Below are 56,733 nucleotides of genomic sequence, written 5' to 3' on the forward strand. Positions count from 1 at the left end.
GCCAATCACCGGGGAGTTCCATACAGTAGTATTCTTCATTTCCTTTTATCCAATTGTCACATTCCCCGGTGTTGCACTCCCCAGTATTTAGTTTATAATCCCAAGAGTGGTTGTTCCAAGAAAGATCTTCCACTTGTTTCACAGTCCCACCAGAGATAGGAATTTTCTTAAATCCAGAATTCAGCCAGTGTCCTCCAAGTTCCATCTCCCAGTGTTGCAACCCTTGGTCATGTAGGACTTGAAGTCTCTGTGTCTTTTGAGGTGCATTCACAACCTCTTCCATCTTTCTCTGCCCTTGCACTTGCCCTGTTGAATCAGTTTCCTGGGTAGATTGTTGTGCAGTTTCTATAACTGCATTTCCCATTGGCAACTCTTTGTTGACTGCAGCTGTTATATAGTCCATCTTTTGGTTCATCAAAGACACTTTCTCATCCATCTGTCGCAGCACATCATGTATTTTGTCTAGGGCAGATAAAACTTTTTCTCTAGTCATTTCTGTCAAGGTCAGGGAGCTGGTCCCACGGTCTGATTTTCCCAGTTACTATGTTCTCTTTATAAATTGAAACAGACACACTGGTAGACTTCCTCTAGGGGGTGTAGTTACTTTTTGACATCCATTTTTAAAATGTATCCAACAGGGAAGAAATAAAAAGTTACTTTCGATTTTCAAATATTTTGTTTCCTCTCAATATAAAACAAACCAGGCAGAAAGCAGCGCTGGAATTATTTTTCCCCTTTTCCAATTCTATCTGACAATATTTCCATATTCAAATTGCAAGCATCACCGACAGTTTCTTTCCTGTCATTCCGTCCCCAGGTTAAGGACAATGGAGACTTATTTTCTTACCTCACTCTCTGCAGGATTAGAAAGTCAATCCCCCCCCTTTTCCTCCTGCTGTCAGGGGGGATTTGATGTTCAAAAATGCAGGAATTTTCAAGCTTTCAATTTATCCAGCTTTTAGCTTATAAAATCTTTGCTTTGATGTTTATACAAGGAACGGGAGGCGGACTTCCTGTTTGCGCCTTCCCGTCTCGGGTCAAATTCAAAAGTATATTTTTAATCCAAAAGTTTCAATTATCCTACTCACGGGTTGTTGTTTAAAGTCCGAATTGTCACAGGAAAAAGGACAGCGCTCTCCGACATCAGCTGTGCAGCTTCACTCCGCAGAAGTAGCGATTGACTCTCAGCACCGCGCCAGCCCCCGTCTCACTCCGGAGCCCTTTATGGGGTTCCTTTGCCAAACGGGGGGGGGGGGCGCAAACGGTGCCCGCTGAGTCCCATGGCCGCAGGCTTCTTCCGCCTGCGGTTTTCAAAGGGTCCCCGCTTCGCTGCAGCGGTAGGACCCGATTTCTGCGGAGCTGTCTCCCTCTGAGTCAGAGGGAATTCGCCATTGTCGGAGGCGCCGCCTCCGGAAGTCCACACATGCTTTTATTTGGGTTCGGTCAGGGGTGGTCAATCTCAAGCGTGAGGGCTGTGTGCAGCCCTTCAGGTCTTTGTATCCGGCCCCAGGGGCACTCTCCTGGCCAGGCCGCTCACCAGCCTTGCTGCATGCCCTCCTGGAGTGTTTTTGCCTGGCTGGGATGCATCCTTGAACTCTTACAATATCTCTGGCTTCCCCCACTGGAATTTAAAGAGGATGTCTGAGTGCCTGTGGAAACCGTACAGAGGTAAAATGTACATTCAATGCTCTGCCCGCTTTCGCATCTGTCTCCACCCACCAGCAGGTTGCCCAGAAAGAAATGTGGCTCTTGGGACGCAAAAAGAATTCCCAACCCTGGTTTAGATTAGTAAGCCAAGTAGCCATGTTGTGAAACAAGCTCTGCAGTTGCTTCACTGTGTGTCTGGCTCACAATTCAACCCAAAATTATGTGAAAGTCTGCTGAACGTCCTGAAACACATTCAGCCGGGGTGAAAACATCACACCACCACTTTGCCGCTTGCTGGAGTCACCCCGTCAGTCATGCCTTCCAACTGGCTATCACGCATCACAAATTTCCCGTGTACATGTCAGAAGCCACCTCTGTGCAGACATGAACACCTGAACGGGTGGGACAACTATGAAACATGGGATCACCCTCAGTTGTTTCTAAAATATGTCTACAACTGGCTTGGATTGAGGGTTGGCAAGCAGCAAGCCTCTTACTGGCCTGGCTAGAGCTCCCTCCTTGGCTCACTTCTTCACCCTCCTGCTAGTCTCCATGACAATTTACAATATGTCATGCAAAGCAAGGAGGTGAATGGGAGTGTCGTAAAGTGAAATGACATCACACATTCCCTTGTTAGAGGAAAATGTCACCATCCGTCACACACAGGCATGAAAACGGCCAAATAACCTGGTTCGTACAATTGAGGGGTAGCTGTGTTAAGTCAGTTGCAGAAAAAAACAACAGAGAGTCACACGGCATCAAAAGTAACACATTTATTATAGCATATGCTTTCCCGGACGAAAATCTTTTTCCTCAAATGCCAACTTGCATGTGACCTTAAATGTGTATTTGTGCCAAGAATAGCAACTTGTGGGAAGCCATCACTGTCAGCATCACAGCAAGGAAGGAAAGACCTAAAGCTCCCCATCCCTGACCACCACCATCCTGCGAGTTCTCAGCCCCTTCCACAGTGGATGCCCTTGCATGCAAACTGCAAAGAGACGTTAAAGGCACACCTAGCTTGACCCTCCAAAGTTGGCAGGTGCATCTCCCACAAAAGGATGTAACAGAAAAGAGGGGAAACCGTAAACAGTGGGATTAAATGGCGATTAAATGCAAAAGCACAATCGGCAACCATCGAATTAAGTAACCATTTGCAGCAGTAACTGATTTACAGTGTATTGTTTATTTAAAGAAATTCTATCTCGCTCTTCACCTTGTTAGTCTCAAAGCAGCTTACAACAATGAAATTCTACAAAACTTAAGACATACATGTTAAAACTGCAAAATTTAAAAATCTCGATGATTTAAAAGCCCCAGAACGAAGCAAATGGCGACAACACAATTGTAGCAGCGCAAAGCGATAGGAAAAGTTCCGCTTCCGCGCTGGAAGTCAGAAATCTCTTTTCCTGCAATGCCCGTCCGCCTGGAAGTCCCAGCCCAGGCGCCCGGCCGCCCTCTCAGCCACGGGCTGCATGCAGGCAGGGCTGTCGCAAGCGGCTCTCTCGCCGCCCGCCCGGCCTGAGCAGGGCCAAGAAGAGGAGGAGCCGCCGCCCCCTTGCCCGCCCTGCAGGAAGCCGGGCTCGCCGCCAGGGGGCAACAGGAGAGCTCGCCCTCCGCCCTTGGCTCCTCCTCCGAAATGCCGGGCGAAGGACCCGGAAGTGGACTCGGGCGCGTCACCCGGTCGCCCGCCCCCTCCCTAGCCCTGCATCCCTATTGGCGGCCATCCGCTCGCGAGAGAAAAAGAGGATCCGGGGCGCGCGCGCGGGGGCCGCTGGGGCCGAAAGCGGCCGGTGGCAGAGCGGGGGGAGGGCAGCCCGTGGCGGGGCGCTCCCTGGAGAAGGAGGGTACGTGGGGATGCGGCGTCACGTGTACGGGCGGGGCGGCGAGAGAGGGGCCGGGGGCGCCGCGGGAGTTGGGCAGCGGCTTCTCCGCGCGCAGCCCGGCCCTGCTTCCCTCCCGGCCACGGGTCCTGGCGGGGGGCGAGAGGGGGGCCCGAGGGACCGGGCTGGGCAGCCCCGCTGTTCCCGGAGAAGACGAGACCGGGGCAGGAAGAAAACTGAGCAACGGGTTTCAGGCAGATCCCGTCAGCATCCTGGGCTTTAGGTTGTTGCACAATATTAAAAAGTTTTGATTTTGAACTTGACCTTAAAACTCAGTCCTGTTCTTGTCTCTGGTGCGTTCCATCTTTTGGGTGGTTTTTAAAATAATTTTATTATTAATTAAAACACTACTTTCTCAGTCTCAAGGCAGCATGCAACAACATTATTGATTAAATTTGCAGGCGATCCATACATCTCAGAGCAGTTCACAACATAAAAATATAGCAGCCACTTTAAAATCAATACAGATAAAAAGGAGAATGCAGCTCATAACCCAGGGCAAAATTAAAGCAGTGTTACAAACTCAGATATACAAGCTAGATGCCAAATGGCTCCTTAAACCAGGGTTTTAGTCGCCAAAAAGGAATGCCTAGTTACCATTTTTCAGCCAGAAGGCTCCAAAGTCGTATTTTTCAATAAGATTTTTTGATTCCTGAAATTCATTCTTGTTGTGAAGATAAAATATAACAGATAGAATTCTACAGGGTGTGTTGCTAGTGTGTGAAAGCAGTCCAGATCCAGGCATGGACCTCCAGAGGGTGGAGATGTCAGGTGCCATCCTGGTGCTCAGGCAGCTTCACTTGGTTGCAAGTGGCTGATAGCCAGGTGCAAAATGTGCCTGGCAAATTTTGAACGATGAGTTAAAGCATAACAAACTGCTGGAATGAAGCACCAATGAAGGCCGATTCATTTTTGATTCAACATGTTAAATGAAAGCAAGGCAGACAGCTTAAAAGCTTTTTTTTTTGTGCCAGTGAAACCTGGTGCAAAAAGAGCTTTTAAGCTCTCTGCTTCGCTAAGGGGCAAGGTCCTCTCCACGCACCAGTTTTGGGATGCTCTTGCAAGATCTTGCAGGGCTTTTTGAGTTCCAACAAAATCTTATGTGAGCATCCCTAGCAAGCAAGGCTAGGGAAAAAAGCTAGAGCGCTTTTCATGCTGGGAGAATCAAAGAACATGGGTTAGTAATGGCTTCCCACCTTATGACTAAGTCATGGAAAACACATTTCTTGATGTGCAATGAGCGAAACAGCCCTGATCCTATATATTGGCTGAAAATACCATTTCAGATGGAAGCTGTGTCTGTGACAAACAGAATGCTTACTAACCTGTTGTAGTATCTTCTGTTGAAGACTATGTAAAGGAATAGTTTGTTTAATGAACTTCCATTTTAAGTTGTTTACTGCTACATTAGTTGAGTGAATTCCCTTTTTAAGAGGCAGATGTTAGCTTAAAATGTTGTTTTTCATTCTGCCAGGCCATAGACCAAACAGACTGACTCCAGGTGAACATGGCCTTCTACAGCTGTAACATATTCCTTGCAGTAGCTAGGTTCAGGTAAGAAATTAATTATTGACATTATTTTGTGGACTATAATACATCACTGTTTCAGTTGCCTAAAGCTTGGAAGAAGTGCGTCGTCATCGTAGTGAGAAACAGTGCCACTCATTAAACACATTGGGTTGCAGGAATGATTAATGGAATACTCAGGGGCCAATGAAGGTATTTGCCCATTCACCAATACTGCTCATACCTGATCTTGTGCTGAGCTTCAAGGGTTTGTAGATGCAGTAAGCAGTCTTTCTGCTTCTGTGTACCTCTGAACCCCAATATCATTATAGAGGGTTCCAGATAAGGGCAGGATCTTCTGTTTGCTGTTGCACTGGACTTCAGAGATGCACAGAAGGAGCAAAGACTACTCTGCTTCCAAGTACCTCGGAAACCCAGCATGGGCAAGACCCAATTTCCTTCTTAAGCTGAGGAGAGGGGTGAGTACTGATCACAATATTTTAAAGATGTGTTCTTGTATTTCTGCTATGCCCTTTCTCCCATAAAGGTACAATGCAGACAAAACTACAATTACAAAACAGTTAAAACATTTAAAAACAGCTGTACAGAATAAACTCTCTCATACACACCCCTACACACAAAATTGCACAGTACAGCAGGTGAGGAATACTGCTCCATCAGATTCCAGTCACCCTTCTCTACAGGCATGGACAAACTAGTGCATCTTTAGTTGACGCCAAAGGCCTGCAAAAATTTGGGCAGTACCAGTATTTTTGGTATTTTGTTACAGCAATTATTGTTTTGTCTCTTACCCCTCACAGGGGACCTCATCTTCTTGTACACTCCATCTGCTCCCCGTTCTCCCCATCGGTTGCATTTGCCCAGCTGTTGGATTCCCACCTTAACCGAACATACCTGAAGGACTCTGGGAGCCAGCAGTTGCTCCTCAGTGCGCAGCAGGGCATCAGGTTACCTCAGTTGCTAACTAAGCCCATGCGAATGCTTCACACGTCAGCTTCCTGGCACCAAGAGCTTCAGGACAAAACTCAGCCTAGCCAAAGTACTGTAACAAAGGACACGGAGCTGGCCAAAGTTCCAGTGGACCAAGCGACAGAGACTGCCAAGATACCGTTACGCCAGAGGATTATAGATGAACTAAAACATTATTACAATGGATTCCATCTGCTTTGGATTGACACAAAAGTTGCTGCTAGGATGGTGTGGAGGCTGTTACACGGGCAAGTTCTCACTCGGAGGGAAAGGCGAAGGGTGAGCATTGAATGGAAAGCACTCAACAGTGGAGTCCCGTCCACTGGACCAAGCAATCAAATGAATATTTGGATCTGACCATCAGATTTTTGGGCAGGTTCCAAATTTTTGTTCACTAGTCTGATAAGGTTGCCAAACGTTTTGGCTCAGTGGGCACATTTCAGATTTGGGGGTGCCACTCACAAAGTGGCTGCCATGTGGGGGGGGGGGAGTATGGCATAACACAGAAATTAGAGAGGCAGTCATTCCTGGCAACCTTATGTGTACCATAGGATGTCAGCTATGTCCTGATTGTGGAAATCACATAATATGGATTACACACATACATGCACACACACACAGATGCCTCTCTGAGTTCACGTGCAGGACGTGATGATGACTTCTCTCCCTGTCTTGTTTCCAGTATTTGAGGCCAGGTCATAGGCATCACCTTTCTCCTTGGGGGAAACTCAGGATTGCTGCTGCAAGAGGGGAGACTATCACCCTTCCCTCCCACGCTCCTCTGAGCAAACCGTCTGACACAGCATGGCCTAGGAGAGATGGTCTCTGATCAGCTGCTTTCTCAAATACTCAGCTGAAAGGTTGATGCTACTTTTGCTGGGGGAGCAGGGAAAGGCACAATTACGTAAAGAATCCTAAGTTAATGTTGTTATCTCTCCCCACACAACGAAATAAGCCCATTGAGGTGGTGCTTTTCAGGCCTGAGAGTTTTTAACTTGTGCAGGAAAAAAAGCACATATTGAAATCATTATGCTAATTTATAGCACAGTTCAATTTGTGATTTCTTGTCATGCATAAAATTGCGCATTTGGCTTGCTGCGACAAAATACTAGTTTCAAAAAATATTTTTTAAAAATATTGTGTACTATCAAAGTTAATCTCTGCAGGACAGAGTAAAGAACCTTTGGTCCTCTGGATGTTGTTGGACACCCCCTCCCATCAGCCCCAGCGACCACGGCCAGTGATCAAGGATAGACATAGACAAAAAGTCTTAGAGTTGGAAGGGACCATGAGGGCCCTCTAGTCCAACCCCTTCAACACAGGAATAGGCAGCTGTCCCAGACGGGGATTGAACCTGCAACCTTGGTGTTATCAGCACCAAGCTCTAAGCAACTGAGCTTGCTTTTTAAAATATATTTTAAGATGTAGAAGGGGAAATTCTGTTTCAATGTGGCTCTTAAGGTTGCTAATTTAAAGTGAATAAAAGGTAAATCCCCTTCTTCAGGGCTAAATACATGTTATTGTCCTATTTTTAACTGGCAGAACTTTCATTATTTATGCAGCTCCTAAAAGTGTATGTTGCTTAGGAATTGCAATGATGTACCTACCTTTGATGGCTTATTCTTTGAAGCCCAGTTCTATAATTCTTGAAGGAACCTTTTCACAGAAGTCAAATCTCAACAGTTTAGTACTGGTTTTGAAGCATAGTATTTAAGCAAATCAAACATTGTTTGACAAGCATGCAATACTGAAATAAAAAGCATTTTAAAGCTGCTATATGTCAGTTTAGTATATTGATTTGTATGAACCAGGAAAACTTAGTTATACAACATAAATTTCAGTTTTTATTGAAAAACAATAGTGGATTTACCTCAATTTAGAAATGTGCAGCTACATTTCTTTCAACAAAAGTGAATTACTATGTTGCATTAATGTCAACAAGCATCAGACATGATGAGAGTTCTAGTTCTTCAGCCTTTGGAGAGCCACAGGGTCCTCTCTTCTAGATAACTCAGTTTAACTGCTTCTGTACATCTAAGTCCTGCAAAAGAGAGACTCTCCTTTTTCCATTTCATGCTTTCAAGATTTTGTGCAATCTTATATTTATATGAAGATGCTGTTTGAGGCACCATTTTCTTCTCAGATTGCTTAGCCATGCCTTAAAGAAATAAATCTGAAAGAAGTGTAGCTTATAACTTTAAAATCATATCAGCATAGCTTTAGCAAAATGAAAGATAGTGTCATAAACAAGAAAATGGGAGCTAGCTTAACATTTCTCCAGCCATATAGGAGACTAAAATCCTGCCTCAACAAAATTATTTGAAAGACATCTTAAAAACAAGTAGGGAAGTGCATTGCAAAGCTTCTCTGAAATTCCAGAGCAACAAAAAGGCACTTAGCCTTGCTGATGTCACCTTCCTGGTTCTTTTGAGCAGGGCCTCTGCTGACAAGTTGAATGCATAGGAAGAGACTCTGTTGTTCTGCTTTCTGTCTTAACCTCTGCAGCTGATGAGAACATCTGCTGATCTTTTCCGGCTGGTTCCCTTTTTGGTGTTCATCATTGTGCCCTTCATGGAATTCCTCTTACCTGTATTTCTGAAACTGTTTCCTGAGATGCTGCCTTCAACCTTTGAAACCGAATCTAAGAAGGTCAGTATGAAAAGCAGCTCAGCCTTCGCCTCAACCACAGTGTATCATAGCATGATGTGGCGCCACTGTGTCAGGAATTGTCTGCCTCCAACTCTGCTGCATCTGTTTGCTGTATGGTAATCAATGTCTCCATAAGCTGTATGAAGGGGGATAGAGAGGCCCAAGTTCAAATCCTCTCGGCCTTGGGCTGAACATACCTGCACGTACACTCTCTTAACCCACAAGGTTATTCTTAGGATAAAATGGACAAGTGGGAGGTCCTATACACTACTCTGAGCTTCTTGAAAGAAGGATAGAATAAAAGGATAATAAGTCAGATATGGATAAGTGCAAGGCATTATGCTTTCACAAGTGGGGATGAGAATCCTAGGCATAACTTGATACCTTCAACACCTAGCAATCTAGGTGTGCAATCTACATCTCAGAATAGAGTCCCAAATGGAACTGAGTCTTCATGGCGTCAAGATCCAGCCCCCTGCCTCCTTTTGTAGCATCTTGCTGATGAAGAGTTTGGGAAAATGCAAAAGCTTGTTCACTCCTAACAAAAGTATTGCCCAACAGTGGATTTGGGAATGAAATAATAGAATAAAATATAGGCAGCAACCATTTTGGTACGTTCAGTTGATGCACACCCACCAATGCACAGCTCCCTTTGGACACAGAAGAGGGTGGAATGGGATGAGGTGTGTTTATGCATGCTCCACCAATGCGCGTGGGGGCCAGGAACAGAACCTGCGCACAAAATGGTTGTCACTTATAGAGAGGAACAGGCACCTTGATGCAGTTAAAGCAGCAGTCAGGAAAACTGTACTTCTGTATCTCACAGGCAATTTTAGCATTCATGCTCATTAAGAACCTACAATAGTACCTCTAGCAAGTCTTTGATCTCTTGTTATCTCCTATAAATTTAAGCCATGAAAAATAACAGTGGAACAGAAACTGATTGGCTGTGAGCAAAAGGATAATATTGGCATATCTTACAGCACAGAAGGCTCACCTGTGGCCTTGCAGATGTTACTAGACTATAATTCCCATCGTCCCTGACCATTGGCCATGCTGGCTGAGGCTGATGGGAACTAGAGTCCAACAGCAACTTTAGGGCCCCAGGTTATTTCCTGTCCCGTGACCCTGCCTTATAGGGTTCTCAGCCACGAATGGACCTAATGGTCAGGGGTACTTTTACCTTTACCTTTTTAAGAAGTACTGAAAAAGCTTTTGAATATTTGAAATCGTTAGATAACTGCAAATGTTTATTATTATTTGTATTAAGGAAGAAAAGCAGAGAAAGAAACTGAGTGCAAAGTTGGAACTAGCCAAATTCCTGCAGGAGACCATCGCAGAGCTGGCCAGAAGAAACAAAGCCAGTACTGGAGAAGCCACGAAGCAATTCTCTTCTTACGTTCAGCAGGTACAGACTTCTACTGCCCATCAGCTGATGGCTGGCTGGCAGCATGCCTTGCTCCAGCAAAGGAAGGAACTGTCAGACTCCCCACGCTTACACCCCCACCCCCACCTGACATCACGGGTGACATCGGCTGAGGGCGGCTGGGCATGGCTTCCCAAAATTGGTCTTGTGGGCCAAATTTGGCCTGCAGGCTGGAGATTCCTCAGCCTTGTTCTAGCGGAAAGTATTTGAATCCCCTCACCACAATAATGTAGGTAGGTTTTGGAGACCACATAGAATCATAGAATCATAGAAGCTATGTCTTCCTATTTAGGCATAGGAAACTCTTCCCAACATTGTTTTCTTGTTTTTGTTTTTACTCATTACTTGAGGGTTTAGTGCAATATATCAGTTGCACTCAAAGTCAGTACTGTACATAGATTCCACATCGAGCGTCTGTCTGTAGCAGCACATTCCTCAGCTTATACTTCCAACAATGTTTCGAGATTGAGTAATCCCAAGGCCTCCATAGAACGTATCTGTTGGTCTTGCCAAATTTCAGGACCTTTTGAGAAGAGATTCTCCATGTCCTGAACATTATATGTGCACTAAGGAAGGAACTTCCAATTGTTTGTGGAGCATGTATGGGAGGAGAAGGAGGAGGACACATTCTTGCTGGAATCTTATTCATTGCTTTGTACAGGTTCGGCATAGTGGCCAGCAGCCCAGCACCCAGGAGATCGTGCGGTTTTCAAAGCTATTTGAGGATGAGCTGACTCTGGAACACTTGGAGCGGCCACAGCTGGTGGTCCTCTGCAAATTGCTTGAACTGCAGCCCATTGGCACTAATAACCTCCTCCGCTTCCAGCTTTTGATGAAGCTCAGGTCTATCAAAACAGATGATGAAGTAAGAGACACAAAAAAAAAGAAAAAGAAAATGTTAACAGCTCTCTGCCAGTCATTTCTCTCTTCTGATACCTGAGTCTGAAAGGTGCAGTCATGCCCAAGTCTCAGTGCTTTGGGCTGACAGATTATGTTTTCCACAATCTGTGAAGGTAAACACAAAGTGCTGTGTCTGAACTCCCAATTACTTTCATGTAGTGGAAGCAGCAAGTGCTGCCTATTTTCTTTCTCGCCATCCTAAGACTCCAGAATATTTCAGTTGGTCTACATAACAAGCTTTCATTTAAAAACCTATAGTGTTCAGAGAAAGTTGAAAAAGTTAAGCTTTGTACAAGTTGCCCATGGATGCTGGAATTTAATACAGATGTCTGCAAGGTCACCCTCTAATGGATATGGCAATGTGGTTCTGTGCCATAACATCAGATTCCTGCACTGAAAGGGGTTGGACTAGATTACCCTCGGGGTCCCTTCCAACTCTACCATTCTGTGATTCTATCATCTCTGCCACCAAGGTACATTTAAGCAGTTTGCTGCCCCGCTAATACTGAAACAGTTCAACCAATGACAGTGACAGGAGACTTGAAGCCACCTCATTCCCACCCATATGCAGTCTTAATGTGAGGTCAAGCCAATGGCAGGAAGAGGCAAGGCAGGCACAGAGATTCAAGATGTAGGCAGATATTGCAGGTGTGAATAAGTTAGATGGCGAAGAAGGTTTTTACAGGAGAATGAAAAAGACAGGCCGTGTAACAACAACAACAAAAATAATAATATAAAAAATAATTTATTTATACCCCACCCATCTGACTGGGTTTCTCCATCCACTCTGGGCTGCTCCCAACAGAATTAATGATGATGGTGATATAAAACATCAGACATTAAAAACTTCCCTAAACAGGGCTGCCTTCAGAGGTCTTCTAAAGTGAAATAGTTGCAAACCCACAGCACTACCCCCCACTCTAAGAAAATCACATCTGGCATCACATGTGTGATAAACCAAATGGAGCTCCTGTTTAGAAAAAAACAACAGAACGGTTAATAAAGGCATTAGAACACACATTACCAACATCATCATAACACAATTACACTTTTAACCCAACATGGTAAAAGCTTATTCCCAATCCATTAAGGTTTCTTCAGGTCTCCTGCTTCCTTCTTGGTGCATACTCCAGCCCAGGGGTCGGCAAACTAAGATCCATGGGCCGGATCAGGCCCAATTGCCTTCAGGATCCGGTCCACGGACTGTCCGTGGATGGGCGTGGGGATTCTGTTCATTCAGGCTGTGCCACTTTTATTCCTGCGCCATTCCATCCCCCCCCCCCCCCCGTGATGGTGGTGCCTCCTGGCTTCTCCCTGCCCTGCCTAGAGGAGGAAGGGGGCTGGGCTGAGCTGGCTGAGTGCCATTTTAAGCAGCCTCCTCTCCAGAGCCAGCCCTTTTGCGCCACTCGTCTTCCCTCCGCCATTGCTGCCCTGGTGCTGCTGTGGGCCAGAGAGCGGAGCGGACGAGCTCACCCCGCCTCCCCATGAGAAGAAGCTGCGGCAGCAGGTGGGGAGGATGACTTCTTGTCCCCCATGCCTCTTCTTCCAGCTCCCCCCCCCGGGTGCCGCTTCTCTGGTCCGCCACAAGGTCTGAGGAAAAGTGGACCGGCCCGCGGCTAAATTTTTCCCCCAACCCCTGCTCCAGCCTGATCTGCATTACAAAAATAGCTTTCAAACACATAAACAGAGTAATTCTAAAAATGTTAAACAGTCAAAAATAATAAACATGCAAAAAAAACCCCGTGTTTCAAAATCTGTTGCAAAGACGACTTCGGCCCAGTATACCTGAAGGAGCGTCTCCACCCCCATCATTCAGCCCAGACACTGAGGTCCAGCGCCAAGGGCCTTCTGGCCCTTCCCTCACTGCAAGAAGCGAAGTTACAGGGAAGCAGGCAGAGGGCCTTCTCGGTGGTGGCACCTGCCCTGTGGAACACCCTCCCATCAGATGTCAAGGAGATAAAGAACTATCTGACTTTTAGAAGACATCTGAAGGCAGCCCTGTTTAGGGAAATTTTAATATTTGATGAATTATTGTATTTTTAAGATTTTCCTGGAAGCCGCCCAGAGTGGCTGGAGAAACCCAGCCAGATGGGCAGGGTATAAAAATTATTATTATTATTATTATTATTGCTACTACTACTACTTGCAAGAAGAATTCCTGCAGCAAAAGTGAACAAACCCAAACCCCTGTCCCTTGCAACCCCCCATAAGGTAGCTGGCTGCATGGCCCTTTGTCTTGGGGTTTCTTAGAGTTTTCCGGCTTGAGTGACTCACAGTGCTACATAGAGTTCCTTATGACATTTTCACAAAGTTCTCATTTCAAGCAAGTTAAACAACTACTTTGGTGCCAAACTCACAGGTTCTGCTTCTCTGGTTGTGAGAAACATTAAACTTACACCCCAGTCCCAAAATAGTTCCTGTATGGTCTTTTAGGTTAGTTAATCAGGGGCACCCATTGTTTATCTGAAAGTGATTTAGTGCTGGCTAGACTGAATCAGCTAAAGTGTCTCCATAATGCTTCTCTCACTTTCTATGGTCACAAATTTTCAAACTTGCATTACCACAGCTGTGCATAACTACAGGTTTCAGTTACTAAGACTAGGACTCGTAACCAAATAGGGATTTTGATTTTTAATCAGTAGGCTGCACATTGCTAAAACTTGGATAGAGGTGAATTTTGATGTATTGACAGAAGCACGATAACCTAATAAACCCAAAGCTATGATTTGTTGTTGGAATGAAAGGCCGCGTGTAATTTTTTTATTTTTTATTTTTTTTAAAAAAAATGATTTTCAAGAATATAAACAAAACCAATTCCGAATCCAAATCCAAATATTGAGATTTCTCTAAATCTCCTGACTTCCCCCCATCCCTTCCCCCATCCTATTTTCAACTGCATATCAATACCTCTCCAAATATTTTTATCTTTCTAAGTTATCCATACATTCTGTTACATTACAAGTGTGTTTAAAATCCTGCTAATGTTTTAACCTGCTTACAATAATCTTGTATATACATTATAAATAGTCCATCAACTTGGTTTGCCATTCTTCTCTGGTTAGGGTTGTCTCTTCCTTCTATCTCTGGGCTAGTAACGTCCGTGCGGCTATTGTCACGTACATGAACAGTTTTTTCTGGTCCTTTGGAATTTCGGTACCTATAATTCGTAATAAAAAGGCTTCTGGTTTTTTAACAAAAGTTATTTTAAACTTTTTTTTTTCATTTCATTATATATAATTTCCCAGAAAGTTTTAACTACAAGTCCACCACATATGATAAAAGGTACCTTCTTTTTCTTTACATTTCCAGCATATGTTTGTACTTGTTCTATACATTTTTGCTAATTTTACTGGGATCAAATACCACCAGTACATCATTTTAATATAGTTTTCTTTCAGTGAAGAACATGTCGTAAATTTCAGATCTGTTTTCTGTAGCCTCTCCCAGTGTATCATTTGTATATTATGTCCCAAGTCTTCCGCCCAGTGTATTTGACCTGTTCATCTTTTGTATGCCATTCCATTCCATGGCATATGAATGGAATGGTGTAATATTTTTTTTCTTTTCAAAAATAGTTTAACCCTCTGCATTGCCAGGAAAAGGCTCTTTGTTTTACTCTTAGTGCTTCAGTTTGTTTCTATAGTATGTATCAGTGAGAGAGTGTTACCTTCTGAGTTCACCACTTGCTGAAAGGGATGGTGGCCTGATTTCCAAAAGAAGAAGGTGGTGCTAATTTGATCTCTCTTTGCTATGTGCAGATGATTGCCAAGGAAGGTGTTAATGGCTTGAGCGTGTCTGAGCTGCAAAGTGCCTGCAGAGCCAGAGGAATGAGGTCCTTGGGCCTCACGGAGGAGCAGCTGAAAGAGCAACTCAACCAGGCAGGTTGGGGATGAGGGAGGGTGGGGAATCAGCTCCGAGAAGAGAATTACTCTTGTATTAAATTTATATTCTACCCTTCCTCCCAAAGGAGCCCAGGGCAGCAAGCAACAAAGGAGCAAAAGAATTAAAATAAAGCAAAACATTAAGAAAGCTAAAAACATTTAAAAACAGTCAGCTACCCCTCACAACTAATAATTTCAAGGTTGCCAGGAACAGCATTCATTATTCTGAATAATTTCCCCTCTGCATCTCCTAGATGTGCACAAAATATACTACAAGCTTAAGCCCAAGTTTATCCCATAGATTCGTGGAGGAGGAGAAATCTACTCATGGATATCTGCAGCATCCAGAATCAGGAGAGGAGCTGGCCCTGCGGGCAGTGAGGGGGTGGCAGGGAATGGAGAGTGGGGAGAGCACGGCTGCTTGCAGGCTTCCCATAGCATCTCGTTGGTCCCTGTTAGAAGATGCTGTGTTCAATGGCCTGGTCCAGCAGCTAGGTTCTTCTTCTATTCTTATGTCATAACAGAGTACATCATCTGATATAACAGGACCCTTAGGGTCTCTAACAGAAAGTAGTGCTGCTTTTATGGCTAAATCCTAATTGGATCAACTTAGTTTTCCCAGTGCTATTCCCCATTATCAGACTTTAGTCTTACATATTTAAACATCCTGTTCCAAATTATGTGAGAGCCCAAATGAGCTGAATTGGGTACCATCTCACATGAGTCAGCAGTTATTGGTAGGAGATTCAGCATACCAGGATTAGATCCTGTGCTGAAGGATCTGAGTTCTCTTGAGCAAGACAGATATGGCTTCAACATCAGCAAATTCCACCACTTAGCTGAAAGCTAGCTTAAGCTGCCTTGTAATTTTGCACGCCAGCATCCCTAGGTGGCCTTCACATGTCCTCACTGCCTTTTCTGCTGGGAGCTTACAGGAAAGTGTGGGGCCTCAGGTGGATGCTGAAATGGTGGAGCCCCATATTTTCATGTCGTTGAGGAACCTCTGGCATCTTTAGGTCTCCCCTTCCCCTGGGTGAGCTGCTGTGTGCTCTCCGTTGGACTTGACCTCAGGCCAGCATGAGTCCATAGGATATTCCGGGGCAAACTCCAGCAGCCCCATCTCTGCAGAGGCCTGCTTTGCCTTGAACTCTTACTCTAAAGCATTGTGGGAAAGGAACACAGGAATGTTGCAGGATTTGCTTTTCAGTTTAAACAACTTAAGAATGATATGGATCAGGCAGAAGATAAAGCAAGCATGGGCAGGCTGCCTAATGTTAGTTGAGATGCCAGGCTCTATCTGAACAACTGTGTAAAGGGAGGTTGCTTGTCCACGTGGGAAGGTGGCCCATGCTCCAACACTTGTGCATGGATTTTTCAGGCTCACTAAAATGCAATTCCCCACCACAGTTTAAATCAAAATTCTCTGACACCGTCTTTCTCTTGTTTCTTTCTGCTACACAGTGGCTAGATCTACATCTTAGAGAAAACGTTCCCCCTTCTCTGCTGCTACTTTCTCGTGCCTTATATTTGACAGAGGTGAAGCCCAAGCCTCTTGTGAATCCAGCTGAGGTGAGCAGGATCGACAGCAGCAGTGTTCAAGAAATGGACCTGATGGCTTCCTGAGGAGGAGTGGGTTTGTGAGGCTGACAGGGATGACCTAGAACCACTGCAGCAGAGTTTTTACAAGAGGGGCAGACCCACCAATAGGTGTGGGGAACTGTTCCTTCCCCAGTTTTAGACTACACATGATTATTTCGCAGGAGCACTTATGGCTAAAAGGTATAAAGAAGTAAATATAACAAATGCTCTTAATACACACCTTGTTAGGTCCAGTCTAAGTTAGTTGAATTTGGTTCCTGATGAAACCAATCAGTTTTGTCATGACTTTTTAGTTCCTGTTGATGTCATTGGAACCGAAGTCCAGCTAACTTGCAGCTGAATCCTGTACCTGTTGGCCCATAATCTCATTAAGTCTAAGTAAGATTTATTCGCAAGAGTGTATAGCATTGCAGCTTTAATCCTGAACGTGTCTGTGAAGTTCGAAAGCTGGCTCTTGAACTCTCATCTCTCTCCTCCCTCCCCTGCACCTGAAAACTGAAATGGCACCTCCTGAGTGAGGTTAATTAGACAGTTTGGGAAACCCCGTGTTTTGTCCTGCATCAATAATGTCCTCCTCCGTATGGGTATCTGCTGCTTCCTTCAAGGCGAGTCCCAAGAATGCAGATCTCAGGATGCATAAAATCTTTCACAGACTTCCTGACGGCATCTGCACACAATTCCCAAGCGACACACTTTGTTTCTTGTGGGTCCAAGTCTCAGAGACGGGTGCAGTAAACCCAAATTAGCACTGCAGGAAAGCCTTAACATTTTCCCTCTGTAGATAATTAGGGTGAAGGCAGTCTTGCTTCACTGAGATCTAGGAAGCAAATGGTGACACCAAGCTTTCTGTTCTTGCTTTAGCCTCTGAAGACCGAGGGTGATGTAGACACAGATGATGAGGATCATGAGACCTTGTTGGATTCTGCCCCCAAAGTACAGGAAAGAAAGGTGAGGAATGGTGTGTGCTCTTTGGGTGTTTTCTCAAAGCTTCTCCAATAATTAGGCTCATAAGTAACTAAAAGGGTGTTCACCAGTTGCCCTCATGGTGTAGTAGCATTTCTTTCTTGAAGAACACCAGGGCTCTCGCAACAAAATTGCTTGGGTTCAACGTTCTATTTTTTCCTTCTGAATCTTGGCCTACAAACCAGTTCTCTGACCTTATTTCTCTCTCTCCCTCTTGAAGAGTGAAGAATTTATATTGCAGCCAACAGAGAAATTACCAGTTCCTGAGGTGTCAGTCAAGCCTCCTGCAGGAGAGGTGAGTTTTACCTCTTTGCCTCTTGCACTACAGCTTGTAAATAAACAATGATTAAGCTGACAGTATTTAAGACTATGTACCACACAAATAGATTTTTGTTTTATCATCTTAACCAAACAAAATAGTTATTAAAATTACTGATAAAATAGAGAGTCCGGGGAAGATGGCACCGGGGTCAAGTCTCAACTGAGTCTCTGCTGCGTGAGTAGGAGCTCTAATGATCAAATTACCCTGATAAAAAGGCTCAACCTTTGAAAATATCTGCCAACTTTTATCAGTAAAGGACTCCGGGAGCTGTTGGGTGCACTTTTAAACCTCCCCTCCCTTTTAAAGCTAGTTAAATCAACTTTGAACCTCCTCCCTTGAAAAGCCCATAAAGCTGTGGGTTGGATAAAATAGCCCCATTTATTTCTGAGTACGAAGATGGTACTTACAAGACAATGTTGCAAAGAACTGGGGATTTCACCTTTACAGCCTGCAACAACTCCCCCAAAGAAAAAACAGGCCAAAATTTCAACCTACTTCATCCCAAGGCTGGTGAAGCAAATAATCCAGGAAACCTCTATTCTCATGAGTGGTGTATTGACCACACCTGGATTGGAAGGGAGGAAAAAACTAACGTCGGAGGTGAGGGAGTGGACCTGGCAACAGAACTAAAACAAGCTGAGCTAGCCAAAGAGGGACCTGAAGCAAGTTTAGAACAGGAGAAATTCCTGGAAAACCTAGAAGCCATGTCAAACGAGCCTCCCCCTCCCTCCCTATCAGGAGAGAATTTAAGATGCCCTCCCCCGACTGAGCTGACTGAAACAGACAAATGGCCAAACAGCTTAAGGTTACAGTACCCGGACAACTTTATCTTCTACTTGTCAGGGATGTTCAAAGAGTTACTCAAAACTCATTTCACACAGATAAGCAAAGAACTTGAGCCAATTAAAAATTTCCTTTCGGAAAGCTTGAACCTGCTTACCACCCTAACTGAATTGATTAAGAACCATGAGGTTGCTTTCCCTCACATGACATCTGGGACTAGGACTAATGGAGGTGAAACCAAGCCGGGACTCGATTACAAAAAAACAAACAGAAACAATTCAGTGCAGGAGGGAGGGTCCCTTGCTCCCAAGAAACCAACCTTAAAGAGAAAATGCTCAACACAAAAAATGAAGAAGACCAAAAACATCAAATTGAGAGGCCAAAAGGGAACGCCGACCTGCCGGACTAAAAAAATGAATTTCCAGAAGCTCTTTAAGCTGCTGGAGAATACAACAACAAAGAACTCTGCTCCTACAACGCAAAAGAAAATCACAAACTCATGCATGCCAATAAAGCACTCTGAGGAAAAGCCCCACGCCCCAGCAGATCACACACCGCCCTCTAGTGGGGAAATAGGAAAACCAAAGGAAATTCCGGCTCCCATGCAACCAACCCTTCTCTTGACATCACAAAGAAATCCCGTGTACCCTAACATAACAAGAAGGGATCAAGATAAAACAACACAGACTTGTTGGAAGCTAACGTTAAACAATCACAAACTTGCCTTCACAATACTTCCCACAAATAGAGGACACCCATCGTATGCTCAAAGAAAAGTAAATATTCCCCCAAAAATTGGAATAGTCACCAGGGGCCTCGTGACAGCAGAAAATATCATCAAGGTAAAATTCCTCTCTCATGATACAGCCCAATATAGTGACTTTTAAGGACGGGCTCTCAACTAAGCAGACCCTTTCTAATAAAGACAATTTCCTGAGGGCTGGCTTGCTTGTGCACCGTTTCTTCGAAAACATTGAAGACCCTTTACCACTTCTAGGAGCACATAGGCCAGTGAGACGAAAAACCAAAACCAGCACTGCAGAATCCAACAGCGCCAGAAACGGTAAGCCGCTCTACCCAGAGGCTGGCAATCTTAAACAATCTGGCAGGCTGTACAAAACCCCGCCCTCACCATATAAGTTAGAAAAGGATTTCTCCTCAGAGGATGAACAACTCCTAACAACCTACCTCAAGCAGATCCTACTTTCCCAGGATGCACTAATTGAAAGATTATCGACCATAAGGAAGTCCCTTCCACCTCTAGCCCCGCCTCCCCCCATGGAATTTAATTACATCAATTGCAAATCAAAGCCTTTAACCAATGAGGAATGGACAACTTGTCAATATCTGTCTCCAGAAGAAACGGGTTTTCCTACACCTCCACCAACAACCCAGTACAAATCGCAACAAGTTGAACTAGTGGTGCCAGTGCCAGGAATTGGCTCAATCTTCATGGACTGCCTGGGAATCCTAGAAGCTATTCATGCAGAGGAATGAAATAAGGTCTTAGCGGGTGACTGCCTGGACAGACAAATTAATACCCCCAAATTAGTCTTCCCCTCAAAAGGCTCCCCCATTCCTCCGCATCGTGGCTCAATCAAGCCAAACTCAAAGGACCCGAGGAATCAGCGGCAGAAAACAGCTATGAGAGCCTGGAATCTAAAAACCCAAGAATCAACTGCTGCCCTAAACATCATCTCCTGGAATGTTGCCGGCTAGTCCAGATGCCTCTCCCATTCTACAGACATTCCCTTCTACCGTCAAAACTTTAATATCATCACTCTCCAGGAGACGTGGGCGGCTGAAAACCCATCATTGGAAGGATACTATACATATGCAGTGAGAGCGGTTGCAGGCAGAGGACCAGGGAGGCTCAAGGGGGGGTTATGCATCCTAATCTCACTCTGCCTAAACGCCACCTGTAAGGAATTGTCCCCCCTAGACCACCTAGCAATGGCCCTACTCATATCCTGGGGAAACTGCAGTTTACTAATTATCAGTGCTTATATCCCCCCAACAAGCAAAAAAACCGATATTGAGGGCATCTGGAATAGACTGGACTCTTATGTCAGGTTACTGCTAACGGACTATCCGGGAGCAAAGGTCCTGCTGGTGGGCAACCTAAACACAAGGTTAGGTCCTGATGACCCCAGTTTAGAAACCAAATACAGGCAAAAAATAGGGTACCCTGACGATTTTGGCCCGGAGGCTTTACAACTACCAAGGCAGTCAAAGGATCAACATTCAAATTTTGCTGGAGCCTGCCTCCTCAAATTCTCTAGGCAGCTAAGTCTTCATATCCTAAATGGTTGCACCAGGGGCGACATCCCCGGGGAATATACATTCATGTCTGGGGTAAGATCCAGCACAATTGATTATATGTTGGCGGACAGCGAATTGCTAACAAAAATAGTGAATTTAAAAGTGCTCCCATTCATAGAGGGGGACCATTTCCCTTTGCACCTCCAGGAGTCTCCGTTAAACGAGTCACCCTTCCTGAGAACAGTATACCCTGCAGAGATCACCGCATTAGAGCGACCTGGTTGCCGAGTCAAATGGACCCCTGCACTTGACTCCAAACTGAAGAAGATTCTAACCTCTGAAAAACTCTGCACAATTTTAACTGACTTTGGGGATAATCCTAGGCCTGAGGACCCAGTTTCCAAGTATGAGAGCCTGCTCCAACAATTAAAACCCTATTTTGTTAATAGCACAGAGAAAAGGCCAACTAAACCAATAACATCAAATAAACCCTGGTTTGATTACACCTGCTTTGAGGCAAAGAAAGCCCTGCAAAATGCTTACAAAGCTGCCCTGACAGCTGAAAATTCTGTCAGACATCAAGCCTATCTTGCTGTCCGTGCCCTAAAAAAAGAGTATAAAGACCTAATACTCCACCAAAAGAATGCCTATAACAGAAAATGTTGGCTAGAATTAATTAGTGCGGCAAAAGCAAAAGATCAGACACTATTCTGGAAATTGGTAGCTTCTGGCACCCATAAAGCTATTTCCCCCTTGCCCTCACAAATTCCCCCTAGCCTGTGGGTCTCATTCTTCCAATCTTTGTATGAGGACGCTGAACCTCCACTACGGAATTATAATATAGAACAACTGGCTAAATGGCCGCCTCTTTCAGTAACTGAAGTGAAATCATATAAAAACCAATTGAAAACGGCCAAAGCCCCAGGCTCAGACGGCATTACGCCAGAAATGATAAAAGCACAGGCGGATTGGTGGGCACCTTTCTTAGCCACCCTCTTCACTTACATAGATGACACCGGCCGCATCCCAAGGGAATGGGGAACAGCCATAATAGTTCCAATCTATAAAAAGGGCAACAGAGGGGACCCAATGAATTATAGGGCGATTAGCCTATTAAGTGTGATCAGTAAACTCTACGCAAAGCACCTCCTTAATAAGTTTACAGAATGGCTGGAGAACGAAGATATCCTGGCAATAGAACAAGCGGGCTTCAGACCCGGAAGGTCCACGACAGATCACTGCCTAACGCTACAACATCTCATCGACAAATACAAATCAGGAGGACAGGCCTCAGTATACGCTGGCTGCATTGACCTAAAAGCAGCCTTTGATACAGTCTCCAGAACCAGACTCTGGGACAGACTACAGGGTACCAATATAGATAGAAGGCTCCTGTTCTTAATCCAGGCACTGCACGCAAACACGGCTCTTAGAGTCAGGTGCAGCCGCCTAGGACACCTAATGGACCCTATTAAAACCTTCAAAGGAGTCAGGCAAGGGTGCCTATTGGCCCCTCTACTATTTAATTTCTATCTAAATAACTTAGTATCTGCACTCAATGACTCAGAGCTCCACCTGCCGAAGCTTACAAATCAGCATATTTCGGTCCTGCTATATGCCGATGATGCGGTAATTCTATCTAGAACCCCCATTGGACTCAAAAGAGCACTAAGAAAGCTCGCAGCATACTGTGAATCTGAATGTCTCAAAATCAACTATCAAAAGACCAAGATACTCGCTTTTGGGGAAAAACCAAAGCTTAGAAGCTGGGAACTCCAAGGCCATACATTAGAACAAGTCACAAACTATAAGTATCTAGGAATGGTGGTACAGGCCTCAGGAACCAACAAACTACACATAAACTTCATCGGGAGTTCAGCGGATAAAACCGCAAATTGTATTCTTAAATTCTTCAGAGCACAAGGGGGCTTCTTCGTCCCCACAGCTCTAAAATTATACAAGGCCAAAACTTTGGCACAACTCCTGTATGGTTCCTTTTTGGGTCCGCCTTCCTCTGCTTTCTCCCCCCTTGAGAGAGTTCAATCTAGACTTCTTAGAGCTCTCCTCCAAGTCCCCAGATGTGTCTCAAACACATGGGTGAGATTGGAAACGGGGATGATGAGAGTGGAGGCTAGCATCTGCTTAACATCAATCTACAAATGGCTGACACTGAATCTCCTCCCCCGAGGGATAGCCCCACTGATCCTCTGCGACCAATTCCAGTCAGGCTGCAGACTGCAGTTCTGAACACCCTCCAGAAACTGGGTTTTGCCCCTCAGGCCTTCTAAGTCTGAGCTTGGGCCAGGCAAAAGCCATGGTCAGGCAAAGAATATTAGATACCGAGAGACAACAGGACTGCGCAAGGTGCCCCGACTATAAAATTGGAGAAATCGAGAGATACATAGCCGCACCGGCAGCATATCTCTTCTTTCTTGTATCTAGAAATGCAAGAAGGGCATTTACACTCGCCAGAAGCATGGCTCTTCCCTCGCCAGTCCTGGATGGAGCCTTTAGAAAAGTCCCCTATGCCCAGAGACTTTGCACCTGTCCATTGGGAGAGATAGGAAGCCCAGAACACTTGTTCTTTAAATGTCCCTTTTATGAAGAAGCACACAGTAAGTTCATTGATCCCCTACTGGTGAGGCTCGCCGACTTCCCGCAAAAGCAAAAATGTGACCTTTTGCTGTTAGGCAAAGACCAGAAGAAGACCTGGATGGTTGCTAGATTCTGTGTACAAATCTGTAGACACAGACCATCACCCAACTCAAAATAGTCCGGCATGAAAATCCCCAAACTCGGTTCCATTGGTGACTCTGAGTCAACTCCCTGGGATAGTTTATTGTTGCACATTGTGTCTAAATTTATTGTTGTACATTGTTTTAATTGTCTGTTTTAACCATATTTGCACATCAGTTTCTAATGCTGTGAGTGTCCTCTATTTCAGAGGCTTCTACTCTGCAGCCTCTTATCATTGTTTTAACTGCGAGTCTTTTAATTCTTACGCTCTTACAGTTGTTTTAACTGCATGTTTTTATTTGTTTTTAGTTTTTATCTGTTTTAATTATCAGTTTTTATCCATCCATTATCCATGTTTAATCTTGTTTTATCCTATGCTTGTTTCTTTGTCCTTATTTGCTCCAACATTTATCAGTTAAAAAAATCCTAACTGCTATTTTATTTATATGTTTGTTTGTTTTTTATCCTGGTCTGTGAACGTAATAAAGTTCATTCATACTGATAAAATATACACATGAATTACCGAGACCTCAATATGGTGGTTTTTTTCTTTTCTTGACCTGTTGAAACATATATAACATGGTGATTTAACATTTTATAAACAAATCACCACTCATACAAGTTGATTAGAAAGTGCAGTTAGGAGCAAATGACTAAGATGAGAGAGGTGATGCTAGAAAGCTCTTCCGATGAGAGAAGTGCGTTTTCAGGTGCCAAAGACTGAACCACCATGAAATCAGTGGAATGCAATGCTATGGCTGGACTGCAAAAGAACTGCTGCTGTATTAGGCCTGTGTTGCTATAAAACTCCCTCTCTCCTCCCTGAGGACACTTATTTGGAAGCAAGGCCTCTGGAACTGATCTCCAAGTGCATTGTGTTTTGTATCAGAAGGTGTATTGATATTGAGTATTCCAAAACTGTACACCAGCAGCATCTCCTTTGTTACTCAGGTTTGCCTCTTGTTCTTTTCCAGACGAAAATAGAAGCCTCTCGGAGCAGCAAAGCCAGTGCTAATGGAGTCTAGCTGTTCTACCAGCAAATATTTGGGCACTCCAGGATTAAAAGCTCCATTCTCTGAAGTTGTAGTCTAGCCCCTTTCCCACTCCTTTGATCTGATATGGATGCTTTTTCTTTGCATCTAAGCCAGGCTGAAGAGCATGTTGTATACAGTGCCACTCTCTTCTTTTATCTTATTCTATGTTGTTTAACTTATTTTTTTGTAAATATGTACATAGGCTATGATTGGGAGAAGGTGTAACTTATGCAATCTTGTCAGATGTTAAAATTTGTATTTCTAAATTTTTTAGTAAAGCAGTGGTTTATTATTACTTGGGTGGTGTTTTTGTGTGTGCGTGCAAACAACTGACAAGCATCAATACTATAACAAGTACTTTTCTGTGTGGACATTATATAATTTTGGGCTTCCCAACTTAGAGGCTGACACACTTGGAATTTAAACTGATTTACAGGCTAATCCTAAACAGATGCATTTAAGCCAGAGCCACAATCACATGGATTCTTTTGGGGAAGCCATGCACTTTAAATGTATGGTGTGGAAATGACCTTAGAAGGAAGCTCTGGATGACTCTCTTCCAAATAAGCATGCATAGGATTGCAGCTTTACCATAACTATTTTATTTTACAAAGGTGGGGTAGAATGAATGAAAATAATAACTAATTCCCATCCCTCTCTAAGCAACAACACCTGATTACTCACTGGAGGAAATTCAAAACGCTATTTGAACAGTTATTCCTACTTAGTATCACCAGAGAGCAGCAGAGTACAACATTTCTTGGAGGAGCCATCCTTGCAGATCACTGGGAAAAGATACTATTTCCTAAGGAGAAGAACGGCAACTGTCACTGAAGGCAGTGAAAACAAACATCCAGTCCTGAGTCACTCGATGCAAGAGAGAAGTTCTGGTGATGTATATGGAATAGTCTGCTGCTTCCCACGCCTTAACTGGGAGCTTAATGCATCCATTGCCTGTCTGCTTTTCAACCTGCCTTGCATGCAGAATCTTCTCTATCCTCAGCATTCTAAGGACAACCACTTTGGCTTGTAAAGCTGTTTGGAAACCTAATTTTTCCATGTTCCTGAGGAAGGTAAAACACAAACATCTTCACTACTTTTAAGTTTCTTTTGTCAGTTTCTTTGGACCACACCAAAGGCCCATCTGGGCCAGCATCATGTTCTCAAACTGCTTGTAAGCAGGATAGGAGCCCAGCATCCCACTCCTTTAACCTTGGCTCACTAGCAACTGGTATTCAGAGCTATACCACCTCCAGTACTCCACCAAGCACCCTGCTCACCCATCTTGGCTCAGAGACTTCTATCGTCAGCATGTCAACACCTAGATACTGTGTTTCTCTCCAAATCTTGTGGCATCCATCTGTCACGAGAGACAATGGAGTGTGCCTTGGGGGTGAGGTTAGCAGCACTGAGGTGACCTCCACAGGATGCAGGCCTGGGCAGGGTATATGACACATAGGCTTTACAGCACATTAACCTCTTAGGGTTGCTGTCATGTCCCCCAGCACTTTTCTTACCTGGCTCTACCTGCTCCCATTTGGGCTTTCCAAAATGGTTCACTCTCCTCCCTTAGGGAAGATTCATTCTGAACCAGACACTTTGCAGCTCCTGTAAGCTTTCCCAAAGACACCAGTTTGAAAACAGAGGGGCAGAGCCCTCCAGCCCCCTCCGGGTGGCGCTGTGGTCTAAACCACTGAGCCTCTTGGGCTTGCTGATTAGAAGGTTGGCAGTTTGAATCCCCGCTACGGAGTGAGCTCTCATTGCTTTGTCCCAGCTCCTGCCAACCTAGCAGTTCAAAAGCACACAAGCGCAAGTAGATAAATAGGTACCGCTGTGGTGGGAAGGTAAATGGTGTTTCCGTGCACTCTGGTTTCTGTCACGGTGTTCCATTGCACCAGAAGCGGTTTAGTCATGCTGGTCACATGACCCGGAAAGATGTCTGTGGACAAACACCTGCTCCCTCAGACTGAAAGCGAGATGAGTGCCACAACCCCATAGTTGCCTTTGACTGGACTTAACTGTCCAGGGGACCTTTTTCACACCTGGCTGGAGTGGGTGTTAAATTGTCCCTCCTCCCAGTTCTCCTGTCCAAACTTACCTCCCCCTTTTGCCCTCCAAATGTGCAGGCGAGAAGAAAACCCTGGAACTGGGTGTTCTGATCAGAGGGCTGAGCTGGCCTGGGATTCACGGGCTCTTGAGCCAGTATCACTGCCATAAGAGCATGAGGCCCAATCCAGGACCGGTTTGTTTCCCTCCACCCCTTCTACCGTGAGCGGCAGGGCTGTGGATGCAGTAGTAACTCTGCCACTCCACAAAGCTGCTTCACTTGTGTCTGTGTGAAAATTAATATTGTTCCTTTAACCTATTGGTATTACAACTGCATCTTGCAAAGGAATCAAAGCTCATCCGAATGAAGCATTATTGATTGTTTTTCAGATAATATGATAAAAGAAAAAATCAATCTGTTTGTCGAAAACTAACCCAAGCCATAACAAGACAATTTTATACACACTGCATAAATAAAGCAAACAGGAATAGACAATAAACAAATAAATCATTGAACCAACTCTAAATAAAATGGTTTTGGCAATTGTTTCAGAGAAGAAGTCGGAGGAAGCTCCTTTCTGGCATAGAGCCTGTCTACTTTCCCGGGCCCTTTCAGTAAACATTTGCAGCACTATCCCTATGCCTCTCTTGAGCAGATCATGAGTTACAGTATTTCTCGCTCCATAAGGCGCACCTACTTTTTTGGAGGGGAATTCAAGAAAAGAAATATGCGGCTCTTGGGGGCTTTTGCGGGGGGTGGGGGAAGTGAGAGAGCCTCATTCTGTCCCTTCCCCCACCTCCTGCAAAAGCCAGGGATAGCCACGCGAAGCCTCCTCAGGGCAGCGGGATGAAGGCTCCCCGCTGCCCTGCAGAGGCTTTGCGGGCTACCCAGAGCTGCTCAGCAGCTTGTGGGGCTGGCGGGGGAAGCCCGGGTCCCCAGCCCCAGGGATCACACATTTGCTCCATAAGACACACAGACATTTTCCCTTAGATTTTAAGAGGAAAAAAGTGTGTCTTATGGAGCAAAAAATACGGTATCTTATAATCTTACCCAGGAGAGGTTTTAACAAGGGATGCCATCCTGTATGCATATATTGTTACAAGACTTGCCAACTCATTGCTGTGGAGAGGAATATCACTTAACATGTTTACCAAGAAGCAATGCTGGGACACCTGTGGGATTCCTCCACGGAATGCTCGTGGTTCATGCTGGCTAGGAAATAGTAGGAGATATACCTGGCATATTTTGAATGGAAAATGTGATTTTCCCCACCCCAGCTAAAGGGAGGGAGCAAAGGTGTGTGTGTGGATGCACACGCACGCTTAACTGAGAAAGAGAAGCATGACAAAGGCGGTAGCTGTGCAAGAAAGAAAGGGTTTGGGTTTGTTTGTTTGTTTGTGTTGCAATATTTTTGATTGTTTTGAGATAACAATAATAATTCACAACTACAAACAAACAATCCAGTCACAGATAATAAGCTATTATCATTGTATATTGATTTCCATACTTTAACAAGTACATTTAACAATATTCCACAGATTTCTGAGCTTTAATATACCTCCATTCACACTGGCTCTTGAGTGCTGGGAGGAAAGAAAAAACTTTACACACGCTTGATATATATGTAAAGAAGAGAAAGCAGATTCCATCGAACCTTCTATCTTGGATAGTTCAGCTGGTTAGAGCTTGGTGCAGATAACGCCAAGGTTGCAGGTTCCATCCCCACAAGGGACAGCTGCCTGTTCCTGCATTGCAGGGGGTAGACCAGGTGATCCTCAGGGCCTCTTCAAACTTGACAATTCTATGATTCTCTCTTGGAATGCCTGTTGTTGCTTAAGGGGTGCTCCAACAAAGCCACGGCCCATACATCTTTGCCCAACATCTCCAAAGACAGGGCAAAGAAACTGCAGATTTTAGGGGATGAGACAGAGAGAGGACTAAGATTGCTGGGGGTCCCACTCCCCCTTGCCTGGCAGTCTTGCCCTCTGGTAGTTTCCTGGATGGGCCACCCCCCCCCTTTGATAATGGTCCATCCGGCTAGCCCTGCCAAACTGGCTTGGCTTGGTAGCATAACTAAATCCAGTGGGTTTTGTTTGGCAAAGTTTAATCAAACCTTGATTCATTCTAACATTTACTAAATCCAGGAATTATGGAGAAGATCTAGGGGAATCTGTTCCCTGCCCCCACAAGCCCACAGGATGTTGCTCTAATGCAATTGCCTGCCTTCAATTAGGGATGAAGGAGGAATTCAATTTAGTTTGCATTTAAAGCCAAACCTACCTAATTCACACTTTCTGAAATAATACTGAACTGAAAACATCCTTCAAAATCCACTCTTCTTTGGATTTTGCAGTGCAGTAACTTGTAAAAAAAAATTGTATATTAGAGGAACGTGTGCATAAAATGCACATATAAGTTATAGCAACATATGAAAATGCATTATGGTATATTAGGGAGAATTGCTTTGCAAAAAGAGTGCCTATTAGGCAAAGTTATGTACAAACATGTATATTAAAAGAAATTCACACTAAAATGTGGACAAATTCTCATGAGGACTTTTTTTGGGGGGGAATTCACAAACTGAGGTAGAAATGTGGAGAACTGAACTGAAAAATGAGAAACTGGGAGAAACCAAAATTGACAAATTTACATGCACTTCTCTTCGGTGAGCAGGAACAAACAATAAACAACATAAGATAGAATAATAGAATCTTGGAAGGGATCCAAAGGTCATCCAGTCCAGCCCCCTGCAATGTGAGAATCTCAGCTAAAGCATCCATTGCAGATGGCCGTCCAACCTCTGCTTAAAACCTCCAAAGAAGAAAAGTCCACCAACTTCTGAGGGAAACCATTCCACTGTCAAACAGCTCTTGCAGAAAAGTTCTTCCTGATATTGAGTCGGAATCTCCTTTCTTGTAATTTGAAGCCATTGGTTTGAGTTCTACCCTCCAGAGCAGGAAAAAACCAGCTTGCTTCCTCTTCCATGCGCTCTTCCATGCTGCCCCCGGCAGCGCGATCCGCCCCCCTGTGCCAGAGCATGAAGCTCCGCCACTGCTTCCATGTGACAGACCCTAAGTATTTGAAGATGGCTATCATATCTCCTCTCTCCCCCCCTTTTTATAAAGGTTTTTATTAATTTTCAATACAATATGCATATAATACCATATCTAAAGTTTATCACAAATTATATATTATGGACTTCCTTCAGCTTATCTGCCAATCATCCATAATTAAATTTTAGTTACGCATTTCCTAAATTTAATACTGCCTTTTTATATACCTTCCCAATCTTATTTTCTTTTTTACAATACTCCTCAACCTTTCATAGAGCTTCTTGAAATCCCACAAACGTTGTTTGTTCATCACATATATTTTTCAGATACTCTACAAATTTTCCCCAGTCCTCGATGAACTTATGGTCTCGTTGATATCTAATATTCCCAGTTAATTTGTCCAGTTCTGCATAGTCCATCATTTTCATTCTCCATATCTCTTCTCAGTCTCCTCTTTTCCAGGCTAAACATACCCAGCGCTCCTCATAAAGCTTAGTTTCCAGACCCTTGACCATCTTGGTTGCCCTCCTCTGCACACATTCCAGCTTGTCAACATCCTTCTTAAACTGTGGTGCCCAGAATTGGACACAGTATTTCATGTGTGTTTTGACCAAGGCAGAATAGAGTAGTACTATGACTTCCCATGATCTGGACACTATGCTTCTGTTGATGCAGCCTAGAATAGCATTAGCTTTTTTTGCTGCTGCATCACAATGTTGACTCATGTTAGGCTTGACCCCTAGATATATTTTTGCACAGATAAAATCAGCCAAATATAACCATGAACACAAAATTATATATCTGGGTAGGTTTGTTGATATTTATTTACGCATTATTTGTACCGATAGCCTCACCCTTTGCCAAATCATCCCAGGGTAGGTTACCACAACATCAGAGTGGAGAACATGGGGTTCTGCCTCCCACTCAGTCCATCTGCCTCAGTGCTGCTGGCATTCGCTGGCAGTGGGTCCGCAGGGTTTCAGACTGAATCTCTCCCAGCCCTTCCTGAAGATCACAGAACAAAAGGAATGAAGACATCCACTCCATCAAATACTTGAGAGGTATCTTGACCAGGCATTTAGCAGGCATCTAAACTGCTATAGTGGAGGTGCCTGCCTCAGGATAATAGGTTGCCACCTATTTTGTCAGCTGAACATGCACTTCTTAAGTTTTTCTTCTTCTATGCCCTCTCTTGCCTCCCCATTGGAGTCTCTTCTCAACCATCTTAACGGCAAAGTTTTAAGGGACAGAGACCTTGAATACAGAAGGGGGGGGGAGCTGCAACAAGCTCTGCACATCTGTCCACCTTCCCCTCCCTTCACAACCTCTGCAATGCTCTGAGCCTCACGGTACCTTGAAGATAACATAAGAAGAGCTGGATCACCTAGTGCAGCATCCTCTTCTCTGACCAACCTGCACAGTGCACAGTGCAGGTCAAACCTAGCAGATGGTGGGGCCTTGGCCACCCCCTCTCAGCAAGCACAGGAACGGGTGGGCAACCTGTGGTCTGAGGGGGCTTGGTTCCACTTCAGACATCCTCTGCAAGCAATCAGTTCGGACCACGGGCAAGAGTTATATAACTCCCATGAGAGAGAACCTGGTGGCAGAGAGGGGGGTGGGCAGTAAGGGGGTCCTTATTCAACTTTCTCTCTGGCCACTGCCAGCTTTGGCCCTGTCCAACCGGCCACCCTGCGTTACAAGAAAATACCAGGGCAACTGGCGTGGGTTAAAGAAAAAGAAAATGCATTTGGTTGAGCAATCATTTCAGTTCACGGGCATAATTAAGAACTGGAGTACAAAACCTTACGCAGATGAACACTCTTCCTTGACAGGGGCATTAAAAAAGTTGGAAGGGAACTATTCTCAGGAATTCAAATCTGCAAAATAAGCCGATCATTAGTGGGCGGCATAATGAAAAATTTTCTGTCCAGGCAAAACTTCAAAAGGTTCTGCCTGCTCCGTGCCGGCAGCCGTAGTCTGAAGCATCAAAGCTTGGAGCACAGGGCTGCCCCTTCCAGGCGGTTCCAGCCAAGTAGAAATGAACAACATGGGCTTGAACTTCCGAACTCTTCCAGGCCAATGTGAATTTTTAGCCCCTGACAGAGAACAATTCAGCAGGAAGGGTGAAAGGGCACATATCTGAACACCTTATTCAACTTTCTCTCTGGCCACTGCCACAAAAGTTCCCTGCACATAGAAAACAAGCCCTTCGTTTCCCTGATTCAGAAATACCGTGGAGCAGGTAGGGAGCTGTGGGTCCAGCAGTGGAGCAGCTCAGGCAGAGAGCTTCCACTGCAGGCTCCACATCTTCCAGGTCTCAGCCAGTCCCTGATCCTTGCAGGTGCTTCCCTCTCCTCCAAGCTTCACTGGCAGCTAAGCAGGTACTCCAGGGGCAGCCAGAACTTCTGACTTGGTCCGCCAGCCCCTCTGCTCCTGTGCCCTGAGCATGATGGCAGGCGGGGGGGGGGGCGGGTTGGTTGGTCTGAGAGTCAGCCAGGAATCCACTGGCCCAGAGATGGAAAGAAGACAAAGTCCCTACCAGAGAGGAATGGCAAACCAAGCTGTTGGACTACGCTGAAATGGCAAAGCTGACCGGAAAGCTCAGGAACCAAGATGACAAAAACTTCAAGAAAGAATGGGAAAAATTTGTAGTTTATTTATGAGACCACTGTAAGCAGATGAAAACATTAGCAGGATTTTAACAACATTTGTAATGTAAGAAACATTATGGACAATATGGAGGGATACAAAAGATGGATTATGAAATAATACACACTTGAAAATGTTGACAATAGAACCCATGGAGGAGATGGTGGGAAGTTTGGAGATTCAGAGAAATCTCTAAATATGGTTACCGGTATGTATTTGGTACTGTTATAAATTTACACTTGTAAAATCAAATAAAAATTAGAAAAAAAGAAGAAGAGAGAATCAGCCAGGAATCTGTGACTGGTGTGGAGACATCTGCTCCTCAGCTGCAGAAGTCTAATCCAGCAGCTCCTCTGAGCCCCTGGCAGTGTGGGCGTGCAGGGATGGCAACAGCAGGTGGTGAAGGGCTGTCCCTGGGGCCCCGCTCTCTTCACTCACTCACAGCCAGGACTCCTCTCCCCACTTCCCCATGGTGGCAGCAGACCTGGGTCTCCTTCACTTGGCGGAGCGGAAGAGCAAAGGTGGTCCAGGACAGAGCAAGGGAGGGAGGCAAGGGGCGGAGGGCTGCTAGGGGCACAGTGAAGCCATAAAAGGGAGGGGAGGGAGCGACTGGGAAGAGGGTCCAGAGTGGCTCACCTCAGGCTGCGCCAGGCCGAGCACCCGCTTTGGAGAACTCCTACTCTTCTTCTGAGGAGGCCCCAGGGCCCAGGTTTGAGCAGGGCTGAATGCTGGCTACGAGAATTCAGCCTAATCTCCCTCGCAGGCCAGTTGTCTCCCTCTGCCATTTCTCTGGGCCCAGCCTCCCGTCTCCCTCCCAAGTGGAATAATCTGCACACAGAACCCAGCCTGAAATGGAATGCTCCAGGAACATTGCAGTGTGTGGCTTTCAGGCTAGGGGTTCTTCCAAATGTTCCTAATCTGACTGAGCATTCATCCTGATTTGTGGGTAGATTAGATGGCATTGACTATTTAAGGAGCACTTAGCTTGATGTTTTTGTGGGGAGGTTAGAAGACCTTGCATCAAAGCAAGCATGATCTCATACTTCCCAGCACATTTTCCCTATCACTCTCCTTATTGCAAACATCCCAAACTTTGGGGGAAGTGGGTTTGTTGCGCAAGACCTCCCAGTCAACTATAATTTACTATTATGAGATTAAATGGCACCTGGCAATAGCAATGGTCTGGCAGTGCCTTAGCTCAGTGGCAGAGAATCCAGGTGCTTGATCCCATCCCTGGCATCTCCAGGGAGAGCTGCTGCCAGCCAGAGCAGACTATACCGAACAAGATAGGCGATTGGTCTGACCTGGTATAAGACAGCGTCCGATGTTCCTAAGCAGCCTAAGCCCCTGCTCTAGTTTTAACTCCTACGTCTTATTTTTCTGCTTGTGTTTTCCACATTTCTATGGAACATTTGCAAGTAAATAGTATTTCCGCAGCTAGCAGACTTTATTTTCTCAGTCAAGCTTTTTGTTTCCCTACTGAAACTTTTGCTAAAGAGCCCAACAACCCAGACAATCGTCTGTAGAGATTCATCTCCTTCCTCCTCCCATGAACAGGAGTGGAGGCATCAACATTTCCAACATGTGGGCATAAACTGTGTAGGCAGCTCCTGCTTTTTATTTCCTTTGCCACCCTCTCTTTGATTTCTTTTACATTCACATCTTAACATTCCCAACCCACGGGCAAAGGATTTAATGGCTATTTGTTGACACTGGAAAGGCAACATTTTTGTCTCTGTCTGGAAGCTCAGTTTCTCCTGATGTTGAATTCTTAGAAACCTAAGAATTACAAACACAGGGTGGAACATTGATGGACAAGAACTCAGAAAGTTTCTCAAAACTTTGCCATCCTCCCTAAGCCAAACTCTAAGGCCACATCCACTCTATAAATTGAAAGCACTCTCAGTCCACTTTAAGAGTCATGTCTTCCTCCACAAAGAATCCTGCAAACTGTCCTTCGTTAAGGCTCTCCTAACAACTCTTGGCATCCAAGAGTTTCCAGGAACCTTTGTGGGGTGGGGAATGATTCCTAGGGTAGAATAAGAGTGCTTTAAATGCATGGTATGGGTGTGAAATGTGACTCAGGCACAGGACCTTTCACTTATTTATTCTGAAAATCTACCCCACACAAGATTCTCAAGGCAGCCTATAAAACTCACACATGGACACATAACCAACATCTCCCTGTCCTCTGGCTGATGGTTTCGGCTAGATCTTGAGTGGGGCTGCAGTCCCAAGGCAACTGGTGGTTGGAGCAGAGTGTTATTTCAGGCAGGAAGTGAAAGATCTATTATAGGGGTCAGCAAACTTTTTCCGCAGGGGGCCGGTCCACTGTCCCTCAGATCTTGTGGGGGGCCGGACTATATTTTGAAAAAACATATTGTCAGAGGCTCAGGAGCAGAAGCACAGGGGAGAGAGCAAATAGAGAGCGGAGGAGAAGAATCCGAGGGGAGCGTAGGGGAATATGACAGTGACCCGAGGGATTCCATGAGCTTCTCCAGCGAATCAGAAGATTCCCAGAAGGGGGCGCCTATGGTAAGGGCAAGGGGGGTCCCAGGGGGGACGCTCCAGAAACAAGGGGCCAGCGGGGGCTCCCAAGGGAGCAGCGGAGGATCAGGACCAGTTCCCCCACCAGAGCACAGTGGGGGGGAAGAGTCACATGAGTCAGGACCAGCCTCTCCTCCAGCGGGGAGAGAAGATGAGTCAGGGATAACCACGCCCCCATCGGAAAGTGGGGAAACGGAGGGAAGGTCAGGTCCAGCTAGCCTCCCCGAAGGAGGGAGCAGTGACACAAGTGTAACGGTCAGAAGGAAAGTGGGAGGCTGCGCGCGCGCGCCAAGTTCAAATGTGCAGGAGCGCGGGACAGCAGAAAACCCGGATTGGGAGCCAGGTCCAAAAGCCCAAAGGAGGGAGGGGGAAGAGTCAGGGGACTCAGCGTCGGAGGAGTCTAGGAAGGGTGAGATTCCGACTAGCAGGCGGACCCAGAGAAGGAAGGAACAGAGGAAGAGGTGGAGTAAGGCTAGAATCTTAAACTGGTGTCAGGGGGGAGGAGATTCAGATGGAGCTTCGGCGGTCTAAGGTACAGACGTAGTGTTGCACGCTGCGCGTGTGGAAGTGAAACTGAACTTCAATAAAGACTTTTATACTAAAGAAAGAAGCAGCGTTGGTCTTGTGTGAGCTGGGACCTTGGGCAGCGCTGACACATATGAACAAATTCCTATGCCCCACAAATAACGCAGAGATGCATTTTAAATAAAAGCACACATTCTACTCACGTAAAAACACACTGATTCCTGGACCATCCGCGGGCCGGATTTAGAAGGTGATTGGGCCAGATCTGGCCCCCAGGCCTTAGTTTGACTACCCATGATCTATTATATCAGGGGTCCTCAAACTACAGCCCATGGGCCAAATCCGGCCCGCCAGGGTTCTGAACCCAGCCCGCCCGGTGAGGGACAGGGTGAGCAGGCAGGGGGGGGGCTGCATGTCTCCAGGTTCTCATAATAGAGGCACTGCGCTTCCTCCGTGGTTGCGTGTGGGCGCCTGGCTGGGCGGTGTTTGTGGGGCTCCTGCCCGCGTCTCTAATTGCCAGCGCTGCCACCGCCACCCTGATTTCCTGATGCTCCCAACCTGGTGCAAGGGAAGCTCTTGGGTGCCTGCGCTGCCTCCTGCGTGCCAAGGAGCCATGCGTGCCCCACACCTCCACGTAGTAAGTTGCACCTTGCCCAGCAGGGGTAGGGGGTGGCAGGGGAGCAGGAGGAGATCCACGCGAGGAAAGTCCAGGATGATGCAGGATTGTCCCACATTTCAGTGTGGTCCTAATAAAGGCATGGCCCAGGTATTGGGATCCTAACTATGTCTACTCTGAAGTAAGTTCCATTGCTGAGTAAGTGCCTGTAGGATTGCAGCCTTCAAATGAGACTCTTAAAGCTCCAATACTCACTTATCTGGCAAAAAGCCTCACTGAATTCAGTGGGATTTACTTACGAGTAGACATGTATAGTATTGCTCTACTTTGCTTTGAGCAGTCTGTGATACTCCTGAAGAAATAGCTGGAAGTGTCACTTATTGATGATTCCAATCTCCATTATTTAAAGAACTTGCCTCCTGTGAACAACAATAGTTCAGTCACCTGGAGGCTGTAAGTGGCTGCTGTCATATGACAGAGGGTTGCAAATCATCTCTCCCCTGCCTTAGCAGGCTTTCTCTTTTAACTGCTGCAGAACAGGCAGAAATATAACAGGTGCAGCTCTTTGCATCACACTGCAAATCTCCAGCTAGATCCAGACTAACCGATGAACACTTGCATCACTTGCTACGACTAGCGGTGACAAATATGGAACCGGATATTGACCATTAGCCAAAAGCAGGCCCATACTTCCCACTGAAATAATTATAACCTCTGGTTGCAAACGGGATCCGTTCTGGAGCAACCTGAATGGAATGCAACCCGCGTCTGTGCGTCTGCACACGCGCAGGTTGCGATTCACCACTTCTGCGCATGATGTCATTTTGCGCGTCTGTGCATGCGCGAGCAGCGAAACCCAGAAGTAACCCTTTCCGGTACTTCCGGGTTGCCACGGGACACAACCTGAAAAGACGTAACCCGCAGTGTTCACAACCCGAGGTATGACTGTATTGTATTTCCCCCCTGTTTTTTGTGCACTACAAATAAAATATGTGCAGTGTGCATAGGAATTCGTTCATTTCCCCAAAAAAACTATAGTCCGGCCCTCAACAGTGTCTGAGGGACAGTGAACTGGCCCCGTTTAAAAGGTTTGAGGACCCCTGTATTCGATAGACATCTGACAATGGCAAAACCAGCCAAGCATCAATATGCACCTCTGGGAGACTTCTAACATATATAAAAACACAATAAAACATTTTTAAAAACCTTCCCTAAACAGGGCTGCCTTCAAATGTCTTCTAAAGTTGGTATTGTTACTTATCTCCTTGGCTCAGGGGCTGCATAACTCCAACATTTATCCTAAGGAAAAGTGGGACATTCCGGGCTCAAATCAGAAACCAGGACGGCTTTCAGTAAATCTGGGAATGTCCCTGGAAAACAGGCACACTTGGAGAGTCTGCAGTTGGGGTGCAGTTGAATAGAATATTGTGGGGGCCCAGGTAAGCCCCGCCCTGCAGAATTGATCACATGACACAGTGCACACACACCATTTGAATGGGAATGCCCATCAACATTGTGGGGGCCTGGCCCCCTCAAATATTTTATTGTGGGGGCCGAAGCTCCCACAGCCCCCAGGAACTGGCTCTTATGTGGGGTGGGCAATACTGAGCTCTAAGGACCAAGGGCTTGACTAGGGTAAGGCAGCTTCCTATGTTCCTGGGTTATACTTTTCAAACATCAAGAGCTGTGGGACACCAAGTCAGACCCTCTTGAAGGCATCAGGTCTGGCGATTAACTCTCCAAAGGCTCTTCTTCTCCAGCCGTGCGCTGCTCTGTTTCTTCTCCTCCCGCTGTGGATTTCCCCGAGTTCAAACTGAGGTCTCTGTGTGTTTTCCTTCTCTTTCTCTTGAGAGCTGCACTGGGAAGGAAGGGAGGGATGGAAGGAAGGGAGGGAGGAAGTCTTTGAGGCCTGGCTGTGTGTTCTCTGGAGTGAGATGATTCAGCAGCTGCCTTTGGGAACAAGCTAAGTAAGGAGAGGAGCCAGAACCAGATTGCTAAGCAGACCTGAAGGAGATGCTCTTCCTCAAGGCCAGCTCCTACTATTGGGCAGAGTGAGGCAGCCAATTCAGGCAGTGGATGTCAGGGTGCGCAGCACACCAACAATGAATCTTCCTTAAGCTGGCCTGCTACATCCAGGCTGGGGTCTAAACCACTGAACCTCTTGGGCTTGCCAATTGGAAGGTTGGCAGTTCAAATCCCTGCGACGGGGTGAGCTCCAGTTGCTCTGTCCCAGCAGACTAGCACCCCCCCCACATTCCTGCTCCCCAGAAACTGGTATTCAGAGGTGCACCACCTTCAACTCTGTATGTGGCGCACAGCCACTGAGAGTCTTATTTGCCATGCATTTGTCTAAAGCGATCCAAGTTGGTGGTCATCACCAATACTTGTGATATGAATTCCAGAGTTTTAAGCATGCAATGTAAGAAAAATACTTCCTTTTCCGAATCTTCCATTATTCAGAGTCATTGGATGGTCCCAGGTTCTAACATTATGAGATGGGAGGGGAGCTTCTCTCTATCCACTTTCTCTGCACCAGGCATAACTATGGCCCCCTCTATCATGCCCCTCCCACCTTTTTTCTACATTGGAACATAGGAAGCCACCTTGTTGACCATTGAGCCACACAGCCCAGCATTGCCTACTCTGACTGGACTGCAGGCAGGAGTCTCTCCCAGCCCAACCTGGAGATCCACAGGAGCTTGCGCTGGGGACCTCCTGCATGCCAAGCAGGTGCTCTATCCAGGAGTTTTGGCGTTCCCCTAAAACCCCAATCCATGTAACTATTGCACATAAGGGACTTGCTCTAGCCCCTTGGTTATTATGGTTGCCCTTTTTTGTTTGTTGAGGAACAGCTGCATGTCCATCCCCAAGCCTGTTACACCTCACTGTGAATGCACCTGTGGAAAATGGCCAGCAATAAAGCTCTCCTGACTAAAAGCTTTGCTACCTTTGGCTGATATTCCAAGTGAGGGTTCAGGTCTGCATGGTCACCTTTAGACCATCAGTGTTTTGCAGGAGGAATTAAAACGTGCCCTGGAAATTAAAGTATGCACAAATAAAGTGCATTAAGGTGCTCTGTTGCCCTGGTAGAACAAATCCGCCTTAAAAAACCACAGACTTTTTGCAGTTAAGAAAGTGAAAGTGAAATGCACCGGAAAGTGTGGGATAAACAAACCATAGACATAATAACCTCCCTCTAAACAGTTGAAACTTCTGCGCAAGGCGATCAGGATAAATGCTGGATACAGAGGCTGCACTGAGGAACCCCTGGTGCCCTTCCAAGGATGGCTGTAAGTTGCAAGGCAGAGTTGCTCACTTTTGCAAGCACAGAACGTGAGGCTGATAGTGATCAACAGGCTAACGCACATCTGCACAGGAAAATAAAGGGAACCACAAGAACACGATAAGTGGTGGAGTCTTTGCTCCAGCCTATCATAAATGGGGACAATGTTTAACTCCAGTGCTTTTTTTCTAAATGTTTACGGGTACTCTCATTTTGACTCAAGAAAATCACAATTTTATAGTTCAAATTGGGAAAAATAAATACAGTAAATGGAAAAAGTACAAAGATTCACAAAATGTTTAGGGGTATGCGTCCCCCCAGAAAAAAGCACTGTTTAACTCTAGCAATGTGAATTACTATAATCTTAGCTATAAAGCTATAAAGCAAAAAAGTACAAGCCAAGGCAGTTCCCCACACTCCAGTATGTTGCATATAAAATGAAACAGCGCTCAGGCGTTGCTTTCAGCTAGGACTTGATTTTTTTGGTTTGGATATGACTGTGATTAAAACACGCTATTCTAGATCTGCCAAATGCTGAAAGAGCAATGATTTGGTTGTTTTTTTCTACAGCTTAAAGCAGGCCAATTGCCCGACATGCTTAGGAAAAAGCATCTCAAGTTCATTTGAGAGACCAAAGCAGACAAACTCCTGAATGCTGTTGAAGAGATTCTGTCCTTTTCCATTATCCTGTATTAAATGGGATAAGATGTCCTCTTAAGATACATTTAAAGGCTCTCCGAGAGAGCAGCTTTCAAGGAAACTTTATCCCTTTGCAGGAAATTAAGGATATTATCTCAGTAATTTTCTGCTCTTTTTCTTGGAGGAAAACCGGAAAATACGGACCAACAAACTGAAACTTAAATCCCAGTTCTTTGGTATTCTGAAAATATTATAATTTTATATGCAAATAGCATTGGCCTTGTTCAACAGAGGCACAAAGACCAAGAAGTGGGTCTCTCAGAGCTGGAAACTATAAGGAGCCGGTTCACACATAAAGCTAAGCCACATAGTGTATAAGTGTGAACTCATGAGTGTGCGGCTGCTCTGTAAAAATCGCAGCTGCTGTGCTCCTCCCTTGGACATCCTGCTGCTGCATTTACAGGAGCAAAACCATGGTTAGGTTTAGCACTATGTTGAAACCCGGACTTGTGGTTTGCCTCCCTCCCTCCAATAAAAACCACAAGTGGAAAGCTATGGGTTGACTGTGTGAACTGGCCCTCAGAATAGAAGAGAATGAAACTGCATCTAGCAGAGAAAGTCTTTCCCAGTTTGGCTGAGGTTCTTCTGAGAGATGCCAAGGATTGAAACTGGGACCTTGTGTGTGCAGCTGGGACTGGACCTCCGGACTAAGGTTCAGGCCCCACCCAGCCCAGGGCCTCCCCACCAACTGACCAGCCAGAGAGTGGCAGATGATGGGGGCAGCAGCACTTAGGCCTCGTGTTGGCTGAAGGTCCATCCTGGCAGACCACGCTGGGGCTGATGCTGGTTGTAGCAGCAGCTGTGTTTTCTTCTTGTTTATAGAACCCACTGACAAATACCCCTTCCTCTTGGTTCATGTGGGAACCAATGACACTGCAAGCAATAGCCTCCAGAAGATCAAAAGAGACTACAAGGCTCTGGGCAGGAAATTGAAGCAATTAAATGCACAAATTGTCATCTCATCTGTCCTCCCAGTTGAACGACGTGGCCCAGGGAGAGAGGGAAAAATAGTGGAAGTGAACAGCTGGCTTCGCAAATGGTATAAACAGGAATGGTTTGGATTCTTAGATCATGGACTGCAGTTTCTTGAAGATGGACTTCTGGCAAGCGATGGGCTGCACCTCACAACGGTTGGGAGGAATGTTTTTGCCAAAAATCTCAGAAACCTCATCAGGAGGGCTTTAAACTGACTAATGTGGGGGAGGGAGACAGTGCTCCTGAAGGTAGGAGTCTATCAATTGATGAAGATGATCATCCAAATGTCATAGACCAAATGGAGCAAACAGCACGCAGACCTAGTGGTGGGAGGAAAAAATCCTTAAATAAGAGACACGGGGGAATGATTAATGGACTTCAATGTCTGTACACTAATGCGCAAAGCATGGGCAATAAACAAGATGAGCTTGAGCTCTTGGTACAGCAAACTAATTATGACATAATAGGCATCACTGAAACCTGGTGGGATAAGTCCCACGATTGGAATGTAATAATGGAGGGATACAATCTATTTCAGAGAAACAGACCAGACAAGAAAGGAGGAGGAGTGGCGTTATATGTCAGGGATGTGTATACCTGTGAAGAGATCCAAGATTTAGAACCTCAAAGCCAAAGTGAGACCATTTGGGTCAAAATTAAGGGAGAGAAGAATAACAGTGACCTCATTGTGGGAGTTTACTATAGATCCCCAAGCCAAACGGAGGACATAGATGATGCCTTCCTGGAACAGATGGCCAAGCATGCAAAAGGAAGGGAGATAGTAGTAATGGGGGACTTCAATTACCCGGATATTTGTTGGATGTCAAACTCAGCCAAGAGCATAAGGTCAAACAGATTCCTCACTGGCCTTGCAGACAACTTCATTGTCCAGAAAGTGGGAGAAGCAACAAGAGGAACAGCCATTTTAGATCTGGTCCTAACCAATGTTGATGACCTGGTTAGTGGGGTAGAAGTGGAAGGATCATTAGGCGCGAGTGATCATGCTCTTCTGAAGTTTACTATACAGCGGAAAGGAGCAGCCAAGCATACTAGGACTCAATTTCTCGACTTTAAGAAAGCCGACTTCATAAAACTTAGGGAAGTGCTGGGTGAGATCCCATGGACAGTAATACTAAAAGGAAAGGGAGTTCATGATGGCTGGGAGTTTGTTAAGAGGGAGATAGTAAAAGCACAACTTCAGGCAATACCAATGAGACGGAAACATGGAAGGTGCCTAAAGAAGCCAGGGTGGCTATCTAAAGAACTTTTAACTGAGTTAAGATTAAAAAAGGATGTGTACAAAAAATGGAAAAGGGGGGAAACCACCAAAGAGGAATTCAAACAAATAGCCAGCACGTGTAGACACAAAGTCAGAAAAGCTAAAGCACAGAATGAACTCAGGCTTGCTAGAGAGGTTAAAAGCAACAAAAAAGGCTTTTATGGGTATGTTTGTAGCAAAAGGAAGAACAAAGAAACAGTGGGGTCACTCAGAGGAGAAGATGGTGAAATGCAAACAGAGGACACAGAAAGGGCTGAACTCCTCAATGCCTTCTTTGCCTCAGTCTTCTCCGATAAAGAAAACAATGCCCGACCTGAAGAATTTGGAGCAAATGATTCAGCAGAGGAAACACAGCCCAGAATAACTAAGGAGATAGTACAAGAATACTTGGCTAGTTTAGATGTATTCAAGTCTCCAGGGCCAGATGAACTGCATCCAAGAGTATTAAAAGAACTGGCAGATGTGATTTCAGAACCACTGGCAGTCATCTTTGAGAATTCCTGGAGAACAGGCGAAGTCCCGGCAGACTGGAGGAGGGCAAATGTTGTCCCTATTTTCAAAAAGGGCTTGACAACCATATGTCAGGAGTACTCTGATGGTGTTTCCTGCTTGGCAGGGGCTTGGACTCGATGGCCCTTGTGGTCTCTTCCAACTCTATGATTCTATGATTCTATAAAAAATGATTTATAGTTAGGATATAGTTGGCCAGGTATGCATCTGGTTACAGGTGCTCATTGTATTATTTTTACTTTTAAAATATATTAACCTTTTCTATGACAAAATGGTGCTTAATCCCAATTCAGTGTTTTTGGTACTGGGGCAACAGAAGCAAACTCCATTTTGTTCCTGTAGCCAGAATGGTGCAAGGATTTAAAGTGAGATTTACCTGGCATTCAAATACTCCAAAATATTGATTACATTCCTAATATTATCTTTCATTTGTCTGCCAGGAAGAAAACCTGCTTGATCTTCATGTATCAAACCTTTCAACACTTTTTTCATCCTATTTGCTAATATATTAGCAAACAGTTTATAGTCATTATTTAGAAGTGAAATCAGCCTATAATTCTTAACTTGAGATAAGTCTGAGTCTTGCTTGGGTATTAAAGTAATATATGCTTCTTTCCAAGTTTCTGGTATTTCTCTTTTTGTTAATATGTCATTCATTACTTCTCTCAGTGGTACAACTAGGATGTCCTTCATTTCTTTATAAAATCTTGCACTGAATCCATCCAGCCCTGGGGTCTTTCCACTTTTTAATTCTTTAATTGCAATTCTTATTTCTTCTATTTCTATCCTCTCATTTAATTTACTTTTCTCTTTCGTCGGAATCTTCTGCACCCCTTTCTCTTTTAGATATTCTTTTATTTTCTTTAAATTATCTTTCTCCTTCTTCTTATATAATTGTCTATAAAAGTCCACAAATCCTTTCCTTATTCCTTTCGGGTCTTCAATCTCTTTATCTTCAACCACAATCTTATGTACCATATTTTGTTCTTTCCTTTTTTTGATCTGCAACGCTAATAGTTTCCCAGATTTATTTGCATATTCAAAATTCTTTTGTCTCATCCTTTTGATGTTCCATTCCACTTCCTTGTTTATTATCATAGAGAATTGCGCTTGCAGTGTTTTTATATTAAGTTTCAATTTTTTATCATTAGGTCTGTCAATAAGTTTCTTCTCATTTTCCATAATTTGTTTTAAGATTTCTTTTTTCCCTTTTTCTCTGTAATTGTTTTTAATTGCATTCTGTTGTATAAAGAAACCTCTCATAACTGCTTTACCAGCGTCCCAAACTATACTTGTTTTTGTTCCTTGGTTCATGTTGTTTATAAAATAGTCCTTCATGTACCTTTGCGCATTTTCTACTATTTTTTGATCATCAAAAAGGTTTTCATTTATTCTCCACCGGAAAGATTTTTCTTCAAATCCTTTTAAGGTACATTTTATTGGGTTATGATCCGAAAGCACCTTAGGTTGTATTTTGATCTTTAAGATTCTTGTTGTAAGATCATTTGTTATCCATATTTGATCGATTCTTGACATTGATTGATTTGCTTCTGATTGATAGGTAAACTGTTTTTCCAATGGGTGTTTCAATCTCCAAATATCAATTAAATTGCAGTTCTCTACCATCGAAAAGAAAGTCTTTGGTAATTTCCCTTCTTTTGATTTTCCTGTTGCTCTTAATCTGTCCATCTCCATTGAAACCACTGCATTCATATCACCCATTATTATAATCTTTTGATCGAAATATTCAAATAGTTTCTCTTCTAGGTCTCTAAAAAAGTCCATTTTATTTTCATTAGGTGCATACACTCCGACGATTATTATTTTTTCACCTTGCCATTTGACTTGTACTGCCACAATTCTGCCTTCTTCATCTTTAAAAATCTGATGAGCTTCTATTTTATTTTTATATATAAAACCACTCCTCTTTTTTTAGTTTTGTCCAATGAGATAAATTCATTCCCTAGTTTTTTATTTATCAAAATTTTTCTATGTTTCCTCATCACATGAGTCTCTTGTAAACAAATAATTTTGTTTGTCCAAATTTTGTTTTTTCAAATATTGTTGAATTTTATTCCGTTTTTTCCCCTCATTCATCCCATTGATATTCCAGGTCCATAATTTCAACGCCATGATGTCTTCTGATTAATTTTTAATAATAGTCTTTAATTTATTTTTCCCTCTTCTTCCTCTTCCTCCACCTTCTCCTCCCCCGAATCTTGCGAGTCTTCTCCTTCAGCTCCTGCCCCAATTGGTGCAGTTTCCTCACTTCCCAGTTCTTTGTATCTTCTCAGAAATTTATCCAATTCATCCGGTCTTGTTATTCTATGTCTTTTCCCTTTGTAGGCAAACGATAGTCCTTCTGGGAACTCCCATCTAAATTCAATATTGTTTTTCCTGAGAGCTTGCACTAACTGTTGGTATTGATTGCGTTTTTTCAACAAGTGAAGTGGGACATCTTTAAAGATTATTATGTTATTCCCGCCAATATTCAATCTTTTCTCCCTGTTCTTTTGCAGAATTAAATTTCTCATTTCTCTATCTTTAAATATTACCAAACAATCTCCTGGGAATTTCTTCGCTTTATTTGTTCTTACTTTGATTCTAAAAGCATTATGTACTGTCTTTGCCATCTCTATCCAAATAGCAATTTCTTTAATCAGTTTCTCCTTTATTTCTTCTCCTTGTGCTTCTGGGACCAATCTGAATCTCAGATTAGTCTCCCTCTGTCTCAATTCATTCATTGCAATAGCATCCCACAGTTCCTCCTGAGTTTTATTAACTTCTAACACCTCTGCTTTAATTTTTTCCTCCCCCTTCTTCAATTCTTTAATCTCCATTTTAGTCTTTTTAGCCCCCTCTTCCAGATTTTGTGTCCTTTTTGCCATATCTTTCATCTGACCCTTAATTTCATTAATAGTTTCATCTATTTTTTCCACCGTCACATCTATTTTTTTATCCACTTGTTCCAATTTTGTCTCAATATTTTTCTCACTTTTATGTATTTCTGATTTAAGATCAGATTTAAGTTCAGTAAACATCTTTATTAAGTCTCCTTTAAGATCAGATTCTTGTCTAGAACCTTTCCTTTCTGCTGGTGTACCTTCTCCTTTCTTCTGTGAATGCGTCATTTTAAAACTAAAAAAGTTTAAATTGTACCACTAAATTTATCCACCAGGGGGAGTTAAACAAATAGTCACCAATTATATGATTTGATGTCTATAACAATGAAAATCCACCAGGGGGCGCTCGAAACTTATCCGACAAAATTAATTGACGCAGTGGTGTTTTTATAACACTTAAAAGAGAAACAAAACATAAAATTTGTATATTTAAATTCTTCTTTTCTTCCCGCCTCTTGGATGGCCAAATCCAATATTTGATATATCTGTAGTTATGTGCCACTCCACCAATATAGTTGTAATCCACTTCCGACTATGAAAACAAAAACCCAAATTTAAAAGTTGTAATCCTCAAAACCCTCGGATCTCCAACCCTCAGTTAGTCCCAGGCTCTCCTCTCAATAACAAAAGGTATAAGTTCCCAAAAAGAGAAATATAGTCCCCACAACTTGTAGCAGGAAAAGACGGTAGTCACAAGGAAGAAAAGAGAAAAAGAAAAAGCAAAACAAATCCCGATATTCAAAAGTATCTTAAAATGGCGGTTCTTTGTTCCCCTTAGCAAAGGGGAGGAAGAGGGGCGGTCTTTCTTTCTCCCTCCATCAAAGTTAAAATAGAAAACGCTTTTACTGTCCTCAAATCAACTGTAATCCACAGTCCAACCAAATCAAACACGAAAATAGCTCTTCTCTTCTTTGTCTATGTCCTTTCAAAGGTGGAGATGGAAATTATAAGTTAAAAACGGAGCTTCGAAACTCATTGCACAGTTCTTTTAAAATCGAAAGTAATATACAGTGGTGCCTCGCAAGATGAAATTAATTCGTTCTGCGAGTTTTTTCGTCTAGCGAATTTTTTGTCTTGCGAAGCACGAAATCCCATAGGAATGCATTGAAATTCAATTAATGCGTTCCTATGGTCAAAAAAAGTCCGGTCGGCGCCAGCGATTAATGGCGGGTTCCCTCTGAGCTCCGGAGGGAACCGGCCCCGTGAAGCGTGGGTCTGGCCGCTGCGGCGAATCGGAGACCCGAAGAAATCGCAGGCGGTGAAGCCTGCGAACGCGGAGACTCGGTGGGCTCCATTTGCGCCCCCCCGACTGCAAGGGAGCCTTTTTAAAGGCTTCTGAATGGAGCGGGGGTGAGTGGCGCGGAGCGGAGAGTCACGTACCATCTTATACCATCTTCGCGGGGTGAAGCCGCAAGCCATTGTCGGAGAGCGTCAATTTCTTTCTGGATATTCGGACTGAAAATAAATACCCGTAAGTAGGGGTAAGAAGAGAAATTTTTACTAAATTTTAAGCAATTTGGCACCGAAACGGGGAAGTATCAACAGGAAGTCTGCTTCTCCCGACTTGTAGACAGAACAAAGCAAAGAGAATATAAAGTAGAAACTTTGAAAGACGTTACTGAAAGACTCTAATCCAACACCAAAAGAAAGAAGGATCCCCCTCCGCTTAGCAGGGGCGGAGGGGTGAAATTTGAGCATTATCCCCCCTGCAAAGACAGCGAGAGGCATTTCTACCGGCTGCCTCTAAAACCTGGAACGGACTGCTTTTGACAGCTGTCAAAGTGCTAAGTGTTAAGAACGTTGATACTCTGTGAAAGAAATAATTGCTTATAAAGGGATTTTGGATAGAAAAAGCTATTTTTGATTGAAAGTGTGTATGGTTAAAGAACAAAGGGGAGCTACTAGGACTATATTTGTTACCACTGAAATTGAAACTGTGTCCCCCTAGAGGAGATTTGTTGCAGCAAGCTTTGAGCTACAAAATAACAGAGCCTGGAAAATTCCTTTTCAAAACAAAGTAACCAAGCGTGAGACTGACCTTGGACTGTTGTATGGGAGTGATATGGCAGATGAGAAGGGTAAAATAGAACAGACGGAAGAAAAGAAGCTTAGATCTGGGAAACAATATAAAATTGACATTGCACAGCAGAGAAGGGCCTCAACATCTGGTGTAGCTGGCTCGTCAGGAGTTACAGTTTCACAGCAAAGACCAAAAGTTATGTCATCTCAAGACCCAATTGCTCAGGCACTAAGTAAAATTAATACATCATTGGAATTTTTAGCTAAACAAGTTGCAGAGACAAATAAGCAAGTAGCGGAGGCCTCAGCAAAAATTGATTTGAATACTACAAGCATAAATGAATTGGGGAAGAAGGTGAATTCCAACACACAATCTATTGAGAAGTTATTAGAGGAATCGGCTTCTACCAGGAAATTAGCTGAGGAAGCAAAAGAAATTGCAACTGCTGCTCAGGAGAGGATTCCACCGGTATATAAGAAACTTGAGGACTATGACCTGACCTTGTCCATGTTGGAACTCCAAGGGAAAGAGAAGAACCTGAGACTTTGGGCGGTACCAGAAGAGGAACAAGGCAATTTGGTGGACTTTCTTATGAAAGAATTTACAGAATTTTGGCAAAAGGACTTGGGAAAGGAAGAAATTAAGATAGTGAGTGCTTTCAGGATTGGTAGGAAACAAAGAAAGAACAAAGCAAGGGACTGCCTGATCTCCTTAAGATCAAAAGAAGAAAGAGATAAAATTCTGAATTTACAGTACCAAAGATCCTTGGAAATTGGAGACTCTTTCGTGGAAATTTTCAGGGATATCCCTAAACTTATCTTGGATGTCAGGGCCCACTACAGAGATCTGGTGGACCTACTGAAAGGAAATAAAATTCCTTTCAGATGGGAATTCCCTCAAGGTTTATCCTTTAAACTCAAAGGAAGGAAAATAAGAATAAAGACTGTGGAGGATAAAGACAAATTTCTCAATGAACAAGGGGAGAATCTGCAGAAGGGAGTGACTGGAGAGGAGCCAATCGACTCACAAGGAATTCTGGATGTAGCAAATTTATCATATGGACTTGCTGAACCAGGGAAAGACACACCACTGATAGAAGAAGAACAACTCGGGGCAGTAGGAGGGAAGAACAAGTAATTCACCATGGCTCTGCAACTTCTAAGCTGGAATTGTAATGGGATCAATTCCCCTCGAAAGAGGAAAAGTGTTTTTCATATATTAAGAAAAGAACAATTGGATTTGATTTGTTTACAGGAAACACATGTAATGAGGTCACACAGGAAGTTGCTTATCAATAAGAGATTGGGACAAGAATTTATTTCATCTGACAAGGTTAAAAAAAGAGGAGTTGTGATATATGCAAAGGAGAAACTTTTACCGAAACAAATTTTTAAAGATGAACAAGGAAGATATTTGGCTATTGAAATTCAACTTCAAGGAGAAAAATTTTTGATCGTAGGGGTGTATGCACCGAATGAGGGGAAATCTGAATTTTTTAAGAAGTTGCATGAGGTTCTCTTGGACTATATGGATTACAATATAATTTTAATGAGAGATATGAATGGAGTTGTTTCTACAAATATGGACAAGGCACAAAGACAAGTAATCACCAAAGATGGGAGATTACCAAAGACTTTTTTTGAACTGACTGACAATATGGACCTGATTGACATTTGGAGAACTAAGAACCCTCTAGAGAGAGAGGGAACTTTTTTCTCTGAAGCAAAAATGACCTGGACTAGAATCGACCAAATTTGGATTACTAGAGGAATGGCACCAAAGATAAAAAAGGTAGAAATCTGCCCTAAAACTTGCTCCAACCACAATGCTGTAAAGATGGAGATGAAGCAAATAACACCCGGCTCCTTCAGATGGAGGATGAATGACACCTTATTTAGAGATGAAGAAGTCTACAAAAAGGCCCAAAAAACTTTGAGAGACTATTTTGAAGTAAATTTGGCTACTAATGTTGAAAAAAGAGTAATTTGGGATGCTAGTAAAGCCGTGATGAGAGGGTTTCTGATTCAACAGAATGCAATAAAGAAGAGAAGTTGAAATGAGAAAAAGGATAAAATTCTGGAGAAAATAAAAGAAGGAGAGAAGAAACTGAGAGCAAAGCCAAAGTCACAGGAGATTTTGAAAGAAATAAAGCTATTTCAGGTACAATATATGGAATTGATGAACCAGGAAATAGAATGGAAAATTAAACAAATGAGACAGAAGACATTTGAATCAGCAAATAAATGCGGGAAACTATTAGCATGGCAATTGAAAAAAAGACAAAAACTAAATACAATTACAAATCTGGAAGTGGAAGGAAAAGACATACATAACCCAACTGAGATTAGAAACTGCTTCCAGAAGTATTTTAAACAACTTTATGCACAAGGGCCACAGAACGAAATGGACATAGACCGATTTTTGAAGACAAATGGATTACAAAAAATTTCACAAGAAGGTAAACTTATGCTGAACTGTAAGATAACCGACCAGGAGATAGAAGGTGCCATTCTAAGTATGCAAGTGGGCAAGTCTCCAGGACCGGATGGGTTGTCTTCCTGCTACTACAGACTTTTGAAAGAGTGGCTATTGCAACCATTGAAGGAAGTTTGTAATGAAATTTTGGAGGGGAAAAGGGCACCAGAATCGTGGAAAGATGCCTACATTACACTAATACCAAAAACAGAGACTGAAAAGACTCAACTTAGGAACTACCGTCCCATATCCCTATTAAATGTGGATTACAAAATCTTTGCTGACATTTTAGCTAAGAGATTGAAAAAAGTACTGATTGAGGAGATTCATAAGGACCAGGCGGGCTTTCTCCCGGGTAGACATCTGTCGGACAATTTAAGGAATATAATTGACATTTTGGAGAAGTTAGAAGTGAACATAAACACTAAGGCAGTCTTGATATTTGTGGACGGGGAGAAAGCCTTTGACAACATTTCTTGGAGCTTTATGAAAAAGAACCTACAGGGTGTGGGGGTAGGCCATGGTTTTGAGAATGGTATTGGTGCAATATATTCAGAACAAACGGCTAAACTAATTGTAAATAACGTGGTTACAGAACAGTTCAAGATAGAAAAAGGGATACGACAGGGATGCCCAATTTCCCCCCTGCTTTTTATTTCGGTCCTGGAGGTTTTGCTGAATATGATTAGAAGGGACCGGATGGTTAAAGGTATACAGGTCGGAGCCAAACAGTTTAAATTAAGAGCGTTTGCAGATGATCTAGTTTTGACACTTCAGGAGCCAGAATCTAGTACTAAAAGAGTTTTAGAATTAATTCAAGAATTTGGTCAGGTTGCAGGATTTAAATTGAACAAGTTAAAAACTAAAGTTCTTGAGAAAAATTTAACACCGATAGAGAGAGAAAAGTTCCAGAATGAAACAGGCCTGACTGTGGTTAAGAAAGTGAAATATTTGGGGATTAATATGACAGCTAAAAATGGGAATTTGTTTAAAGATAATTATGAAAAATGTTGGGCTGAAGTGAAAAAAGATTTTGAAATTTGGTCGAATTTGAAGCTTTCCTTGTTGGGTCGAATTGCAGCTATAAAGATGAATGTATTGCCTAAAATGTTGTTTTTGTTTCAAACTTTGCAAATTTTGGACAAGATGGATTGTTTCAAGAAGTGGCAGAAAGACATTTCTAAATTTGTCTGGCAGGGCAAGAAGCCTAGAATAAAATTTAAGATATTAACTGATGTAAAGGAAAGAGGTGGATTTGCCCTGCTAAGACTTTAAACTCTATTATGAATCAGCAGCATTTTGCTGGTTGAAAGACTGGCTGCTTCTTGAGAACACAGACATTTTGGATCTTGAAGGTTTTAACAATGTTTTTGGGTGGCATGCATATTTGTGGTACGACAAGGTGAAAGCACACAAGGCTTTTAAAAATCATATTGTCAGGAGAGCATTGTTTAATGTTTGGACTAGATACAAAGATCTATTGGAAAATAAAACTCCAAGGTGGTTGTCACCAATGGAGGTTAAGGCTCAGAGAAAACTTAACATGGAGGCCAAATGGCCTAAATATTGGGAAATTTTGGAACAAGAAGGGGACAGACAGAAACTGCAGAGTTTTGAGAAACTGAAAGATAAAGTGCGAGATTGGCTTCACTATTATCAGATAATGGAGGTTTATAATCTGGACAAGAAAGTTGGTTTCCAGGTGGAAAAATCTAAATTGGAAACAGAATTGTTAGAATCCAAAACTAAGACTTTGTCAAAAATGTATAACTTGCTGCTGAAATGGAATACTCAGGATGAGACGGTTAAATCTGTAATGATTAAATGGGCACAAGACGTTGGACATAATATCATGTTTGCTGATTGGGAACAGTTGTGGACCACCGGGATTAAATTTACGGCATGTAATGCCTTGAGAGAGAATATTATGAAAATGATATACAGGTGGTACATGACCCCAGTCAAGCTTGCAAAAATCTACCATTTGCCCGACAACAAATGTTGGAAATGTAAGGAAAATGAAGGTACATTCTTTCACCTTTGGTGGACGTGTCCCAGGATTAAGGCTTTCTGGGAAATGATATATAACGAATTGAAAAAGGTATTTAAATATACCTTCTTGAAGAAACCAGAGGCCTTTCTCTTGGGCATGGCTGGCCAAGTGGTGCCAAAGAACGACAGAACTTTTTTTATGTATGCTACAACAGCAGCAAGAATACTCATCGCAAAGTATTGGAAGACGCAAGATCTACCCACTCTGGAAGAATGGCAGATGAAGCTGATCGACTGTATGGGACTGGCAGAATTGACGAGCAGAATCCGTGACCAGGGAGAAGAGTCGGCTGAAGAAGACTGGAAAAAATTTAAGGACTATTTACAGAAATACTGTAAAACTAAGGAAAGTTAAATGGTGTTGGATTGAAATTGAGGGGTTTCTAGCTGTAATGATATAAAGGAACATAGATGGGGGAAAAAAGGGTCTGAAAAATGAGGTAATGTTATAAGCTGTAATGCTTTAAATGAAGGATTTGCTGAACAAATAACCTTAATTGGGATACAAGGAGGAGAAGTATGAGGAGGTCTGAGAAATTCGTTATTTAAAAGTATGATTTATGAACTTTATGTCTTTTTTAATGTTTTTGTTTGTTCTGTTTTTGTTTGTTTGTTTAAAAAATTGGAAAATCTAATAAATATTCTTTAAAAAAAAACACAAAACAAAAAAAGTCCAAACAAAGCCAAATTTGGTACAAAAAGAGTTTATTAACTGCTCTTTAAAGTCACACATACCGTAAAGAGCATTTCAAAAATTGAAGGAACAATAAATTAAGTTTCTAAACATGACAGCAAAACATTTAAAAATCAACAAAGTGTACAGTAAATTTTCTAAGACTCTGGGGGACAACTCGAAGAAGGTTTCTCTTCCACTCTTTGCTTCTTGCTGAAGAACCTGTCCATGGTCTGCGGCTTCATCCGCCTTTTCAGCACCTCCCTGAAAGACGACATGACCCTCGTATCAAAAGTGTTCGCAAGGTCATGTGTCAGGTCCTTGTCAGGGTGGTGCCGCTGTGCAAAAGCCTGCACATCCTTCCACTTCAGGCAAATGTCCCTCAGTTCTTTGGAGGACAGCCGTTCCTCAGTTGCTTCCTCCTCTTCCAGCGAGGCCTGCTCCTGCGCAGCTTCCGCCTGCAGTTCGACCAGCTCCTGGGTGGTCAGCTCGTGGTCGTGCTCCTCCACCAGCTCGCTGACGTCCTCCTCTGTGACCTCCAGGCCCATGGTCCTCCCCAAGGCAACAATGTCCTGCACCACTGTTGACTCTGGTGCATCAGAGTCGCTTGGTGCCACACAGTCCGGCCACAGGCTGCGCCAAGCGAAATTCAAATTTCTCTGGCTGATCCCGTTCCAGGCCGTGGTGATCATCTTCAAGCAGGTGACGATGTCGAAGTGGTCCTTCCAGAATTCCCGCAGGGTGATGGTGGTGCAATCAGTCACCTCGAAGCATCGCCTGAAAAGCTCCTTGGTGTAGAGTTTTTTGAAATTGGCGATGACCTGCTGATCCATTGGCTGGAGCAGTGGCGTGGTGTTAGGCGGCAGGAACATGATGCTGATGAAGCTGAACTCCTCCAACAAGTCCTCCTCAAGGCCTTTAGGATGAGCAGGAGCATCGTCCGTCAGAAGCAAAGCCTTCAGCGGCAGGTCGTTGTCCAGCAGGTACTGTTTGACAGCAGGGCCAAAAGCAAAATTGACCCAGTCCACAAACAGCACACGTGTGACCCAAGCCTTGCTGTTGGATCGCCACATGACACTCAGCTGCTCCTTGTCGACCTTGTGTTTCTTGAAGGCCCGTGGGTTCTCCGAGTGGTACACCAGCAGGGGCTTGATCTTCAGGTCGCCGCTTGCATTGGCACAGAAGAGCAGGGTCAGACGGTCCTTCATGGGCTTGTGGCCAGGCAACTTGGCCTCCTCCTGTGTGATGCAAGTCCTTTTGGGCATCCTCCTCCAAAACAGTCTCGTCGCAGTTGAAGACCTGCTGTGGAACGTAGCCCTCCGTCTTCACAGCCTCCAGGAACTCCGCTGCAAAGTCTTCAGCCGCAGGAACATCAGAACTGGCAGCCTCTCCATGCCTGACCACGCTGTGGATTCCAGATCTTGTCACAAAAAATCATAAAAATTCAGAAAAAAACCACACAAGCTTCCAGATTCTTGCAAACCCCTCCTCAACTGTTCCCCCAGCCACCCACCACACAGAAATTCAAACCCAGAATTTTTTTTTTAAAAAAAGCAGAGTGGCCCAATGGTCACAAAAAAATCATAAAAATTCAGAAAAAAACCACACAAGCTTCCAGATTCTTGCAAACCCCTCCTCAACTGTTCCCCCAGCCACCCACCACACAGAAATTCAAACCCAGAATTTTTTTTTAAAAAAACAACAGAGTGGCCCAATGGTCACAAAAAATCATAAAAAATCAGAAAAAAACCACACAAACTTCCAGATTCTTGCAAACCCCTCCTCAACTGTTCCCCCAGCCACCCACCACACAGAAATTCAAACCCAGAATTTTTTTTAAAAAAAACAGCAGAGTGGCCCAATGGTCACAAAAAATCAGAAAAATTCAGAAAAAACCACACAAGCTTCCAGATTCTTGCAAACCCCTCCCCAACACCAAGTCCTTGAATTCCAAACACCCCAACCCAAAATCCAAAACCCCCCAAAAAAGTTTTAAAAGTTTAACTTACCAAATGGCTGCAAAAGAAGTTTTGGAAAAGCTTCAAAAATCAGCAAAGTCTTCAAAAACCTCAAAAAGGGCTACCACACCGCGTGCTATGAGTTGCTCCTCAAAGTCAAGTCGCAACTGCACCTCTTCAAGCAATGCACGCTGGGTATTAACGGTTTTACAAAAAAGGAAACAAACTTGCAATATGTTTTCGTCTTGCGAAGCAAGCCCATAGGGAAATTCGTCTTGCGAAGCACCTCAAAAAACGAAAAACTCTTTCGTCTAGCGAGTTTTTCGTCTTACGAGGCATTCGTCTTGCGGGGCACCACTGTAAAGTAATCCATTCCCGGGATCCTTTTTTCGACGTTCTAATATCTCTCTCAAATGAGAAAGAAATACAACCGAAGTAAGGGAGTTAAGGGAATATCTTCTACCCCCTCAGTTTCCAAATAGTTTTTTACACCAGCACAGGGGATAGATCTTTTTGCCCAAAACAACCCCCATTTGTTTTGTACTCACGGTTCCGTTCGCTCTGTAAATAGTCTCTGTGTATTCTTCGGAGTTCAGACAAGGTTGACCTCCTGTTTGTCCCTTGTCTGTGTCGAATTAGGTCCGAATCTGCTATTTTTAAAATCCTTTTTTAAAGTTGCCAATTCGATTTCTTTTGGTTTGGAAAGCCGATCGCTCCGGTGGGCAGGCTCGGGGCTTCACTCCTGGAGGCTGGCAATGGCGTCCCGCTGTCGGCCCTTCTACCCCGCCGTTCTCGTCTCCTCTTAAAGGGGATACCTGACGGCCGGGGGAATCGCTCTTCTGACAGCGCTGGGATCCTGACCCACTGAATCTCCTTTCAGTGGGTTTTGGGGGGCTACGGCGCCCTTGTAGTACCCCCCTTTGCCTCTTTGGAGCAGGTCACCCTCTCCCGAGGGAAAACTCGCCTGCTTCCACCTCGTGATCCAACCGGAAGTGAGCTTCAGGTTCTCTTAGTTTCTAATTTTTCCAATCTTAAATTCATTTTGCCACATTTCTGAATCAGTTTCCTTTTTTAAAAGCCCTTGTGGAAATCTCACAGTTATAGCACACATTTCTCCTAATACAAACATTTTTTAATACCATTTTGCCCAATAAAACATTTTAAAAGCAATTTTCTGTATCATAATGCATTTTTGCATGCTGTTTTTGCTAACATATGCATCTCTATGCACAGTTTCCCCTAATATACACATATGCAACTGGAAAACATCATCCAAAGATTGCAAAAGTGCAAATTTTGAGGAATTGCTGTGTTTACATGGAGATTGTTTCAGGAAGTGTGAATTATGTTGTTGTTGTTTAGTCGTTTAGTCGTGTCTGACTCTTTGTGACCCCATGGATCAGAGCACGCCAGGCACTCCTGTCTTCCACTGCCTCCTGCAGTTTGGTCAAACTCACGTTAGTAGCTTCGAGAACACTGTCCAACCATCTCGTCCTCTTTCGTCCCCTTCTTCTTGTGCCCTCAACCTTTCCCAACATCAGGGTCTTTTCCAGGGAGTCTTCTCTTCTCATGAGGTGGCCAAAGTCTTGGAGCCTCAGCTTCAGGATCTGTCCTTCCAGTGAGCACTCAGGGCTGATTTCCTTCAGAATGGATCGGTTTTATCTTCTTGCAGTCCATGGGACTCTCAAGAGTCTCCTCCAGCACCATACAGTGGTACCTCGGGTTAAGTACTTAATTCGTTCCGGAGGTCTGTTATTAACCTGAAACTGTTCTTAACTTGAAGCACCACTTTAGCTAATGGGGCCTCCTCCTGCTGCTGCGCCACCGGAGCAGAATTTCTGTTCTCATCCTGAAGCAAAGTTCTTAACCCGAGGTACTACTTCTGGGT

At 44.0% G+C, this 56,733-nt stretch overlaps 1 protein-coding gene across 3 annotated transcripts; it reads left to right on the forward strand.

Moving 5' to 3' along the window:
- The first annotated feature begins 3,474 nt into the window (after positions 1-3,474).
- Positions 3,475-28,605, forward strand: LETM2 (leucine zipper and EF-hand containing transmembrane protein 2). Of its 3 annotated transcripts, none has more exons than XM_053366704.1 (11): positions 3,475-3,494; positions 5,005-5,084; positions 5,858-6,305; positions 8,532-8,675; positions 9,946-10,083; positions 10,763-10,966; positions 14,760-14,879; positions 16,344-16,451; positions 17,343-17,429; positions 17,665-17,739; positions 24,522-24,876. In XM_053366704.1, the coding sequence occupies exons 2-11, from the start codon at positions 5,038-5,040 to the stop codon at positions 24,570-24,572; spliced, it is 1,422 nt and encodes a 473-aa protein (XP_053222679.1). In that variant the 5' UTR covers positions 3,475-3,494; positions 5,005-5,037; the 3' UTR covers positions 24,573-24,876. The 3 variants fall into 3 exon arrangements, with proteins under 3 accessions (XP_053222679.1, XP_053222680.1, XP_053222678.1); XM_053366705.1 differs by lacking the exons at positions 3,475-3,494; positions 24,522-24,876 and adding exons at positions 3,768-3,823; positions 28,167-28,605; XM_053366703.1 differs by lacking the exon at positions 3,475-3,494 and adding an exon at positions 3,768-3,823.
- Positions 28,606-56,733: the final 28,128 nt, after the last annotated feature.

This window comes from Podarcis raffonei, chromosome 15 (assembly GCF_027172205.1).
Source record: "Podarcis raffonei isolate rPodRaf1 chromosome 15, rPodRaf1.pri, whole genome shotgun sequence".
In the NCBI taxonomy this organism is placed as follows: domain Eukaryota; kingdom Metazoa; phylum Chordata; class Lepidosauria; order Squamata; family Lacertidae; genus Podarcis; species Podarcis raffonei.

What these genes read in the sequence shown, in the direction of transcription:
- LETM2 (XM_053366704.1), top strand. Translation starts at nt 5,038, where the DNA reads ATGGCCTTCTACAGCTGTAACATATTCCTTGCAGTAGCTAGGTTCAG. An exon ending in TGAAAGAGCAACTCAACCAG is followed by an intron (nt 14,880 to 16,343) that starts GCAGGTTGGGGA and finishes TCTGCTACACAG; the next exon opens with TGGCTAGATCTACATCTTAG. An exon ending in TCAAGCCTCCTGCAGGAGAG is followed by an intron (nt 17,740 to 24,521) that starts GTGAGTTTTACC and finishes GTTCTTTTCCAG; the next exon opens with ACGAAAATAGAAGCCTCTCG.